The sequence below is a fragment of the Trifolium pratense genome, linkage group LG1, assembly GCF_020283565.1.
Source record: "Trifolium pratense cultivar HEN17-A07 linkage group LG1, ARS_RC_1.1, whole genome shotgun sequence".
NCBI classification, from domain to species: domain Eukaryota; kingdom Viridiplantae; phylum Streptophyta; class Magnoliopsida; order Fabales; family Fabaceae; genus Trifolium; species Trifolium pratense.
The window spans coordinates 48776337-48837284 of NC_060059.1; the positions used below are offsets into that span (position 1 = coordinate 48776337).

The following is a 60948-nucleotide window of genomic DNA, read 5'->3' on the forward strand; positions in this document are numbered from 1 at the left end:
TAGATATATGTCGATGAGCTAAAACCACTAGAAGTGAGTTAAGATCTGGAGCACGCCTTGGCAATGGTTGTATTTGAGAAGGGAGGCACAAACAAAGTAAACACTATATTCAAAATTCTATGGTTTAAGTTTTGAGATAAATCAGATTGTCAATGATGATTCGCTTGAGGCACCTAATAACAATGATAAATTTGCGCCCGCCGCTCTAGTGCAAAAATGACTTTACAATTATTGATATTATTATATCCACTTAATTAAAAAGGAGTATAAAATGTGAATCTGATGACAGTTTAGTAGATATATTGGAAATTTTGATTTTAGAACGTAACCTTTTACACCTAATTTTGTAAAAAACAGGTTTCAAATGGGAAATAAAGAAGCAGTATACTTGTAAATTTCATTCAACATCTAATTTTAAGAAAAAATGATGTGAAACAAAAAAGCTTGTTTTAGTCTTTTAGATAAAAAGTTGTGACATGTTATTTTTTTGTTCTTTTCCCACAAAAATAAGTCACGCTTTCAACTTAACCCACACGATTGTAAACTCTTTCTCAATCTCTTCATGCATATTCGTTTCAATCTCTTCACCTGCATAAACTGGCCAAAATTCAATTTTTTCATTCCCTCCAACTCTCGACCCCCTTCGATTTCGATTCAGATTAAGCGACAAAGAAGAAGAAATTACGCGACGAAGAAGAAGAAAGCACACAATTCAGGGAACGATTAGCACTTTTTGTTTGAGTTAATGTGTTGACAACAAGGTTGCATGGATACCAGATGAGCTGGAGATTATTTTATGACAAAGAGTCAACGTTTCTACATGTCAAAGGAGGTTGACATTTGTAGCACCGAAGAAAAGTGTCTGGTTTGTAAAGTTGCAATGACATGATTGGTTGTGGCATCAATTGGTTCCAGCCTTCTCCCTATTTAGTTTTCACCACCAATTTAATTTGATTCGGGAGTCAGTTCATTCTGGCATCAAGCAGGGACGGAACTAGAAGTTTTGAGTAGTGGGGTCATTATAAAATTGCATCATTAAATAAATATAACATTTAATTTTCAAAAGCATAAAAAATACATTATAATTGTTCTCTAGGACGTTCCATATTTTTTTTGTTTACAATGAGCTATGGATCGAACCCAGGACCTATAACGTACTATCCAAACCCCTCACCACTAGACTAAACCTAGTGGCTTTACGTTCCATATTTTGATAATTGAATAATTTTCTCTTTTTCAACATCAAGAAAAATATCTCTCTCAATATAAGTAACTAAACAATTATTTACCCATTCATCTCCCATAAATTTTTGGGTGTGGGCAACTAAGTAAGTTTTGAACTGATTGTGTGTGGCCGTGATTGTTGACTACTATGAAATTTATCAACTAATTTATTTGTTACATAATATAATATATGTATAGTAGTATAAAAAAATTCACATCAAAGTAGGGACATAGGCCTAGTGGCCTTCCTAGGTCCGTCACTGATCAAGTGATTCCAGTTTTCTCCCTTATCTGGTCTAGTTTTTAGTTGTAGTAAGTGTGTGTTGTCTTTATATTAGTGAATATCCCAAAACCATGAAAAATTGCCTTTTTTATTTTCTTGTGATTTTTTACCTTTTTCTCCTCTCTTTAGTTAAAATAAAATAGAGCCTCATAAACCCGAACCAAAAGCATATACAAAGAACCAACAACAATGTCAGAACCCCCTGAATCCAGTAGGATCATATGCTGCATCGGCGACATCCACGGCTACATAACCAAACTCCAAAACCTCTGGTCAAATCTCGAAAACACAATCAACCCATCACAATTCAAAACCGCCACAATAATCTTCTTAGGTGATTACTGCGATAGAGGTCCACAAACTCGTCAAGTAATCGATTATCTCATTTCTTTACCAACTCGTTACCCTAATCAGAAACACGTGTTCCTCGCTGGAAACCATGACTTTGCTTTCGCCGCTTTCCTCCGCCTCCTCCCGCCACCGCTTGATGGATCTGATTTTTGTGATGGGTGGAAGGAGTTTGAGGAAAGTGAAGAGAGAGAAGGGTGGTTTAATGGTGATGGATATGAGAAGATGCATTTACAAGGGAGAAGATGGAGTGGGAAAATTAAAGCTAAGTTTAATGTTGCTAAAGGGACTGAGTATCAGGGTTCTATTTATGATGCTGGTCCCACTTTTCAATCTTATGGAGTTTCTCATGGGTCTGCTGGTTAGTATCTTTTTCTTATTCATCTTTTTTTTTCTCGAAGAATGTTCTTATTCTTGATCGGTGTATGTTTGGTTCTGCGGTGAGAAAAGTTGATTGAATGTGATTTATGTATAGTGATTAGTGAGTTGAGTGTAAAATGATTTATGTTTTGGATACATTCGGGTAAAAGTGAGTTGAATATTAAATTTGAGTCTAAAAATCAATTTTAGAATCATAAGCTACAATTTCTAGTTTCAAGTAGAATTAATTCCGGAGGAGAATCAATTCTACTTTAGAGAAATCACTACGGTTCGATCCTCCGCAACTGCGATCAGGTGGGGGCTGAAACCACTTAGGTCAGAACTGTCCCGAACCAGATTAGGCAGTCCAGTGGGCTGGAATGCCGGATACTGGTGGTGAAAATACCAAAAAAAAATGTCAAAATCAACACCTCTAGAATCTATTATGGTCTCTAAAAGTGGAAGCAAACATATATATTTGACTGGAAAAGTATCTTTTGGATAAAAGCAACAGAAACAAATGTTAGTGCTAGTGCTCACTGTGTGAGTTTTTCCTTGTTTTCGTTGAATCAACATGGTCATTAGTAAAGATGTGGAAGACCCTCTACTGTCATCAAAGTTTTGAAGACTACATGGGACACTTTGTGACACTTTCTCACCTAGCAATTGCCTTACTTTTGCAGAACTGTTTCACTCTCGTACCTCACATTATCGATATACCAAAATTATTCCTGAAGTTATAAAATTCTAAGAAAATATATCCCTCCGTTGGTATTTATAGGACTAGAATGACATTAAGTTGGTAATATTGGAGATAAATTTAAAACTAACTGAATAATTTCAAGGATACATTTTATAACAGATCTAAACAAGGTGGTGAGTGGTGACTAGTGAACTTGACTAACATTTTGCAATTCTATGGATCATTTTAGAATATTGATAATGTGGAGGACTAGGTACCCTTTAACTTTCAAGGACCAACTTGAGTACTTACTTCTTTTTTTTGTTAGTTATGTCTCTATGTCATGCCGAAGATGCACTAGTAGAAGGGACATTGGATTTATTTTTTATTAATAAATTGGGGTTTTGAATGTAATTAGAAAATGTTTTTATAATCACTAATAAGTATTACTATATCTGATTTTAACCATTTTTATTATAGTGAGAGTTTTTTTTTTTTTTTTACTAAAATTATAGTGAGAGGTTTAAATGTGATGATTGTATCAATTTCTTTTTTATAACCTGTATGATTCCATCAGTTGATTACAGGATGGGATACATATCTATTTCCTCAAGTCATTGTTGATTTTAAAAGTTATAAAATGAACTTTAAGTTATTTTTTTGACTCGGCCGTTATAAGTTATAAAATGAACTTTAACCTGCATTGCTCAATTTAGAAAATCACATGATACCGAGAATACCTGTTAATGAAACATGGTCCAGGGTAGATTGGACTAACAAGATAAAAAAGCTAGGGAAATGTTGATGCGCTGTTGAAAGTTATTTATTTAAGTTAAGTTATTTGTGAATGTAACTGAATTATAGGTGCGCGTCAAATATATTTTAGAACACACGTGTTTGAGAGAGCTTATAAAGTACCTTAGGATATATCTGAAAGCTGTTTTCAGCTGATTTTAATAAGCTTTCTATGGTCATTTATTAAAACAGCTTAACATATATGAAAGTAGTTGAACCACATTCTATCTTTTGGTTATGAAAACAACTTATATAAGTGCTTAATTAAGCTGCTCACCCAAACACAAGGTATAAAAGCAATTCATTGCATGCAGATCTGGTTAATGCAGTTCCTGATGAGCATAAGAAATTTCTTGCCGATTTGGTGTGGGTCCACGAAGAGGTGATGCTTACTTTCTTTGTCTCTTTGTTTCTATAGTCATATCACATGGCTCAGATTTCCAACTTATTCATGGTTGTTCCTTGGAACAAAAATCCTTGTTTTGTTTGCAAACTGATGTTGAATAAATGAACAACTTATGAAGTCTCTTTGGATCATGTTTTACCAGGATGATGTCTTTATAAACACTGATGATGGAGTTAAGTGCTGCAAGTTGATTGCTGTTCATGCTGGTTTGGAGAAAGGTGTAGATGTGAAAGAGCAGATGAAAATTTTGAAAGCTCGAGATACTCGGATACCAAAGGTGCAGCCTTTAAGTGGTAGAAAGAATGTATGGGATATTCCAGAGGTGATAGCTTGCTTCTTACTTTCATATTATTGCAACATACTATGAAACACCGACACACACATGAAACATACTGACTCCGACACTTTGTTGCTAATAATAAATTTAGAAAATAAATTAATCCAATGTAATCACACGTCTTAGTGTCATGTCGGACACTGACATGTGTTTGATACCAGACTTCAATCAAAATTGTTGGTGCTATAGAGGTGACATATTTACATGTCATGCACATTGTTAGTATTTTTTTTCAGTTGCTTTTGTAGCTTATTCAAATATATTGGATTTACTGTTTTCTTGTAGGAACTAAGTGCAAGTCCAACTATCATTGTTAGTGGTCACCATGCAAAACTCCATGTTGAAGGTTTAAGGTTGATAATTGACGAAGGCGGTGGATACCCTGATAAACCAGTAGCTGCAATTCTTCTTCCTTCCATGAAGATTATTCGTGATACTGATGTATTGGCAAAATAGGTTTGTATTTGTGATAGTCTTGCTCGTATACAAAGTAGTCAAGTTATTAAGACTCTGATAAATGCTAGACCAACATTGTAAGGCTGTAACATTGTGTCTATTCCTTCTCATCTTAAACTTGGGTATGAAAGCAGCCATTTTCTTTGCGCGTGTAGGGTTCACAATGACAAGAAAATATCCATTTAGATAAGAAACATGCATACACAATAATGTATATACTAGTATTATTATAATCTTCATCCTCAAATGTAGAACTCTCTTAAAAACAATTATTGTCACGATACTCTCGCAAGAGGGCTTGTCACAGTTAATGAATATTGGGTACAAATAACCTTCCTCTGAAGTACAGTAACCCATGAACAAAATCTTAACAACTTATGCATGTGATCATCATTTCTGAACTACTAGTATTAGTTTTTTCCCCTTCTGTTTTATATACATAATAGTCTTTTAGTCTGTTAAATTAAGAAGAAATGGTATTGGTGATGGTGATGAACACATGATAATATGATATGAAAGAGATGAACAACAACATTATATCATTAAACTTCTCAAAACTACATCAGCAACTTAATTCAATTTTATAGGAATTGGGTTGAGGGTAGTTGTATCTGGGTGGGAATTCATGAATTGTTCATATGACAGGAAGTCTTCTTATCATTCCTTTAAACTTGAACGTGGTGCCTATTTTCCAGCAACACGTGTTGATTTTACATCTAGGTTTGGGGGCCTAAAAGCACTGCCAGGGGCCTAAAAAGCAATTTTCATGAGCTTTTGAACCACAAGTTTGACTGTGAATTAATTGGGCCCTAGCCCTTATATTGTTGCATCAAGAGCCAAACGAACAAACAGCATATTATGGAGATTTTAACAGATAAATAATAAGTAAATATCCATGAACGATCAGATGAGATGATGCAGGTATCTTTTAACTTAACTTATGTTTTTAGTTCGACCTCTGATTTGGAACCAAAGACCTAAGTTAAAACTCTTAGATAAAGTTTGTCACCCATTTAGATCTCACAAGATTCAATAGATTTACGTCTTCTAACTTAACTTATGTTTTTAGTTCGACCTCTCATTTGGAACCAAAGACCTAAGTTAAAACTCTTAGATAAAGTTTGTCACCCATTTAGATCTCACAAGATTCAATAGATTTATGCCAAAAAAAAAGAGTATACAATGCAAGTCATTTACCATTTTACAGTTTCAACAAAAATGGGTTAAAGAAGGGTTTAGTCCCTCATTGTTATATAAAAAAGAAGGTTGAAGAAACTACCAGGTGCAGGCGGTTACTTTGTATTTGGTATTTTTGACGGGGATTTACTTTTGTCACCCTACCGGTTACTCACACGTCCTACAAGTTTCCCATTTTACCCTTCCGCTACTTGAGTAGCGAACATGTAAAAAATGAATAGTTTTTGAGTAATTACACCCTACCAAAAATTTTATAACATCCGCTACTTAAGTAGCGGACGTTATAAAAATCTTGGTTAGGTGTTTTTTACTCAAAAAATCTCATTTTTATAACGTCCGATACTTAAGTATCGGGCAAAATCCTAAATGGTGCGATGTCATAAAGTCTTAGTACAACTTTCATATATAATGCAAAAATCTTGGTAGAGTGTTTTTTCCTCAAAAATCTCATTTTTATAACGTCTGATACTTAAGTATCGTCTGATACTTAAGTATCGGACAGAATCCTGAATAGTGCAATGAAAGTCTCACATTTGAAGTACAACTTTCATATATAAAGCAAAAAGTCTTACATTTGAAGTAGAACTTTCATATATAAAGCAAAGAGTCTCTCATTTAAAGTACAACTTTCATATATGGTTAAAATATTACAAATTTATAAAAATGAGAAATTTTTATAACATCCGCTACTTAAGTAGCGGACGTTATAAAAATCTTGGTAGGATGTGGGATCTCAACTGATTCAAAAACTAAGGAATTTTTACACGTCCATCACTTAAATGTCAGATAGTATTCCGTGACCTAAGTAGTGGACAGGGGTAGTATGATAATTTCGTAGCCATGGCCCAGTAGGGTTGCAAAACTAATTCTCCTTTTGATATTGTATAATTGAAGCAAGTTAATTGAGTTATTTTAAACTCATCAAAACATAAACCTATCCAAAGTCCACACAATGACCAGTTCATAAAAAATACGGTCTAGGGGCCACAAGTCGACTGCATAAAACAAACAAAATCTACTCTATGCTTCATGTAAGATGATTTTTGTTCTATGTACATGTTCTGATTTTAAAGAAACAAAGTCAAGATCAGTTGAATCTAGTTCATCCGAAATGCAACAAGATGAATCGTACCAAAAAGCATATCTTCCACTGTTAGATATGAAGAATTCGGATTTAATGTGTAACTACTTTAGTAGTAAATGGTAATGCACACTGTTTTTTCTCTCTAGTTTTTATATATTTTTTAGCAATTATTAATTTATCAAATAAAATTGAGGAAATAATATGAATTTAATGGATATGTTACGCCCGGTGTAAAATATTTTTACAAACGTCCAATAGGAATTAACTATTCCTCCACATCATATCATGGAAGTGGAGATATAGTGAAGTCATTTGATTGAATACATGATTAATATTAGATGACAGTGTAAAATTATTTTGCACATATTATAAAGATTTTTTTTAATTTTAAATATCAACAAAGACATATATAAAGTGTAGCTTATGAAATTTTTGATAATATTGCAAAGATAAGAGAATATGAATATTTTAAAACATAAAGAATATGTAAGAACACCGACCACTTAGGTCGGATATTATTGACCCAGAACAAGCCTCTACGAGATAGGGTGATATCTCAAATTGAGAATCATTCAAGCAGTTAATCATGCTCAGATCGCACATGTCGTTGTTCATCATCCAAACTTATCTTTCTACCTCCTTAAAAATCAAGGACACAATCATACAATAGTATAATCCTATAGTACAAATAATGTTCAAATAATGTAGTTTGTTTTTTTTTTTTTGGTACATAAAGGGGGCTTCCCGTAATGTAGTTTAAAATACAAAGAAGTAAAATACATTCGTAAAATTTAAAATAAAAGTTATATAAATGATAAAAATCTTATTTTCACGCACATTTTTTCACTGAGGATATTACATGGCCCCAAATGCTTGCTATTTTATTTTATTTTATTTTTGTCTTAAACAATCGCTACAAATTGGAAAATCACGTAATAAATTAGGAATTACAGTATGAGGTACAAAATTTCATTATGAATATATACAAACAAGAATATCAAATTGAGTTGATTTATTGTCAGTTGCCAAGGATCTTGTCGAGTAATTTAGATCCATGAAGAAGCCTCCACGACATTTACTTCAATGACTCGTTTCACAAAACTTAACATTGGATTCCATCACAATACATATTTATATATTTATTCAATCATTCATGTTTTCACAGCATGAAGCCAAGAACATGTTTACTCGTATAAGAACCAAACGACGTTGTTGCCGCAATAGTCATGCAAGTTAATATTGTAATTTCAGTATGGTGGAACATGATCAATTCATATACAAACATTTATTTAAAACTAGTCCCACACCCGTGCGATGCACGGGTGTTATGCGGTATTTTATATTATAATGTTGAAAAATCATTCGTATAAATTGAAACAATAAGTATTATGAAAATTATAATAGTAACATCAACAACAACAAAATAATAATAATAATAATTAAAAAAGTTATGTAAATATAAGATATATATTAAAGATGTATTTATACATTTCGAAAAGATTACAATGGATCCTATTGCATCTATCAAAATAAGTTGGTAATTCATAAATTGTCATGTCACTATGAAAACGGTTTGTGGCCATACTCATACACTATGCATTTGATTCTTAATTGGACACTATAATTCAATATATAGTATAAAAGATTAATTAGTGCATATAATTTAGTAAAAACTATTATTATTAGTTGAGTGGGTGTATAATGAAAAGTCATAGGTATATAAATGTAGACATATGAAAAAGTGTATAGAGATGACAATGATGTAAGTAGAAGTGATGTGGCATTATTGAGTGATTTAATTGGATATAAGTGGCTGACGTGGATTAGAGTTAGATTAGTGGTTGCACAACTATCTAGGAATTTTATATATAGACATTTATACATTTAAAAAACTTATTTATACATCACTTTTGAAGTTACTTTGGTATCTTCTTCATTAACATTGATTAGCAATATCTTTAACTCGTTCTTCAAAATAACTATGGAAATGACAACATATAATTGACAATGATCGATGTTGAAACATAAGTTTTTATTTATATTATAAATCTCATTGGAGGATTCTGAGTTGGATAAACTACTTCAATATCTCTTACCAAAAAACTATTGTATTATCGAATTTGACATTTATATTAATTTGAAATTTATTGGAGCAAAGATAAACCAACTTAACTCATACTCAAATATCAAATATGATAAAAATCATATAGGGCATAACAACCATTAGTAAATTTATTTTTTATTTTTTTTACTAACATTATAAAGTGGTCCTGACAATCGACCAACTCTTATATTTACAAAGATCGGACAAAAGATTATTAGCAAAAACATTAACTTTTTTGAAAAAAAACAATAAAATACACAAAATAATAAAATAAACATAAAAAATTTAAAATGAATAATAACCCAAAACAATAATAATAATAATAATAATAATAATAATAATAATAATAATAATAATAATAATAATAATTATTATTATTATAATTAGTACCCCACATTAAATAGATGTAAGTGGATGATGTGACTAAATGAAAGGTTTTCATTGGTTTGTGGATTAGGGTTTAGATAAGCAATTCCACAACTATTTAGGATTTATATATATATATATATATATAGATATTAGTTCCATATCTATCACTAATTATACACTCCCTAACTAACAACATGTTCCATATAATGCATTTATTTAAAGCTTACGAAGAAATTATTTTTTTTAAAAAAATGCATGCGTCAAGAATAGTGTTCTATAAGTTGTCTTTAGTCAAAAAAGTTGTATTTGATATAAATTTTTTATGAACAATCATATGCAATTTTAATAATTTCATTTGTATATATGCATTTAAGAAATTATATTCGTTTATTATGGATATGGTCCAAAAGGGGACGACCATACTACTTTATAATAATATATTTGTTATTATAAAATTTAGTTAAATTGATCATAGGTAACTTGTTAGATGTATTGATCAAATATAAGCTAGTTAGATGCAATGCTCATGAGCAAGCTTGCCAAGCCTATGAGCCAGGCCTGCTGTCAAGGCACGCGCGTGTTTGCAGCTGAAGCTTAAGGCGCAAGTTAGCTTAGTTTAAGGTTGTTAAAGTTTGTTAAGTTGTTGTAACTAACTTGTATCTTGTACATGGGCTATATAAGGTCTTGCTATGATCAATGAAAGTCAAGAAGTACCATTTGCCTTATCAATTGGTATCAGTTTACCTTCTAAAGATCCAGCCTTTGCAATAACCGTAGTTAGTTACAAAGTTCTTCATCGTGTTCTTGCTTGAAGATTCCATGGCGGATTCAAGCAACTACATGCAACCATCAATTCCCAAGTTTGATGGACACTATGATCACTGGTCAATGTTAATGGAGAATCTCTTGAGATCCAAAGAGTATTGGAGTCTCATCGAGGATGGAGTAATTGAGGCTCCTGCAGGAGCAACTCAAGATCAAATTCAAGCTGCACGAGAGAGCAAGTTGAAAGATTTGAAAGCAAAGAATTTCTTGTTTCAAGCAATAGAAAGATCCATTCTTGAAACAATCCTCACTCGAGGCACTGCAAAAGAGATATGGGATTCAATGCTCCAGAAGTATTGTGGATCCACCAAGGTCAAGAGAGCTCAGCTGCAAGCTCTGAGGAAAGAATTTGAGATGCTGAACATGCGAATTGGTGAGTCTATTGATGAATATTTTTCAAGAACACTGAGTATTGCTAACAAGATGACAAGCCATGGAGATACCATCACTCAGAGCACAATAGTTGAAAAGATCTTGAGATCTTTAACCTCAAGGTTCAATTATGTGGTGTGCTCAATTGAAGAGTCTAATGATACCACCACAATGACTGTGGATCAGCTGCAAAGCAGCCTGCTGGTTCAAGAACAAAGAATGAGGCATCAGAAAGATGAACAAGAACAAATTCTGAAGATTTCTAATGGTGGAAGAGGCTCAGGAGGTAGAGGAGATAACTCTAATGCAAGGGGTCGTGGTAGAGGCCGTGGTAGAGGAGGAAGATGAACAAAATTCAACAAAGAACTGGTTGAATGCTATAAATGTCATAAGTTAGGTCATTTTCAGTCAGAGTGTCCTAATTGGGAGGAAGACAATGCAAACTATGCTGAATATGCTGAGTTTGATGATAGGGGAGAAATCTTGCTAATGGCTCAAGGAACAAAATCTAATGAATCTCAAGATTCAACCATTTCTGATGCAAAGAATGAGTTGTGGTTCTTGGATTCTGGCTGCAGCAATCATATGGTGGGAAATAAGAACTGGCTCTTTGAATATGATGGCACTTTCAAAGATTCAGTTAAGCTTGGTGATGATTCAAAGATGGCAGTTGAAGGAAAAGGTAACCTAAAATTGCATATTGAAGGTTTTACTCAAGTACTTACAAATGTTTACTATTTGCCTGGCCTGAAGAATAATTTGTTAAGCATAGGCCAATTACAGCAAAAGAACCTAACTGTTATCTTTAAGAATGATACTTGCAAAGTTTTCCATGAGGAAAAAGGGTTGATCATGGCCACACACATGACAATGAATAGAATGTTTGTTATCAAAGCACCAGTTATAGTCCCTCACTGCATGAATACTTCAAGTGATAGCAATGACAATGCCAACTTATGGCATCAGAGGTATGGCCATCTCAGTTTCAAGGGTATGAATGTGCTGGCTCATAAGGAAATGGTGATTGGTTTGCCAAAATTGAAACAGCCAAAAGAGGAGTGTTCCAATTGTATGAAGGGTAAACAGCAGAGAAAAAATGTGCCAAAGAAAAGTTCATGGAGAGCTAGTACCAAGCTTGAACTTGTTCACTCAGATATATGTGGACCTATTAACCCTGAGTCAAATGGAAGAAAGAGGTATTTCATCACTTTCACAGATGATCTAAGCAGAAGAACATGGATCTACTTCATGAATGAAAAGTCAGAAGCTCTAGCAATGTTCAAGAAATTCAAAGTGATGGTTGAAAATGAGGCAAAAGAGTCCATTCAGTGCTTAAGAACAGACAGAGGTGGTGAATATACCTCAAATGAGTTCAGTGAATTCTGTGATCTTCATGGAATTAAGAGGCAACTCACAGCTGCTTATACTCCTCATCAAAATGGAGTATCAGAAAGGAAAAATAGAACCATTATGAATATGGTCAGGTGTATGCTTAGTGAAAGAAGTGTACCAAAAACCTTTTGGCCTGAAGCAGTGAATTGGTCTGTACATCTGCTTAATAGATCCTCTACTTTTGCAGTGAAAGATGCCACACCTGAAGAAGCTTGGAGTGGGATCAAGCCATCTGTAAGCCACTTCAAAATTTTTGGTTGCATTGCCTATGTGCATATACCAGATAATCTGAGGAAAAAGCTAGATGACAAAAGCATAATATGTGTTCACTTAGGTATAAGTGAAGAATCAAAAGCATACAAGCTGTTTGATCCTGTAAAGAAAAGAATTCTTGTTAGCAAAGATGTTAGATTTGACGAGAAAAAGCAGTGGAATTGGGAGTGTTGAGACAAAATCCTATTTTGATGTTTTAAAGATAACAACCCTTAATTAAATTTTAATTTGATTCTGATCATTTTGTGATCTAACAAGTGCTCTTGAGTGATTTAATTTAAGAACAGATGCAATGGATTAAATTAACCTTGTTTCACTCATAAGAAAAGAATCAAGCACGTTTTAGACAAATCTGCCTCAAGAGAATGATCTCAGATTGGTCTCCAAACTTATGTGTTCTAAAGCATAAGCACTTATTCAAGTCAACTGGTACAAGACAAGAATGAACTTTTAAGTTGGACTTATTAAAGGATCATAACAGTGCAAATAAGTCATTTAAGGCAAGGAATTGATTTTGGTTCTTGAGCTTACTCGAATAAGCTTCTTTAAGGAATAATAACTTCACATCTTGCAACAAGGCTTTATGTTCTCCAAGAACATCATTAAAGAAGTTAATCTAGACCAATGAGAACTCAGCAACAAGTACATACAGCTTGCAATGAAGTTTCATATCTGATCCAAAGTACAAGCTTATGACATGGGTGGCTACACTCTCCCATAAAATAGTACTTATCTCACTATTCATGTGTCCTTTGAAGGACAAGTGAACAGTGGCTACTCTATGCCTTTGATGAAGAGTTTACAGCTGGTTGACAACTTGCAACAACTTGCAACAGCTATATTTTCGTTGGACCTTATCCACACCATCTCAGAGAATGGTCTCCAACGTCCTGGAGAATGATCTCCCAGTTTCTGCAATTAGGTGGCAATCTTATCCAAATGAATTCAAATTCTTATTTTCCCACATGGGAAATACATTTACAACGGATATACACTCAGAGACAACTCATTGACAGTTGGTGGAAGAATATTTCTGACCAACAAGTACAATGTGACAGTCAGAGACCATTAGAAGAATGATCTCCTGAAGCATCTCAAAGACAAAATCACATGGGCTGTTTTGTTTCTCTCACAACGGCTAGTTCTTCACTCACAACGGATATGTGTGATGTCCAAGCAACAAAGGAGCATCTCCATCTATAAATAGCATGTTGGTTTAATTGGAAGAGCAAGAACTTCAAGCACACAAAGCAATCTAATACATTCAAACAAGCTCTCCTTTTCACTCTTACTCTAAAGCTCTTTAGAAATCTAGGATCATATATTTGTAGAGTACTTTGAGTGTATCAATTTGTAAGCTTCACATCCGGTTAGGTGTATAAGCTTAGATCCAAAGAAATCATTGAAAATCTTAGGATTCTCTCAAGTCAATTGGGTATAATTGATTGAGGTAGAGCAGCTGGTTATAGCTGGTTACTTTGTGATCTTGGTTTAGATCATAAAGGGTCTTTGATGTGGGCTTAGATCAAAGGGAAGTTTCTGTAATCTTGGTCTAGATTATAGTGGATAATCTCACGCAAGTGGGGACTGGAGTAGCCCATACTATTAAGGGGTGAACCAGGATAAATTCATTGTGTTATTCTCTCTTCCCTTACTCCTTTTTATTTGTGCAAGCACTAACTCATTTTACTGCACTTATATTCCAGAAGAACGTTCTCCAGTCAGTCTAACCGTTTACTGTCATAGTGTGTGTTGTGCTTAAATTGTTTTGCAGTTCAAATTTTAAAGGGTCACAATTCAAACCCCCCATTTCTTGTGACAAACATTGTTACTTCAATTGGCATCAGAGCACTGCCTCTAAAAGCTAAGCATCTAACAAGTGCTTGAGGAAAAGATTCAGGAAGTAATGTCTAAACCTGCAAAATTCATCTCAGAAGGAGGATCATCAACTAGACCACCTCTTTTTGAAGGAAATGACTACTACTACTGGAAAGACAAGATGGAATTGTTTCTTAGGTCACAAGATATCAACATGTGGGCTGTAGTAGAAGTTGGAGACTATGCTCCACTGGTCAAAGATTCATTCACACCAAAACCACAGCTTGAGTGGACAACTCAAGAATCTGACAGGGTACTACTAAACACTAAAGCTCAATTATTTATTAAAAGTGCTTTGTGCAGGGAAGAATATGACAGGATCATGGAATGCAAGACGGCCAAAGATATGTGGACCACTCTTCAAACACACCATGAAGGAACCAGCCACATAAAAGAAACAAGGATTGACATAGGAGTACGAAAGTTTGAACTGTTTGAAATGAATAACAGTGAAACTATAGATCAAATGTATGGAAGGTTTACAGTCATCATAAATGAGCTAAATTCTCTTGGTAAAAAATATACCACACATGAGAGAATAAGAAAGCTACTAAGATGTCTACCAGAAGAATGGAGACACATAGTAACTGCAATAACTGTAGCAAAAATTCTCAAAACAATGGATCTGGAAGATTTCATTGGATCTTTAAAAGCTCATGAAGCAATACTTCAAGAGAAGAAACCAGCAAAGAACAAAATGATTGCTCTAGAATCACAAGTAGAAGAAAACTTAAAAAGGGAAATAACATGTGATAAAGAGAATCCTCTTCAACAAGATGATGAGGAAGAAATGGCTTTTCTCTCAAGAAGAATCCAAAAGCTAATGATGAGAAGAAATCAAATCAAAAGATCATTCCCATCAAGAAGAAATGAAACAGACTTAAGTCAAGTAAAATGCTACGGATGCAATCAAACTGGACATTACAAAAATGAATGTCCAAAGCTAATGCAAAGAAAACCTCCCTATAACAAATCCATGATGGCTACATGGGACGATCTAGAAGAATTACCAGAAGAAGAAGAAGCAAATGTTTGCCTAATGACCAGAACTGACTTTGATGAGGTAAACCTTGAACCTTGTTCATCATGCATGAAAACTGAAAAATTATTTGATAATCTCTTATATGATTCACAAATTACTGCTCAAAAATATGATCAACTTAAAATTGAACTTACTAGAGTAATTCAAGAAAAAGATGAATATAAAACTAAAAATAAAATTTTAGAAGAAACTTTGGAAAAAGCTCAGCATGATCTAGATAAAGTTTATAAGTTAAAAGAAAACTTAGAACTAAAACAAAGTGTTTCAGTTTTAGAAAAAGACATAACCAAATGTGTGAAAGCTACTGAAACTTTTGAAAATATTATAGGAGTTCAACAAAGAGTTGTTGATAAAGATGGAATAGGTTCTAAAACGTATCAAACAATTTATGATAAAAATTTCTTACCTAAAAAAGATCAAAAAATAAAAAGACTATTTTGTTCCTTCTGTCATAAACATGGACATATAAGATACTTTTGCTTTAAGAAAAGATCTACACACCATGTAAAAGATCATTCTTCAGATAATCTCCAAAACTATTTTCAAAAGAAATCATACAAAAGATCACCTCATAAGAAAATACCATTTAAAAACACTAACCATCAAGGACCCAAAACACTATGGGTACCAAAAGTCTTACTAAACTCAAATGCAGGAATGTCTGCTAGCAGTCAAGAAAAAGCCATGGTACTTGGACAGTGGCTGCTCGAGGCACATGACCGGAGACAGACACAGCTTCCTTTCCCTTGAGGAAAAGGAAGGAGGAACCGTTACCTTTGGTAATAATGAAAAAGCTAGTATCAAAGGTAAATGTATAATAGGTAAAATTAATTCTGCTAAATTAGAAAATGTTCATTATGTAGAGGGTCTAGAACATAACTTAATAAGTATTAGTCAACTGTGTGATAATGGTCTTGAAGTAATTTTTAAAACTCTTACATGTGAAATTAAGCAAATATCTACTGGAAAAACTCTTTTTAATGGATAAAAAAAAAAGAATGTATATGTCATATATCTAGATGAACTGCCTGTTGAGTCATGTTTTGTATCTCTTGAAAAGGATAAATGGATTTGGCACAAAAGGGCAGGACATGTAAATATGAGGACAATTGCAAAACTTTCTCAACTTGATCTAGTAAGAGGATTACCAAAGATAAGTTTTGACAAAGATAAATTATGTGAAAGTTGTACAAAAGGAAAACAAACCAAAAGTAGTTTTAAACCTAAAAACTTTATTTCAACTAAAAGACCTCTTGAATTACTTCACATAGATTTGTTTGGACCTGTCAAAACTACTAGTCTAGGTGGTAAAAATTATGGCTTTGTTATTGTTGATGACTACTCTAGATACACATGGGTTTTGTTTTTAAAAAGTAAAGATGAATCTTTTGAATCTTTTAAAATCTTTTGTAAAAAGGTTCAAAATGAAAAAGGTTCAAATATCATTTCCATAAGAAGTGATCATGGTGGAGAATTTGAAAACTCCTATTTTGAATCATTCTTCAATGAAAATGGTATTTCTCACAACTTTTCTTGTCCAAGAACTCCTCAACAAAATGGAGTTGTTGAAAGGAAAAATAGAACCTTACAAGAAATGGCAAGAACTATGATAGATGAATCCAATGTTGAAAAATACTTTTGGGCTGAAGCTATCAACACTGCTTGCTATATCTTGAATAGAATGTCTATAAGAAAAGTTTTAAACAAAACACCTTATGAACTTTGGAAAGATAAAAAACCAAATGTCTCTTATTTTCACATTTTTGGGTGTTATTGTTACATCTTAAATATTAAAGATAATCTAGGAAAATTTGACTCTAAATCTGATAAAGGAATTTTCTTAGGATACTCTCTAACCTCTAAAGCATATAGAGTTTATAATCTAACATCAAAATCTTTAGAAGAAAGCATGCATGTAAAATTTGATGAATTTGATGATATATCATGTGTAAGAGAAATAGATGATGAAGATGAGCAAAACTCATCAAAAGAACAAGTTATAGAACAGGAATCACCACCACAAGAACCTCCTAGAACTTGGAAGGTTGTAAGCAATCACCCTCAAGAACAAATAATAGGTGACACTGCAGAAGGTGTAAGAACCAGAAGATCATTTCAAGTTGATGAGAACAATCTAGCTATGATCTCTCAAATTGAGCCAAAATCCATAGAAGAAGCAATCACTGATGAATCATGGATAATTGCTATGAAAGAAGAACTTTCACAATTTGAGAAGAATGAAGTTTGGAAGCTAGTACCAGATCCTTTACACCATTCTATCATTGGAACTAGATGGGTCTTCAGAAACAAAATGGATGAAAATGGTAAGGTAATTCGCAACAAAGCAAGACTTGTTGCTCAAGGTTATAATCAACAAGAAGGTATAGACTATGATGAAACATTTGCACCAGTAGCAAGGTTAGAAGCAATAAGAATCTTACTTGCATATGCATCTCATAAATGTTTTAAACTTTTTCAAATGGACGTAAAAAGTGTTTTTCTAAATGGATTTTTAAATGAAGAGGTTTATGTCCATCAACCTCCTGGTTTTAAAAATGAACAAAAACCTAATCATGTTTTTAAACTTACCAAAGCTCTATATGGACTTAAACAAGCACCAAGAGCATGGTATGATAGACTAAGCTCTTTTCTAATTGAAAATGGTTTTTCTAGAGGAAAAATTGATACAACACTTTTTAGAAAAACAAATGAAAATGATTTATTAATTGTACAAGTGTATGTTGACGATATTATATTTGGTGCTACTAATGAAAAAATGTGCGAGGATTTTTCAAACCTTATGCAAAGTGAATTTGAGATGAGCATGATGGGAGAACTCAGATTTTTTCTTGGCTTGCAAATCAAGCAACAAGATGATGGAATTTTTATTAGTCAAGAAAAATACATCAAAGATCTTCTCAAAAAATACAACATGAATGAAGCAAAGATCATGACTACTCCAATGCATCCATCAACAAATTTAGACAAAGATGAAAATGGTAAAACTGTGTCTGAAAAGGAATATAGAGGAATGATTGGATCACTTCTATATTTAACTGCAAGTAGACCAGACATTGTATTCTCAGTTGGTCTTTGTGCAAGATTTCAAACATCTCCAAGAGAATCTGACCTTACAGCAGTCAAAAGGATTTTTAGATATTTGGTGGGAACACCAGATGTTGGTCTATGGTACAAAAAAGGATCTCATTTTGACCTAAAGGCCTATTGTGATGCTGACTATGCTGGTGATAAGCTTGAAAGAAAAAGCACAAGTGGTGCTTGTCAATTTCTTGGTGAAGCTCTTGTAAGTTGGTGCTGCAGAAAGCAAAACACCATAGCACTCTCAACAACTGAAGCAGAATATGTATCAGCTGCAAATTGTTGTTCACAAGTGATATGGATCAAAAACCAACTTGAAGACTTTTCTCTAAGGTACACAAATATTAAAATTCTTTGTGATAATACTAGTGCCATTAATTTATCAAAGAATCCCATTCAGCATTCTAGATCTAAACATATTGAAATTAAACATCATTTCATACGTGACCATGTTTGCAAAAAAGATGTTGAATTAATATTTGTTGATACTGAATCACAATTAGCTGATATTTTTACAAAACCTCTAGTTGAAGATCGTTTTAATTTTATTAAAGAAAATTTGAAAATTATAAAAATCCCAGCTAAGCATTGTTGAACAAAATCTCATTCTTGGAGAACGTCAGGAGAACATTCTTTCCCTGAACGAAAACGATCATGTTTTAAAAAATGATATAAGTTATGTCTGAAAACTCTTAAATGTTTATTTCTCCTATTAATTATAATTTTTAAGTCTTTTACTCTTCCCATGACATTTGCCTCTCTCTTTCTCACGCCTTAACTATCTGTCTCTCTCCTTTTAGATTTCCTAAGTACACTTTACAACTATTCATAATTGTACTAAGCTACACCTAACCTATCTATCAAATCTTTTCCTATTCTCTAGACACTCTCTCATTAGTGGTTTATTTAATCAAAACAAACTCTACACTCTTTCATCATCACTTCTGAAATCCTTATCTCTTCTCCACTATTCATCAAACCCTCACTGTTCATCTTCCCAAAATCAATTCTGTTTCAATGGCTCGTTTGAAGAGACCTGCCAACAAGAACAAAATGGAAAGTTATTCATCATCTTCTCAAAAGTCAGGTACCAAATCATCCTCCTCTACCTCTTCTAAATCCCTTTCAAATCGTGAAAATGAGATTGAAGTTCAATCAAATCCCTCAAATACTCCTCAAACAAACCAACCCACTTTAGAAACCACACCGGCACCACAATCACCACCACCAACAATGGTTCAAATCTCTGAAGTTTTAATTGGAGCCATTCCAATTACTTGTAAAACCGTCATTGAACCCATTCAATGTTCTCAAACCGCTGCTGAAATCAAAACCACCACTCCAAAAATCAAAACTAACCCTATCACTAAGAAGAATTCAACTTCGAACAAAACCAAAAAATCCAAATCACTTGATGTTTCAAAAGTCAGAAAATCAAGTAGATTAGCCTCAGGTGCTGGGAGAAGACCAGCAATAGATAAAACTGTGTATTCTCTCTCTGATGATGATTCAGAAAATACACACTCAGGCTCTCCAAAAGCCAAATCTGTTCCTGAAATTAAAACCTACTAAAAAAGACCTTCATCGTCCAAACACCACACCAAACCTTCAAAATCTGAATCTTCTGAAGAAGATATCATGATTAGAAAACTCAAAAAACCTGCTCCTCTTATTCATGAGGATTGTCAACAAAGTTTTGAAATTTTTTCCAAAAAAAAAACATGTTCTTCCTGGTAGAGTGTATAACTTTGATGATCTTATCAACACAGATCATGACCTAACCCAATATACCAACCCTCTTGGATGGACAAACTTGTTCAACATTAGAGAAACTCATTATCCTAACCTTATCTCAGCCTTTTATTTCAATGCTGGCATTTCCTCTGAACAAACCTACATTGCCTCTGAACTCAAAGGAGTAAAATTCAAGGTCTCTGAACAACTTCTAAGTGAACTCCTAGATGTACCCTCATCCGGTCACAAACTATATGGAGAAAGCTGGTTCTCCATGGCAGGAATAAACAAGGAAACATTCATGTCTGAAATCTTTGAACCCGGAACCCCTCTCAAAAATCCATCCTCTTCCAAACTCAAACTTGTGTTCAAAATGTTCCACAACATGTGTCTTCATGCCATCTTTCCCAGAAAAGGTAGCTAGGATAAAGTCACTGACAATGATATGTTAATAATGTATCATATGTTCAACAAAATTCCTCTTAACCTACCCTTTGTCATGCTCAAGCATATGATTTCTGTCATTGAAAATGAATCCAGAAAAGTCACTCTTCCTTATGGAATGTTTCTAACCAGAGTCTTTAACAAGTTCAAAGTAAGCTTTGAAGGAGAAGAAGGAAAGAATTCATCTACCACATTCTCCCTAAAGAATATTGGAAGAATGAAGTTCATAGGAGATATTGAAGACCACACCATTCCTGATCCAAGCCAGAAAAGAAAAAGAGAGGAATTTGAAAAGGATAGCAATCTGAACCTTCTAGCTGAAGTCATGACAACACAGCAGGGAGACCATCCAGAGATCATTCTCCCAGTCTCAGCTCCAACAGAACAAACCAAAGAAACTGTAAGTGAGAAAACCACTTCTGCTCAGTTCAACCCTTTTGTATCCCTAGAGTTTGATAACCTAAGAAATGATTTTGGCAACCCTCAAAACCCACACACCTCTGTCTTGGATAAAAGCTTTTCCACCATTAATAATCCTGTCAATACATCCATCTTCTCACCTTTATTAACCTCTCCACAAACCTCTTTTGACACAACAGATTTTCTGAAAAATTTTATTTCAACTCCTTCAGATTTTTCAAAAATACATCAGCCTATCTATACTGATGCTGGTCCATCTCTGCCATCCTTCCCTCAAAACTTTGCTTCCATGAACTCCTTTTGCACTAGCTATCCATCAACTGATTCTGCTGCATACCAAAACTCTGCTAATTTACCTCCTTTTGACTCTAGACCCATCAAAAAGTCAAAAGTTGAGAAAGATATGGCTAAGCTCTTTCAAGCCATCAAGATCAACAACACTCTGATGAACTACACTATCCATGAGCACCAGCTCTTTAGGACCTGGCTCATTGAAGAATTTTGCCCAGCAATGCGTATCAATCCACCTCCATCAAATCCTCCTCCACAAGTTCCAGATTTTCCAGAACTTGAGAAAGAATCCTTCTCTGATCCTACCTCTCCTGCAGATCCTCAGTAGCACTCCTTCATACCTCCCAGGCCTTTTTGCTGTTGACAAAAGGGGGAGAATGAATTCTGTAGTAATTAGGGGGAGATTGTGATATTTTGAAATATTTTAAAAAACTCTTTTGATTATGTTGTTGTCAGTCTTAGAATTTGTAGATATAGTTGGAAGTTGTTTTGGTTTCAACTTCTAATTGTATGTTGTTTGAATTCTAAGAACTTAGATTATGTTTTTGAATTACTATATTTTGATCATTAATCATGTACCTGAACAATGTCATATTCTCTGATTATGAGTTTGATTAATGAATGTTATGTTTGATTCAAATTTATGTCTTTACTCAATTTGCATTTACATATTTTATAAATTGATAAAGAATGCTAAAATTGAGGGGGAGCTTTATATGATTAAATCACAAGTATTATTACTGAATATGGTTTAATCAGAATCACAATCAAAAATTAATTAAAGGTTTTGTCATCATCAAAAAGGGGGAGATTGTTGAGACAAAATCCTATTTTGATGTTTTAAAGATAACAACCCTTAATTAAATTTTAATTTGATTCTGATCATTTTGTGATCTAACAAGTGCTCTTGAGTGATTTAATTTAAGAACAGATGCAATGGATTAAATTAACCTTGTTTCACTCATAAGAAAAGAATCAAGCACGTTTTAGACAAATCTGCCTCAAGAGAATGATCTCAGATTGGTCTCCAGACTTATGTGTTCTAAAGCATAAGCACTTATTCAAGTCAACTGGTACTAGACAAGAATGAACTTTTAAGTTGGACTTATTAAAGGATCATAACAGTGCAAATAAGTCATTTAAGGCAAGGAATTGATTTTGGTTCTTGAGCTTACTCGAATAAGCTTCTTTAAGGAATAATAACTTCACATCTTGCAACAAGGCTTTATGTTCTCCAAGAACATCATTAAAGAAGTTAATCTAGACCAATGAGAACTCAGCAACAAGTACATACAGCTTGCAATGAAGTTTCATATCTGATCCAAAGTACAAGCTTATGACATGGGTGGCTACACTCTCCCATAAAATAGTACTTATCTCACTATTCATGTGTCCTTTGAAGGACAAGTGAACAGTGGCTACTCTATGCCTTTGATGAAGAGTTTAAAGCTGGTTGACAACTTGCAACAACTTGCAACAGCTATATTTTCGTTGGACCTTATCCACACCATCTCAGAGAATGGTCTCCAACGTCCTGGAGAATGATCTCCCAGTTTCTGCACTTAGGTGGCAATCTTATCCAAATGAATTCAAATTCTTATTTTCCCACATGGGAAATACATTTGCAACGGATATACACTCAGAGACAACTCATTGACAGTTGGTGGAAGAATATTTCTGACCAACAAGTACAATGTGACAGTCAGAGACCATTAGAAGAATGATCTCCTGAAGCATCTCAAAGACAAAATCACATGGGCTGTTTTGTTTCTCTCACAACGGCTAGTTCTTCACTCACAACGGATATGTGTGATGTCCAAGCAACAAAGGAGCATCTCCATCTATAAATAGCACGTTGGTTTAATTGGAAGAGCAAGAACTTCAAGCACACAAAGCAATCTAATACATTCAAACAAGCTCTCCTTTTCACTCTTACTCTAAAGCTCTTTAGAAATCTAGGATCATATATTTGTAGAGTACTTTGAGTGTATCAATTTGTAAGCTTCACATCCGGTTAGGTGTATAAGCTTAGATCCAAAGAAATCATTGAAAATCTTAGGATTCTCTCAAGTCAATTGGGTATAATTGATTGAGGTAGAGCAGCTGGTTATAGCTGGTTACTTTGTGATCTTGGTTTAGATCATAAAGGGTCTTTGATGTGGGCTTAGATCAAAGGGAAGTTTCTGTAATCTTGGTCTAGATTATAGTGGATAATCTCACGCAAGTGGGGACTGGAGTAGCCCATACTATTAAGGGGTGAACCAGGATAAATTCATTGTGTTATTCTCTCTTCCCTTACTCCTTTTTATTTGTGCAAGCACTAACTCATTTTACAGCACTTATATTCCAGGAGAACGTTCTCCAGTCAGTCTAACCGTTTACTGTCATAGTGTGTGTTGTGCTTAAATTGTTTTGCAGTTCAAATTTTAAAGGGTCACAATTCAAACCCCCCTTTCTTGTGACAAACATTGTTACTTCAGGGAGAACAAGGTAACTGAGAAATCAAATTCAAGTCAGCAAGTGATTGACTGTGAAATTGATGTAGAAACTTGTTCAACAAGTAGTCATCATGATCATTCAAATGATGCACAAGTTCATGCACCTGATGATGCTAGTAATGCCAGCAATCCCCTCAGTGAAGAAATGGATCTAATTGTATCTGATTCAGAAGAAGAGGGAAACAATGAGGTAAATGAACTAAGAAAAAGATTTTCAAGGAAACCTGGTTATTTGAATGACTATGAGGTTGGAGATTATGAAACAGGAGAAAGTAGTGACAGTCAAGCCTTTTTTAGCCCTAGTGAAGATCCAATAACATACAATGATGCAGCTAAACATGATGTATGGAAAAAGGCTATGGACACAGAAATAGCAGCAATTGAAAGCAATGACACCTGGGAACTAACACATTTACCTGCTGGAGCAAAGAAAATTGGTGTTAAATGGATTTACAAGACTAAGTACAATGAGGAAGGAAAAATTGAGAAGCATAAAGCTAGATTAGTTGCAAAAGGGTATTCTCAGCAGCATGGCATTGATTACAATGAAGTATTTGCACCTGTGGCCAGATGGGACACCATAAGGACAATACTAGCTATAGCTGCAACAAACCACTGGTATGTGTTTCAGCTTGATGTGAAAAGTGCCTTTTTACATGGTGAATTAGATGAAACTGTATATGTGGAGCAACCATTAGGCTATCAGAAGAAAGAAAAGGAGATGGTGTATAGACTGAAGAAGTCTCTCTATGGTCTGAAGCAGGCTCCAAGAGCTTGGTATAGCAAGATTGAAGCCTACTTCTGCAGAGAAGGTTTTGTCAAGTGTACTCATGAACACACATTGTTTGTAAAGAAAGAATCAGATGGGAGAATCATTATTGTGAGCTTGTATGTAGATGATCTCATCTTTACAGGCAATGATCAAACCCTATTTGATAAATTCAAAACATCAATGGAAAGAAACTTTGCTATGACTGACTTGGGCAAGATGAGATACTTCCTTGGGATTGAAGTAAAACAGACAAAAGAAGGGATCTTCATGTTTCAACAGAAGTATGCTTGTGAGGTTCTAAAAAGGTTCAATATGGAAAGCTGCAATAGTGTATGCAACCCTATTGTGCCTGGAAACAAATTGAAGAAGGATGAAGATGGAATAGCTTGTGACTCAACCAGTTATAAACAAATGGTAGGTTGTCTGATGTATCTGCTTGCCACTAGACCTGATTTAGCATTTTCAGTTTGTTTAGTAGCTAGATTTATGGAGAGGCCTACAGAACTTCATGTTGCAGCAGTGAAAAGAATACTTAGGTATGTGAAAGGGACTGTGAGCTATGGTTTGTGGTTTGAAAAGGGACAGAATGATGAGCTGGTTGGGTGGTCAGATTCAGATTATGCTGGAGACCTTGATGAAAGAAAGAGTACATCAGGGTATGTGTTCATGATTGGTTCAAAAGCTGTGTCCTGGTGTTCCAAAAAGCAGCCAATTGTGACCCTGTCAACAACTGAAGCTGAATTCATAGCAGCAGCCAATTGTGCTTATCAAGCCATTTGGTTGAGTAGAATACTTGATCACATCAGTAGCAGGAAAAAGGATTGTATTACAGTGTATTGTGACAACAGCTCCACAATCAAATTGTTAAAGAATCCAGTGATGCATGGAAGGAGTAAACATATTGATGTTAGGTTTCATTTTCTCAGAGATTTAACCAAAGATGAAAAGGTACAGCTGCTACATTGCTCATCCTTTGAGCAAATTGCAGATATTATGACCAAGGCATTATCTCTTGAGAGTTTTTGCAAGTTCAGAGATATGCTTGGATTGTGTAAGCTTGAAGATATAAACTGAAGTCTTGACATGGTTCAGTTTAGGAGAGGCAATGTTAGATGTATTGATCAAATATAAGCTAGTTAGATGCAATGCTCATGAGCAAGCTTGCCAAGCCTATGAGCCAGGCCTGCTGTCAAGGCACGCGCGTGTTTGCAGCTGAAGCTTAAGGCGCAAGTTAGCTTAGTTTAAGGTTGTTAAAGTTTGTTAAGTTGTTGTAACTAACTTGTATCTTGTACATGGGCTATATAAGGCCTTGCTATGATCAATGAAAGTCAAGAAGTACCATTTGCCTTATCATAACTTACTTCGTATTCTAAAATTTTGTGAAAATTATAAGCTGCAGTTTTTAAAATTTTCACAAAATATTTTTGTAGAAGTTAAAAATCTCCGCTAAATGGCTCTAAGAGTTGCCATTTTGAATTAAATCAAGAAATATGTTTAGAGTCTTTTAATAGAATGACTGGATTTCATGCACACTTGTTAAAAAAAAAATTAACATTAATTTTAAAAAATTAAATTAGAAAAAAATTTCATAAGTTGAAAGTACCTAAATGTCCACAAAAATTGCATTGCTAGATAAAGAAAGAGAACCTCTAGTTTTATCAAATGGATCTCAATTACCTCAATGAATTAGTCTCTGCAGTTGCGCGCGGAGAATACCTTTAATTTTAAAAAAATAATAATAAATAAAAATAAAAAGAGAGAAAAAGAGAGAACCCTCTAGTTGGAATGTTTGGTAGTGAAGAAAGAGATAAATTAGTGCCTTGTGTCGTTTTCCCAATACATTACTGGATACCCTTATTATAGAAGGTATGGTTTTGTCTCCTTCATGCCTTAAAGAAAGATTTTCATGTCTTCTTGGAGTGACTCAATGACCTATTTTAACTATTTACACTAAAATGTCGTATTCGTTCGTTGTACCATTCGAAGTCTCCAAATTAATTTATAATAATAAAATATGTTTGACCAAAACCTTTAGAAAATACTACAAATAACTGGGGGAATGGGAACAACAAAAACTACAAAAGCCATATTTTCCCCATGCCAACGATGCGTGGTTCATTTTGGTACGTAGGAAATTGTCTAAATAGGACAAAACTAAGGTAGTGTGGTATATTTCAATTATTTTTTATTTATTATTGTATGCATATGTAAAATAGTTTTCAACTATCCACTACAAGAAAATACGGGATTTGCTACGACGGCCTTTGTAGCTAATCCGTAGCTAATCTCTAGTAAAACAGAGTTAGCTACAGATTTGTTGTGAATTAGCTGTCGTACAGGGCGTAGCATGGATTGGGTGGCAAATCACCTATCAAAAAATTTCCTAGCTAATTTGCAACTAATATATTGAATATCCTAGCTAGTTCCCAATTAATGCCTAGTTAAATAATGTTCAAACGTTTATGTTTCCTAACTAAATCGCTAGGATATTTCACAACAATTTCGCAATAAATCTCTAGCTACACATTGCTAGCGATTTCGCAGCCAAATCCAAGCTTTTAAAAAAAATATATATAATTATAAAATGCTGATTATGAATTCATGCCCAAAATTAAAGCTACTTATAAATTATTTATCATCTATTAAAAAATCGAAATAAGCCTAATTAAATGAACATGATTTACAACTACAAGACTAAATTTTAAGCATAACAAAGTAACTAAACACATGTTAGCATTATATAAGTAATCAAGTATATCTTCCAACTTTGTCAAAACTAAAAAACCTAAAGAAAATGAAGACATAATATTCTCAACTTTACAAATGAAATCAAAGTACAAAAACCTTTAAAAGCTTTTATTAGCAAAACTGTACCTAGAACCATAGCTCCATCATTTGGTCTTTCATATCCCTCTCCTTCCTTCAAGATCTTCTTAAGGACCTTCCTATCCTTAGTAATGTCAGATACAATCCTCCACGAGACTAACCCAAGATCCATTTGGAGCGAAGCATTGAGAGGCACAACACCAAAAATAAAATTCAAAGGTACTAGTTGGTGAGGCACTAGTAGGATCATCAAAAATAAAAAAAAGAATAGCTTCATCAAAGATTCGAAAACAAAAAAAAGCAGTTTGGTAGAATAAAAGATTCCTACTTCTACACATAAATCTCAAACTGATTTGGTAAAAGCAAACTGAATAATTTTCATTTCTAGCTTTGAATCAGTACCTGTTATAAAAGCTTTTTGCAACTGTCCACAATGTTAGATTATTTTAGCTTTTTGTGGCATCAAGAAGCTGACAATGAAAGCCCAAGGCATGGAAACTGCAAGGCCAATAACAGAAGAAACTAAAAAATCTGGAAGAACAACAGGGGCAAAAGTTGCTACCAAACCAATCACTAATATCTTAGACACTCCCACTAATACACTCTCAGCAACATGCTTAGCTAGATTTGCAATTAAAATGCTTTGACATCAATAAATACATGAATTTAGAAGCTCATAATCTCATGATAACTTACAGCTTGAAAACTTAGAGCAAATAATTATAAGGTAAGAATGTATGCCCTGATCCAACAGTTACTCCCATACACAACTGCATTAAGGCTAGGGAAAAAAAAAGTGTTAGATTCAATGATGCAGGGAAGAATAAGTTAAATTATTTGGTAGATTGAATTACACAAGTTATTGATGCATCACTTTCAATTTGTCCATTTACAGTTTCTTCAATTCATCCAAAAGCAAAGTAGTCTCAGAGATGCTAAGTATAAGCAAAATATAAGCATATAAAAAGAGATGCTACACGGTCTAAAAAATTCAGACAACAAAACCACTCACAAGTCCCATAATTTTATACTTTTTTTTGTAAAAAATAAACTGAATAGAGTAAAAGAAAGAAAAATAAAAAAGAAATTTGTCTATTTGCCATGGATCTATCAATACTAAATGAACACTTGGAGAACTGGCTAAGATGTTCATAAGAAATTTGTCTATCTGCCATGGATCTATAAAGCTGGATGATTTAGGAAACGTTCTCTCTATACTTGTCTAATAAAATTTTTGAACTCTATCTTCTTGGAAGCATCGTAGAAAGCAATGAAGTTTGGTATAATGATATCAACATATAAATACTTATATTAAATAGAAAGAATTCAAACTTACAAACATAAATGATTGTATATCCATAGTCTAGGGACACAATTGTTTCATCATTCACTTTAGTAAGAGTTCCTAAAGAGTAAATTAAAGGAGACGGTTGATTGCTTGTAATTTTGCTTCTCTCAGTTGCTGCTTGCCAACCCTGAAGAGAAATAAATTAATCAATCTAACAGGCACCGTACACTACTCATTACAATCCATCAAATATAAATAATCTCTTCAAAGTAAGTATAGCTATGAAGTAGTTTGCAATGAAGACTTGACTGAAGAAGTGCTATTTAGAACGCTGAAAATTATACATTGGATAGCTATCTATGTACTGTCATAAGTCATAACTACATAAGTATATTCATACTAAGGCATGCATACCTCTAAGCTATGTAAGACTTTCGTCTAACTTTCAATTCATTTTTTATCAGAAGACATACCTGCTAAGGTTTATATGAATAATCTAGGAAAAAAGAAGTTGCATTTGTTAACTTACTAAATCATATCACAAATCACCTACACTAGAAAAAAGGCGATCATTATGAACACACATAAAGATAGTGGCAATCAATATACAGAAGGATTATTGTCTTAACACAAAGTTTTTCTGTAAGAATAAGAATTATCATCTAAATACATGCCACTGCAAATGTGAATTATAGAATCAATCCAATAAGTATAATCTGATTCTATCGCATACAGTAAAGTGAATTTGGTAAACAAATTCAGTAACCTGAATTCAATTTTTGCAAAACCTAATGAATTCAATTTTTGCAAAACGTAATTGGTGAACAAATTCAGTAACCGAAATTCAAAATCGTGAGTATTTACTCATCATTCTCTCAAAATCCACTATCTCAATTTACATTTCCTCCCTTCCCCCCAAAGCCCTCTTCCCCTTCTCTACTCCAAACTCCCAATCAGAGCCTAAAAATTCTTATCATTTCGTTATAACGCCATTACCAAAAACAAAACTTAACTCATTATCGTCATTATCATGTTCCTACGTGAATACATACGCACAGAGTAAAATGGCAAAACAAAACAAAAAATGGACTTACAATAGATTTCCATCAGGAAGGCATCTCCTGAAAATTCAAAAAAAAAATCGAAAAAGAATAATCAGCAAATCAAAATCAAGGAACCTAAATAATTATATCTGAAATTTCTCCCAATAATGCACACAAAATTTGCATCAATTAAACCGAAAAATTGAAATCAACAAGGAGCTGTAAAATCAAATCAAAGTTTCATTTCAACTACTAACAAAATTCAAATTTCCAGATAAATAAGAAGAATATAATAATAGTAAAATAAACACATTCATGAGCTGAATAATCATCATTATGGATAAATAATCCCTAAAATTAAAGGTACTACGATTTGTGAAATTGAATAATTGAAAAGAGAAATTGTAAAGGAAAAGGAACAAACAGGTATCCTTCATTCTTGAGGTGTCTGAAGAAGCCGCCGAGACCTTTCTCCTTAACTCCATCTATGATGCTCTTCACCACCGACGCCATGATTTCACTACCACGTTCTGTTCTCTCGATTTCGTTCGTTTGTATCTAAGGCTGCGTTTGGCAATGTAATACCGAAGGGGAGTCAAAAATAATTTCTCACAAATTTCATTTCGCTAATTGAATTCAATTTGTGCAAAACCTAAATTAGAGTAATCCTAAATTCAATTTTTGCAAAACCTAATGAATTCAATTTTTGCAAAACGTAATTGGTGAACAAATTCAGTAACCGAAATTCAAATCAAATCCAAAGCACAATTAGTGAAAAGGAACTAAATTAGAGTGTTGAAATTTAAGTTACACTGCAATCGGAGAAGAAACAGAAGACATCATCAAATTTCAACGAAGAATAGCAACCGCAGCGAGATGTATTGAGGAGAGTGAGATCGAAGCGAGATCGTGAACGGAGCAAGACCAGAGCGGAGGAAGATCGTGAACGAGCGAGATCGAGAGCGGTTTCGCCGTAGAGTAAAAGCGGTGGCGTGTTCTTACCTCTGAGATAGATAATAATAAAGCATTAAAATATAAATAAATAAATAAATAAGAATAGTAATAATTTGTTAAAAAAATAATATAAAATTAATTTTAGTCAATTGGTGGCTAATATACTTGAAATTAACTAGTAAAACATTTTGTAGCAAACTTTTGGTAGCAAATCACGTATTTTCTTGTAGTGATCGATTTATAGATTTTGTTTTTTTAATCGAAGAGCATTTAGATATGAAGGGATAAAACAAACTTGACTTTTATATGTTGTTTATGTCTCCTTATATATTAGATAAAAAATTATATAGAAAAATTGGGGAGGGGTGGTGGACATAAACCTAGCTAGCTCAAAGCGTCAATACAAAAGCGTATGACAATTTAAAGATAATCAACTTCTAGTTAAACCTAACAGTCAAATTAATAGTTATATTTTGGTGAATGGACCAATCATTAACATGAAACTGTTCCAAAAATCAATAGCTCCTTGTAGCAGACAACATCAAGCAAGATACTCTTTCGAGCCATATAGTCTAGCGTCAACGAGAGCAATGACGAAGGTATCATTGACAATCTAAAATCAAACTCGATTATTGATATAGATATTCTGTGGCACACAACCAAGTGAGGTAACTAAAGACGAGCCTGAAGTTAACTTCAAGCCCGTCATTGGGTACAACGGGTGGAACCGGCGACAACACGAAAGGGATCAACTAACCGACAACTTGTTGTGAACAACAAGTATAACAACCCTTTCGAGCATAACAATCCTAAGAAAGTCACCGCCTACCATTGAAAGAACAACACAATAACCAAAATGGCGACAGTGGCGAACCAAAGCAACTCATGGCGTGAAGCATCAGAATTGAACCAAAGATGAATGGAGAAAACCAACACCACCTTTGTAGACGATTCTAATATGCAAAACCAAACTGCAAATATCTTTGCACGAGACCTGTCGTCTGCAAACGATCCTTTTAAACCTTTCTTCTTAAATAATCGTGCACCATATCCGCATAGAAATTAATTTACTTACACATTTCTTAGGTTTAATATTATTTTGTGGGGTCACCATGATATAGGGACTAATCTCCGGAACCTTTGGGTAAGTAAATTAAATTATATGAGAGATGAATTCTTCTCTGTCAACTAAATTTTTTGCATATGCAAGAGTCAGACAATCGAACTTCTGACCATATGCTTAATGTGTTATATAATACAATATATGTTCTTATCAACTGAGTTATGTTCGTGAAGACCGGTCACTACACTTTTTTTTTTTTGTCAATTAATCTAGTGGCTAGAATTTCCACCCTTAAGGTGGATAAGTGGGATGACCGGAGTTCAAACCCCGAACTAAATTCACGGGACACTGCACTTTCTATTTTATCAACTCAGTGAATTTTAGATAATACTCCGTATTTTATTAAATTGTAGTGTTTTGGTAAACTGAAATCAACTACATAAAAAAAATCGATTCGTAATTTGGTAGATGATTGTCCATAATAATAATAATAATACTAGTAATATATATTCCATTTTCGATTTCTTTTACCTCAATTTTTCACCACAGAAGATAAAACGTTGAATACTACCAGCAAACAAACAATCTTGCAAACATATTTTATTCCGTTTAATAATTAAAATCTTTAAATTAGAGATCCACACACACACACACGACAGAAGGTTTGGTGATAAAAGTGTGCGCATGCATTGCACCTGAGGACGGAGAAGAGAATCCAATGTAATGACACAATTAATCAGACACGTGTGAAAATAACTCGCACCATTGGCTGTATTATGTGGGGGTACACCCAATGACGGTGCATTTATTACACAATATCATTTTTATCTTTTTAATTTTATTTTTTTAACGACAAAATATTAATAATAATCGGTCACTGCACAAGACCAACAGATGTCGGGATAAACGGAACTACAAAATAAAGACGCTGTATCCATCACAATTATAAATTGCTTTATAATATTAATAAAAAACTTGAAGTTATTTTTTTTAGTGTACAATCTTAGAAAAAAGATTTGGTTAAATAAATAAAGTTTGATCAATAATTGTTTTAATAAAATTCGAATTTGAGTTATCCTAAACGATTTTAGTTAAACCTAAATCAACTTTTAAAAAATTGATTCCTAATTTAATAATATTTCTTTCTATTATACCTTTTATTATTACCACTTTCTTTTATTAATTCTTTGATTTGTCTTTTTCATATTATTAATATAGGATAATTTTGTAAAATAAATTATCATATATTTTCATAAAAAAATTAATTACAATTACTTAATGCTATGGTGGACCAGTTTAATAAGTGATTCACCGTGGACCAATGCTTAAATCATCAGAAATTTTAACGACTGTCAATTATATTTTTTAAAAATAAAAATTACGATTCTTCTCATTTTTATGGTTAAAAAACTGAAATTATTAGTCAATTCAGGACGAGTCACATGTTTATTATATGTCATTTTAATCAAATCGGTGTCAATTAAGTCATTATTTTAATCATAAAAATGAAAATAACCATTAAGGTATACTTTCTAACATCAACGTATATTATCGATAATATTTTAAATATTTTTTAATACAGCAGGTCCACCATAGACCACTCGAAAAAGTAGTCCATATTAAAATTTACCATAGTTTAGAATATAGTAGTATCATAACCTTCTTGTTTTAGTATAGGAACCACCTTCTGGTTAATTTTTTTTTCATTTTAATTTTTTCAGCTAAACAAAGATACACCAACCATCGATTAGTCTAGATGGTTAGAGTCTTAGATCCTTTAAACAAATAGTTAGTGGTTTGATCGGTAATTTAACTTCTAACTTTTGCATGTGAAAAATATATATTTTAGAGGGATATATCCACCTTAGAGATTAGTCACCCTATAAAACAACGAAAAATTCATGCATATAACATAGTAATCTAAAAATATAACATATGGCGTAAGATAACCTGGCCGGTGAAGTGGAACAAAGTTTGTCATGATATGGAGGTTGGCGGATTGGGGGTACAAAGGGTTAGAGAATTCAATTTATCTCTTTTAGAGAAGTGAAGGTTGTTGGTTGAGCAAGAGGGGTTGTGGTATAAGGTTCTGGTTGCAAAATATGACGTTGAGGATGGGCCGTGGGCGGGTGAGGGATGGCGGGAGGAACACATCTAGTTGGTGGAAGGATGTGTGTGACGTTTTACAAGGGGTTGGTTTTTGGGCGGAGGTTCGATCTTAGCTTAAGTAGGAAGGTGGGTAATGAGGAAGGTACTTGATATTTTGAGAGCTAAATGGTTAGGTGATGAACCTCTTAACATTAAACTTATTAGACTGTTTGAGTTATCCGTAGATAATATTATTTCGGTTGCAAATATGTATAAGATGGGGTGTGGAGTGGGGGAAGCAGGATGGAGATGGCGGCAATGTCTCTTTGTGTGGGAGGGGGAATTATATATGGAGTGTGTGCCGCTTTGGATTTTATTTTCTTGCAGCACGGTACACCAAATTGGTGGAGGTGGTTGTCTGATCCTAATACAAGTTACTCGGTCATCAAAGCTTATCATTTATTAACTACTTAACTCTCATTGTTCCGTTAGTAGTGATTGCCCAGAATGACGTTACATGGAACAAAATTGCTCCCTTGAAAGTATTTATTTTTGCTTGGAGGTTATTAAATAATAGGCTTCTAACAAAAGATAATTTAATTCGTCGAGAAATGACTCATTTGGATTCAATATTATGTGCAAGTGGTTGTGGAGTCGCTGAAATTTCCAACCAATTTTTTTTTTTTTTTTGTTGCAATTTTCTCATTTTCTTTGGAAAAAAATTCTTCATTGGTTAGGTGTGTGTGGTCGATTATCAAATGTTGTTGATGACCACACTTCACAATTTTGTAATGCTTATGTTTTTCGTAGAGAAGTTTGATCAGGTTTACAAGTGGTTTGGTTGACTTGTTGGATTTAGGCCCGGTTTTGGGCCAGGGCAAGCAGGGCCCGAGCCCAGGGCCTCCAAATTTTGGGGGCCTCAATATTTTTTCAGGCCCATCAAGTTAATAGTAGTCAAGTATTGGTTTTGCGAATTTATAACACAAAATGAATGCTGTCCTAATGGTTGGCGTGCGAGTTCGGTTCCAAGATGGTGTGATTTCAACTCCCATCTAGTGCTTTTGTTTACTTTTATTTTGTTGTAATCCATTTCTTTTCCTGATGCTTTTGTTTACTTTTATTTTGTTGTCATCCATTTCGTTTACATTCATTGTAATCCATTTATAATGAACATTTCATTAACTATTTTTAAAATTGTTTCCTCTTTTAACATGGTTAGTTTTTTCTAAAAAAAAATCACTTTATATAATTTATAAATAACTTCGCTACTTTATTTTTTTGAAAAAAAAACTACATTTTATTATTTCTTTGAAAATAAAGAATTAATTTATAAAATTAAGTTGCAATTTTTATTGTGAAATGACCTTATCTTTATGTTAGTTACACGGATAAATGACTATTTTTGATGTTATTGATACTATTTATAATTTAAATAATTTTTTTTCATTTTATTTTTTATCAGGGGTCCATTTTTATTATTTGTCCTGGGCATCTAAAATCTCGGAACCGGCCCTGGTTGGATTCTCTAGAAGAAAGGAATCAATAGAATTTTTGTTCATAAAAAATCTTCAATGGAGACATTGTTTGACAAGGTAAACAGACTATCATGATAGTGGTCGAAGTCTAAAAAAGAAATGTTTTAATTATGATTTAAATATAATTTTCGGATTGTTGATGTTATTGCATTTTCTGCAACCTCTTGTAAACTCTTTGGTTAAACACATATTATGCTTAACTTTATTTAAATTTATAACATAAAATTTAAAGCAAAAAAATATATAGTATATATTTATTTATAACTTAGGACGAGAGAGTATACTTTAAAAATAGAGGGAGTATGTAGTAGGCAGTACAATAGGGTGGTGGTTTTGCTTAAGTCTTCCCCATAAACGACAAAATATCCTCTGATAGTCTCAATCCTCAAACCAAGACACAACACACCTACATACATTTTGTTTGCACTTTGCACCCAATTTTATTTATTTATTTTTAAACTCCATTAATACAACTGGCAATATTTTTACACCTTCCATGTCATTAATTTAACAAGCGACATATTAACCGGTGTCCCCGATAGACTGATTAAGAAAATTAAAAAGAGAAAAATTTAAATTAAAAATAATATTTTTTAGACTTTTGAGAAGTTAACTATACAAACTCCAATATAAAATTACTATATTTAATTTCTTAAATAGTATCCGGGACGCGGTGCTCGGGACACTTTTTAGCATTTTTCATTTAAGAATATTTTCATTACCACAAGTTCACTCTACTTTGCCTCGATATTTTAACCCATCATCTTAGATTTGAATCACGAACTCTCCTCATTCCTTCCTCTCTCTCAAATTTTCTCCTTCTATTTAACCCTTTCAAAAAACACACTTCAAAACCTCTTCAACATCACAATTCACATCAACACCTAACTTAAGCTCTGTTTGGTAAAACCATTAATTCATTTCTGTATTATGGCAACAGCAGCTCAGAAGCACTTACATGAACTACTCAAAGAAGATCAAGAACCATTCCTTCTAACCAACTACATTACAGAAAAACGTATTAATTTACTAAAAAGACCTTCCACAAACAACACCATACAATTGAAGAAACAAAAACCAACAACAACAGTTAATCTCCGCAAAAATGCTTGTTTTTTCTCATTCCAAAACACACCAGATATAAAAAAATCACCACTTTTTGAATTCTCTTCACCAACAAAAACCACTTTTCAAATTCCTGCTAAAACGGCGTCGCTTTTACTCGAAGCAGCTCTCAAAATTCAGAATAATAAGAAACCCCATTACAAAAACAAATCTTTTGGGGTTTTTGGTTCGTTGTTGAAGAAACTAACACAACGAAACAGAAACAAAAAGAGTGAATCATCAACAATTGAAGGTAATAACAATGTTTCTGTTAAGGATATTTTGAGATGGGATTCTTCTATTGGAAAAAGAGATAGAAAATGTTACAATGAAATCAGAGTGTGTTCCTGTGAAGTGGGGTTTACATGTTCTTCTTGCAATTGCAATGGAAGACATAGTAGTAGTGGTGTTTGGTCTGAGAGTAATGAAGATAAATCGTTGGATATGGAAACTTCGAGTAGTGGAAATTCTTGTGATGAGGTTGATGAGTTTGTGATGAATAAGAAGAAACAGAATGAAGATTGTGTTTGTTTTGATCATCGTGGGTTTTTCTGTGAAAGCCCTTTTCGTTTTGTTCTTGAAAGGAGTGTGTCTTCTTCCTCTGGCCACCGTACGCCGGAGTTTTCTTCGCCGGCGGATTCACCTAGTCGTCACCAAACAGAGGTTTGTCATTTTCTTAAATGTTTTTTTTTAATAAAAATATATAATTTATAATTTATGTTTTTTTCTTAAATTACTTTAGTCTCTATTCTCTAATTTTTATTTTCAATTTTAGTCATTTTTTTTTAACAGCTTCAATTTTAGTCTGGTTAAACAATATTTTACTCTCTATCTCAAAATAAGTGTGCATTATTTACATAACTTACTTTGCTCATTTTTTTCTACTATGAAAAATGTTAAATATATTAATGTAAAAATAGATTTGTTTCAATAAAAATACTTTTAAAATATCAACTTTTTCATAATAAAAAATAATACATATTTAAATATATGAATGGTAAATTTTTTGATATAAGTATGCAATAGTTAAATACTACACTTATTTTAGACCATAGGAAATATTATTAAATGTAGGAGTAGAATGTAACATAGCATAGCTCAATTGGTAGTGAGATCGTATATATTATGCAGAAGTGAGATTCGAAATTTTAACAACTAAACTATTAGACTGGAAAGAAATAAATAAATAAAATTTACGTATAGTCTAAATTCAAAATATTTTTAATTTTTGCGAGGTAAATAAAATTTGATAATTATTCTAATTAGAAATGGAATTTAAAAAATTTGCTTATAAATTGTTCCTACTAAGAATTCTACATTTGAGACCAATTGTTTGGTTATATTTTCATTTTTTTTTTGATAAATAAGTACTATATTCAACTTTATCAGCTGAAAAAAAAATGTTGTATATCAGCTGATTTTGTTGATCATTGTTTCAATTCAAGTGACGGGTCTGACTCGGTACTTTGTGGACTAGTGAGTTGCAGCACCGAGTTAAACTCGTGAGTTTACAGTGTTTGTTTGTACCGTGGTGGTTTATTGTCGGCAAATAAGATCCGCATTCTGTGACTGATAATTTTGCGGGAACTTTGCTATTTACTATGACAATTATAACCCTTTCATTTTTGCCAAATATGTTAAAATATCAATTTAGAAGAGGGTAAAATAGGTAAATTCAATTCAATGGATTTGGTTTGGTGTCCTTACTTTTTTAACTACCAGGTGGTGGTTATTCAGTAAATAATGACTTTATTATGTTTTTTGTTTGTTCTATGGTTATTATCTGATTCCGACATTCTATTTATTACTAACTAGCAGGCCAGGCAGGCGCCTGCCTGTGTCTAACTTATGTACCCAAAAAAAAGATACGCCTTATGTTATGGTGAGTTTGTTAATAAAAGATTTTTGTTGCTACTAAAAAAAAGCAAGGGTAATGTTGGTATTATGAAAATTCTACCCCAAAACTCATGTATTCTTTTTATATATATTATAGTATAGAATAGATATAGATGAAAAAACCATAAGAAAAAAAAGAGGAAGTTAAGGGCATTTATGGAATAATTAAAAAACCATAAAGGAAGTTAAGGGCAAAATGGACCAAAAAAATCCAGCCCAAACTCTCTTATCCCTTTATATATTGTTATAGATATATTGTTATAGAAGTATAGAATAGATATAGATGAAAAAATCATAAAAAAAAAAAAGAGGAAGTTAAGGGCAATTATGGAATAATTAAAAAACCATAAAGGAAGTTAAGGGCAAAATGGACCAAAAAAAATCCAGCCCAAACTCCCTTATCCCCTTTATATATTGTTATAGATAATACTAATGTATAGTTTCTCATTTGTATTTTTGTTTGTCATTAAGTGTATTGTTGTGTAGTAGCGATTAAAGTCAATAACAACCCAAATTTATGAATAAAAAACCCAATTATGGATCAAGTATTGAGTCTATATCATACTACACATTATTAGAATGATTAAGAAATTATGTTAACTACTCCAATTATGATATTATTATTCTAAATTAAAGTTGTTATGAATTTTTTATAGGACAAAGAAGTTGACGGTGTGAACAAATTCCAATCAGCTAAAGATGAGGAAGAGAAGGAACAGTGTAGTCCAGTATCTGTTTTAGATCCACCCTTTCAGGATTATGATGATGATGATGATGATGATGATTGCCATGAAAACGATGATGAAGAGGATGATTATGATTTGGAGTGTAGCTACGCCAATGTACAAAGTATGTCATTATTTTATTTGGTTTTAGAGTTAATCATCAATTTAATCATAAAGCATACTGACTCCAGTTTAATCACTAAGTTACATAAAAATAACATAAAAATAACAAGTACTACGGCTCATTATTTAATGTATGTTTCGTATCACAATAGATATGCCAAATTTATGGTGGTTATCATGATTCTGACATACTCACCATAATATTAAACATATGCTTAGTATATAAAAACCATCAATTCAACTTCTATGGTTAAGATGTTAAAGACTAACATGACAACTTTTTGTATTCGCTAGAGAATGAATCGACAAATATAGGGTGTGTTTGGATGAACTTAATTAAGCTTATCTATCGACATAAGTTTTATTTTATTAAATTGTTTGGTAGAATTTATAAAAACTGTTTATGGTATTTTTATAAGCTTTTTTCAACTTATTTTATAAGTTCTCTAATATAGTTTATGAAAATAGCTTATAGCATATACAAAAACAATAATAAGTAGCATGTACTATGAGTTGAAAATAAGCTGTTTGTTCAAACAAAGCCTTAATATATTTCAGAACTTATATGTTATTCTTATATATTTTAAAGTTTAGAATTTCATCTTTCAAGATAAATAAATAAGTGTACAAAGATTCGAACTCCCAATTCTTGCATATTTCATACAATGTCTGCATATTTTAAACTTATGCCAATGTTGCATTCTCATTAAGCTCAATTTATTTTAATATTTTTGTCATTTTTTGTTGTATAGTCGTTTTCCATCAAAATACCAGCGTACACGTTTCTTCAAAGTTGATTGTCCGTTTTCCATTAAAAAAAAGTTGATTGTCCGATACAAAAAATACCATAAGAGGTGCTAGTTGGTGAAATGATTGTGCTCAAATTGAAACATATTAACATCCAACTTTGTGGGTTCCATTTAAATATTACAGTAGTTCATCATATAGCAGGCATTTTGCATTGAATGTGAATTTGGCTCACTCTTTGTTTTTAACCATTAGACATAATCACTTATGTATGGTTATAAATTTCAACATGACCCACAAAATTTCTTAATGTCAGAAGAAAATCTGTCTTGATTGTGATGCTTCTATTCAATGTCTTGTATAAGGTTTCAGCAATATGAGGTTTCATCATGTTTTGATGGTAATTTTTGGTTGTTGAGAATTTAGTATTCTTATGTGTGTGATTTATTTAACTTGGTCAAAATGTTGCAACTTGCCATGTGAGTTATTGCTTCACTCACATGTGTGCATTTAAACACTTGACTTAGTTTGAATTCTTCAAGACCTTTTTATGCATTTTAATTTTAGGAAATGTATTACATGCTCTAAAAAAATCATAGTCAATGCCGTTAATATATTTTTAAAGTTCAATAAAGATTAGATGATTCGAATTCTAGGTTTATGTTTTGAAATTAGAATATAAATGATCTGATCTTGTTTAATAGTTAAGTTATGTTGACTGTATGTAGTGACTGAGAATTTTTTTCTCTTAAAAAAGTTTTAATATGTAAATTTTCTATTACTTCAATTCACATTGTCCCTAGAGCTTTTATGCATCTACCTATTTGGTGTTATCTAGTTCCTATTGGTGTTATATCTATGTGTAGTTAATTGCAAGAATTAAGAAATTTGTTCATATTGTAAAGATAAAAAAAGTTGAAATTTGATGTTTTAATTTGAAATGTCTTATGTCAAAATTTTTTTTTTGCAATGTCTAAGCAATTTTATAATTTTTATTTTTTATTTTTATGTTACCTTGTTGTTTGTGAAGTATTTGTTGCGAATAATGCTTTAATATTTTTGAAGATTTTAAATTTAAATATATTTTAGAGTTATATTTAAAATAGATATTATTAAGATTTAAGATTTATATTTCTGTTTAAAATTTTAAGAAAACGTTTAGAATATTTAAAATTAGTTTGTTATTTTAAAAGATATGATGTAGAAATTTGTTTTTCTTGTAGTTTTATATATAGAGCAATATAACTATGAATTATAAGGAGGATAAAAATAAAAATATGAGAGTATTCTCCAAATCACACTATATTTCAAGAGTGTTTCCCCGAATACAAAAAATCATATCAGTATTCATGGACTTTACTAATTTCGGCCGTAAGAACCTACCTGCGGGTCATCTGCCCCAGCCTAGTTTTATTGCAAAATTAAGCAAATCTTGTGAAGATATTTATTATTGATTTTCTTTTTGTGTATTAAATTTTCAGGAACCAAGCAACAACTATTAGATAGACTTCGTAGATTCGAGCAACTTGCAGAATTAGATCCATTAGAACTCGAGAAAAGAATGCAAGAAGAAAACGAGTGCGAAACATTTTTCGAAGATGACGATGAAGATGAAAGCGATGCACCATGTGAAGAAAAGGCTCTAAGAGAAATAGTCAATGAAATCCTCTACAATTCAAGTGTTCATGATAGATGGCAAGACCAAGAAGTTCTTAAGAGACTTGTTTATGATCTCATTAAGGAAGAAGAGAAAGAACTTAGTTGTTCACAAGATATGAACAATGTAATGAAAAGGGTATGCAAGAAGATGGAATTGTGGAAAGAAGTGGAATCTAACACTATTGATATGATGATAGAAGAGGATTTTACTAGAGAGGAAATTGGGTGGAAGAAACATAATGAGGAGACAAAAGAGCTAGCTAGAGAGGTTGAGCTTTCTATCTTTAGCTTTTTAGTTGATGAATTTTCAGAGGAATTAGTATGTTAATTATGTGGGTAAATTTTGAGGGAGTTTATGAGGTACTTAATTATGTTAATGAATATTGATTATCTTTATTCTTTTATTATTAGATATTAGAAGAGTATAGTATGAGTTGAAACTTATTTTAAAAATAGACTAGTTTTAGTTAAGAAAAAGAGGCCAAAATTTAATTTGGGTTTGAGGGGAAGCATGGGGGATATGTACATGACTCATGTATGAAGTTCGTTGTTCTTTGAGAATTCTGTAAATCACTTTTCCTAATTAAATTTTGTTACAAGTATTGATCTCGAGCTTATATATTATCTAACCGATTTTATGGTGCAGCCGATTGTAGAGAATCCATTTTGTTCACTTCATGGGTTAGAGTGGCGGAGAAAAAATTATAAATGATTCCGTACGACTTTTAAAAATATATATGACGTGATAAGATTAAAGAAAAAAAAAAGTAGAAAGAGAAACATGAGTAAAAGAGACTTAAGAAAATTTGAGATTGACTTATGGTGTTCTATTTTTATTGATGTAATGAGGAGTAATGAGATGGGGGTTAAACATCAATGTTAATTTTAATAATGAATTTTGAATCCATATATTGTTTAATTTCCAACCCTATTATCTTAAGAGATGAATAATGAAGACACTTGTTGCCAGCAATGTGAACTAAAGATATCATGCAAAACGTCTCTCTAAAGTATATGTTTGGGGAGCCTTTAGTATATCAAATAAAGTGGTTGAGAATGCAGTGTATATTACACTATCTTCCTAGTTATTTTTCAACTTCTTCAGAAAGAATGATACTAAGCTTGTGGTGGTGTAGAAGGAATTGTAGTTGGGGTCTGGGGGACACTAGATGGAATAATATTGTAGTTGTTATGAACAAAGGGGTTTGTATTCTCATTGATTATTCCAACAATACAAGCTCTCTATATATAGAGAGATACACATACACAAGCCTAACAAACTTGGCCCAATGCCAAGGCAAGCCCACTAGCGCGCGCGCCACTAAGGCTGGCTTGGCCTGCAAGCTATGTGATTCTAACAAACACTCCCCTAAACTGAACATCTCATACAGTTTACATCAAATAAAATGCAAAAAACAATACTAAACAAAACTGAAAAACACCACAGGACTTAAGCCAAACTGTGAACATCACAAAGTCCAAGCCTTTCTCTGAACCTGCAAAATGACTCAAGCTTCAAAGCCTTGGTCATAATGTCTGCTATCTGATCTTGAGTGCTGCAATGAATGAGCTTCACCACTCCATCCTTGGTTAAGTCTCTCAGAAAATAAAACCTCACATCAATGTGTTTAGATCTACCATGTAAAACTGGATTCATAGAAAGCTTGATGGAGGAGTTATTGTCACAATGTATAACAGTGCAACTTTGCTGCTGATTCAATTGCTCAAGAATTCTTCTTAGCCAAATTCCTTGACAGGCACAAGCAGTGGCTGCCACAAATTCTGCTTCAGTAGTTGACAATGTAACAATAGCTTGTTTTTTTGATGACCATGATATAGGGCTTGAGCCAAGCATAAAGACATACCCAGATGTACTTTTCCTATCATCAAAGTCTCCTGCATAATCACTATCAGACCATCCCTGTAACTTCAAATCATCACCTCTTTTGTACAAAATACCAAGATTCAGTGTCCCTTTCAGATATCTCATCACTCTTTTTGCAGCCATCAAATGAGCTTCCTTAGGCTTCTCCATGTATCTTGCAATCAAGCAGACTGAGAAAGTGAGATCAGGCCTAGTAGCTAGTAAATACATCAAACAACCAATGATCTGCCTGTAGTTTGTAGCATCAACAATGGATCCATCTTGATCTCTAGTCAACTTGTTACCAGGCACTATAGGGCTGTTCACACTATTGCATTGTGCCATGTTAAACCTCATCAGAAGTTCTCTTGCATACTTTTGCTGATAGATGAAAATTCCATGATCAGTTTGCATTACTTCCACTCCAAGGAAGAACCTCATCCTTCCTAAGTCTGTCATAGAGAACTTTCTTTCCATAGAATGTTTAAATTCTTCAAACATTAGGGCACTACTTCCAGTAAAAATCAAGTCATCTACATATATGCTCACAATTAGCATATTTCCCTTTCCATCATATTTCATAAACAATGTGTGTTCATGAGGGCATTTCTCAAACTTTTCTTCTGTAAAATAGGATTCTATCTTGCTGTACCAAGCCCTTGGTGCTTGTTTAAGACCATACAATGCCTTTTTAAGTTTATACACCTTACCATCTTGCTTATCATAACCTGGAGGTTGATCAACAAACACATTTTCAACTAACTCTCCATGCAAAAAGGCACTTTTCACATCAAGTTGGTACACAGGCCAACCTTTTGAAGCTGCAACAGCAAGTATTGATCTAATAGTATCCCATCTAGCAACAGGGGCAAATACCTCATTAAAGTCAATTCCATATTGCTGAGTATAACCTTTGGCCACTAACCTGGCTTTAAGCTTCTCAACCTCTCCATGTTCATTATACTTTGTCTTGTAGACCCATTTCACACCAATTTTCTTAACTCCTTTTGGAAGATCTACCAGCTCCCAAGTATTGTTTTTCTCAATGGACTCTATTTCTTGATCCATAGCTTGTTTCCAGCCTTCAACTTTAGCTGCTTCATCATAAGAGATAGGATCTTCATTATTGCAAAAAGCAGCTAAATTCTGCAAATCCTCTTGACTGTTTAAATCTGTGACATAGTCTCTAGTCCAACCAGGTGGCTTTCTGGTTCTTGGAGGTAATGAAGTCTCTTCTCCTTCAGTACTACTATTGTCATCATGATCTTCATGATCATTCTCTTCATCAGCATGATTTCCATTGTTCACTGAACTAGTAGGCTCATCTTCTCCAACCAATGGTTCAGTTACTTCAAGATCAATGCTTTCATAATCTTCTGCTATCTTACTTTTGTTCTTATCTTCCCAATTCCATCCTTGATTCTCATCAAACACAACATCTCTACTGATTATAATCTTTTTCTGAATGGGATCATAGAGTTTATAGGCTTTTGACTCTTCACTCACACCCAAAAGAACACACTTGATTCCTTTTGCATCCAATTTCTTTCTTTTAACATCAGGTACATGCACATACCCTATACAACCAAACACTTTAAAGAATGAAACAGAAGGTTTTGTACCTCTCCAAGCTTGCTCAGGTGTCATGTTCTTCACAGACAAGGTAGGGCTTCTGTTGATCACATAAGTAGCCCAAACTACTGCTTCTGGCCAAAACCTCTTAGGGACATTTCTTCCATTCAGCATACTTCTGACTACATTCATTAATGTCCTATTCTTCCTCTCAGATACTCCATTCTGTTGAGGAGTATTGGCTGCAGTCAATTGCCTTTTTATGCCATACTCACTGCAAAAATCATTGAAAGTATCAGAAAGGAATTCTCCACCTTTATCTGTTCTAAGACACTTAATTGACTGATTTGACTCATTTTCAACTAATGCTTTGAACCTTTTAAACACAGCAAGAGCACTTGATTTCTCTTTTAAAGGATAGGTCCATGTTTTCCTGCTGTAATCATCTGTAAAGGTAATGAAGTATCTACAACCTCCATTAGATGTGGGTGTGATGGGACCACATATATCTGAATGAACCAATTCAAGCTTTTCAGTGGCTCTCCATGATGATGTTTTAGGGATTGAATCCCTGTGTTGCTTGCTGATTACACAATCACTACACAATTCTTGACTTTCTTGCAGTAGGGGTAATCCATTGACCATATCCTTCTTTGCAAGTGTGTGTAGACCTTTGAAGCTCAAATGGCCATACCTGTGATGCCAGAGAGAACCCTCATTCTCATGAGTTGTCTTTAAGCAGCTTGGAGTGATAACTGGACAAAGTAGAATATACATTCTATTGACTGTCATGGGAGTTGACACAATCAAACCTCTTTCTTCATGAAATATCTTGCAAGTATCTTTGTTGAAAACAATTGTGAGATTCTTTTGTTGTAGCTGCCCTATGCTTAACAAATTGTTTCTCAAATTTGGTAGATAGTATACATCAGTGATGACACTAATTTTGCCTTGCAAACTTATCTTCACATTTCCCTTACCCATTACAGACATTGTGGAATTATCACCAAGCTTAACAGTCTCACGAAATGTATCATCATAGTCAAATAACCATTCTTTGGTGCCAATCATATGATTGCTACAGCCAGAGTCTAGAAACCAAACCTGATTAGTGTTGACATTTGATTGATTCTGAGCCATCATTAACATTTCTTCATGCTCATCAAATTCAGCAAAATTTGCATTTTCCTCCCAAGTTGGACACTCATTTTGATAGTGGCCAAGCTTGTGACATCTATAGCATTCTACAAATTCTTTTGAGGTATTTGCAGCTGTTCTACCACCTCTCCCACGCCCTCTTGAGCTGGTACGACCCCTACCCCTAGAATTTGCAGATCCTCTTCCAAGATTGGAATTAGACACCTTCAGAGCTTGCTCTTCCTCTTTTACTTTGTGAATCTTCATTCTTCCCTCATGAACAAGCAAACTACTCTGGAGTTCATCTATGGACATGGTGGTCACATCATGTGATTCCTCAATTGAGCATACAACATACTCAAATTTGGAAGTCATTGATCGCAAGATTTTCTCAACAATGTTGCCATCAGTCAATCTTTCACCATGTGATGTCATTTTGTTGGCAATAGCAAGAGTTCTTGCGAAGAAATCTGTGACTGATTCATCTTCTTTCATGCAAAGAATTTCAAAATCACGCCTCAATGATTGCAATTGAGCACGTTTCACCTTATTAGAACCTTGATACTTTCTTCTCATAGATTCCCAAATGTCTCTAGAAGTGCCTCGTACAAGAATGGTTTCAAGGATGGAGCGATCAATAGATTGAAAGAGGTAGTTCTTTACCTTCAGATCTTTCAATTTACTTTCCTCAGCCGCTTTGATTTGATCTTGTGTAGCATTTGCAGGAGCTACCACAACTCCATTCTCAATTAAACTCCAATATTCTTTCGAACGCAGTAGATTTTCCATCAATTCAGCCCAATGATCATCGAATCCGTCGAATTTAGGAATGGAAGGAGGCATAAACGAAGAGTGATCCGCCATGGATGAAGCTTAGAGAGCAAGAAACGAAGAAAGACTGAGGAAGAAGAGTAACAGAAAACGGTTGCACCGTTGTAACAAACTGTAACAAACTTTCTAACAAACAAGTCTTAGTGAAAGGCTCGTTGATACCAATTGTTATGAACAAAGGGGTTTGTATTCTCATTGATTATTCCAACAATACAAGTTCTCTATATATAGAGAGATACACATACACAAGCCTAACAAACTTGGCCCAATGTCAAGGCAAGCCCACTAGCGCGCGCCACTAAGGCTGGCTTGGCCTGCAAGCTATGTGATTCTAACAGTAGTTGTAGTGAAGAAAGGAACAATTTGACAACAACTAATCAGTCCAACAACTCCCTTTGCTTTAAGAATTCTTCTTTTCGTGCCCTCCATTGTTTCCTACGTATCCTCTAAAATTACTAAAATGTCCCCTTCGCTACCTCAAATGCGAGTGTTACAAACAGGTAACCGTTGAACTGCCCCGTTCCTGACATTTTATGGGCCTTAGGCTAAACATAAGAAAAAACTTACTCTGTATTTCATTTAACATAATACGCATTAATACATGATAGTTTTACAAAATATCAAAAAACTTGCTTTTACTCAAAAATTCATAAGAAGCAATTTCTTCTAGCATTTTGAAATAAAAATCATTTATAATCACATCAATATCAATGCTCTCCAACATATCCCCCATCCATACAACCTGCTGCTACAATCACAAGATTGAAAGCAAACGAACGCATGCAGAAATTAGGAATTTAGAAAACAAACACTAGAATTTTCTATTGATTAATTAGAAATTTAGAATTGAAGAAGAATTGAGTTGGAATAATAATAATATTCAGTTGGGGCTGAGTGAGTGTATGAAAGGAGTTTCGTATGAAAGCAAGCGTTTTGCCTTTACTCAAATAATTGATTTTTTTTTTTAAGGCTTAAATGCACTTTTGATCCCTCTATTTTCAAAAAAATGAAGTTTTGGTCCCCCTATTTTAAAAACCAACTTTTTAGTCCCCCAATTTTAATTTTTTTGAGTTTTGATCCCCCATTCCATTTTAAGGCTAATTTTGTTGATGTGGCATTGTCACTAATGTATATCAGCGTCCACGTGGACAAATTTAATATCCATGTCATTATTTATTTTTAATTCAATAAAACTTATTTTATAAAATAATTTAATTAAACTTAAGAAAGTTCATTAAAATAAAAAATCCAAAAATTCACAACCTCTAATTTATTAAACCTAAGAAAAAACAAACAATCACAACATGGACATGATCCTCTTTGATTCATATCAAACAATTGCATATTGAAAGCAAGTTTTGTGTTTCAAGAACCTTCAACTTTCATCATCATCCAACTTTATATAAAACCAATCTATAATTAAACTTCAAACTTAAAACAATTTTTGGGTTTTCATTCAAACTCATCCAAAGTCATAGATAGTTTAAAGAGTATGAGTAATTTCTATTGAAACACAAAATCATCTCTAATTTCTTTTCGTTTTTAAAAATCCAAAAATTGTTGAGTTTGAATGGAAACCATAGGATTAGTGAAATCCATAAGGAAGGATTCTCTCCGACAGTGAATAAAATTCTAGTAGTTGAAGGTTTGATAATTAGGGTTTCAAATTTCATATTTTATAAGATTTAACAATTATTATTTTAGTTGAATATATAATTCTAACAATTAAAATATTTTATAAATAAAGTTTTATTGAATTTAAAAATATATAATAATGACATGGATATTAAATTTGTCCACATGAATGTTGCCCCATCATTAGTTACAAGGCCACATCAACAAAATTAACCCCAAAATAGGATGGGGGATCAAAACTCAAAAAAAATGAAAATAGGGGGACTAAAAAGTTGGTTTTTAAAATAGGGGGACCAAAACTTCATTTTTTTGAAAATAGGGGGACCAAAAGTGCATTTAAGCCTTTTTTTAATATAATAGTAGGTAGTTATTAAAAAAAATATGGGCTAATGCCTGTAGACCGATCAAAACATTGAAAACAGGACAGAGTTAATTTTTTTTTATTTTTTACAATGAGTTATGGATCGAACCCAGGACCTATAACGTACTACCCAAATCCCTTACCACTAGACCAAACCTAGTGGCTTAGGACAGAGTTAATTAACTAAATGTACTAATTAGTTAATTGACAACACTTTGATTTCCTAACGTTTCTCTTTTTGTAGATAAAAATTGCTCCCTGATGATGCAAGGCGACACTCAAACTCGAAGAAGTGAAAGTTCGGGTTGATGAGTCAATGGATGAAGAATTTGAAGCACTGGAAACTTGGGAAGTTGGTTCAATCTTAAATTTGAAGGCGCAGTGGATGTTGTCAAAAATATCATTCAATTAATTAGCGGTTTTAATGCAGTTTTGGTTCCCTATTTTGAAAATCTTGAACTTTTGATCCCCTATCTTAAAAGTAATCTTTTTGATCCCCCTATTTTAGGTTTTTATGAGTTTTAGTCCCCCAATTCATTTTGGTCAATTTTTTGATGATGTGTCAAGCTAATTAGTGACGTGGCAGTGTCCTTGTTGAACAAACATATTCCATGTCATTATTTTTTTCTTTAATCAAATATTAAAACAATAAAATAATTAAATAAATAATTAACAATAATTAGAAATTAGTAAAATGAAGATAACGAAAAAGAAAAACACAGAAGTAAAAAAAATCAGAAACTTATTCCCAAATCATGGAACCAACCCTAAAGCAGAGTTTGAATATTTTGTTACCACCTAACTTAATCCATTACAAGATATCTTAGAACTTAATTAAACCGCCTATTTCAACATGATTGTTGCCACTAACAAGAAAATTCTCAAAAACCATTAGGGATGACAATGGGTAGGGTACTATAGTACCTATCCCCATACCCGCAGTTTGAAAAATTACCCGTACCCATCCGCATACCCGCGTGGGTAAAAATCTTTGTCCCCGTCCCCATACCCTATGAGTACCTAAGTACCCATACGCGTTACCTGCAGTTTTGCTAAAAATAAATCGATCGATTATAAAATATCATATCGTTTTAATATAATTAATTTTTTTTAAGATTTTAATGTTGACTCATGAAAATTATAAACAAAAAATTTATCAACCTCATGTTAAAGTTCATTTCTTTGTTGACATATTCACATTGTGTTTGTATTATATTATAAATAAATATTTTTATTAAAAATGTGTAATAATTTAATAGTTGTTATATTTTTTAAAATTGGTATACATATGTTATTATATAAAAATATATACAAAATAAATAAATATATATTATATGGGTATGAGGCGGGGTGGGTACTAAGGTACTCGTACCCGCACCCATACCCGTTTATTTTTGGGGGTAATTACCCATACTCGTGCCCGTACCCAAAATGCGGGTTTTTATCCTACCCGTAATGAGTATTTTTTGCGGGTACCCACTGGGTATGAGTCAAATTGTCATCCCTAAAAACCATGACAACTTCATTGAAGAAGATGGAGACTGAGAGAGAGGAGGAGCAATATGAAGGACACGATTGAGAGGATGATAAACTTTATGCGTTGCTGCGTTTTTCATATTTGGGTACTTAGACCATCTCCAATGGTGAGTACTTATTTTTTAAGTACTAGTACCTAATAGGTATCACCATTGGAGCAAAACATAAATGAGTACTTATTAGGTACTAGTTCTACAATAAGACCATCTCCAATGGTGGTACTTATATTTTTAAGTACTAGTACCTAATAGGTACTCCCATTGGAGCAAAAACAAAATTGTACCTAATAGGTACTAGTTCTACAATAAGACATAGTACCTAAATAATTTTTGTGGGACCCATTTAAAATGATGTTGAGTTATTGGATAGATGTGCTACTAGTGGGGCCAATTTAGAACTTTTGAAGAGGTTTTGGGTTGGAGGGAATGAGTACTTATTATGTACTATTATTAAAAAAATTATAAATGAATTATGTGTACATGTGAGGCCACTTAAGTACTCAAAAATGAGTAGCTCTATTGTGGATGCTCTAAGAAGTAGTACTTATATAATTTTTGTGGGACCCATTTATAATGATGTAAAGTTATTGGAGAAATGTGTTATTAGTGGGACCAATTTAGAACTTTTTAAGATGTGTTGGGTTGGAGGGATTGAGTACCTATTAAGTACTATTAATAAAAAATTATAAATAAGTGATGTGTACATGTGGGGCCCAGTTAAGTACTCAAAGATGAGTTGCTCCATTGTGAATGCTCTTATGGAATTTTATTGGAATTAAACTGATTTTCTAATTATTGTTAATTATTTATTTAATTATTTTATTGTTTTAATATTTTTAAAATATAATATTTGATTTAAATTTTAAAAAATAATGACATGAAATATGTTCGTCCAACATGGACACTGCCATGTCATTAATTAGCTTGACACATTATCAAAAATTGATCAAAATGAGTTGGGGGACTAAAACTCATAAAAAACTAAAATAGGGGATAAAAAAACTGGCTTTTAAAATAGGGGAATCAAAAGTTCATCATTTTCAAAATAGGGGGATCAAAACTGCATTAAAGCCTTAATTAATAGAAGCAATAGAAAAAGAAATAAGAGTGCTACTGTTGCATTTGGTTACCGTTTGGTGTGCTGTTGGGCGGTATTCCGTGGAGTTCATTTTTTATTTATTTATTGGCTACATCCACTGCGCCTTCTAGGTGTATTAAGGTGCTTTTTTTGTGTTGCAAGTTTGTCGTAATCCACGATGGAGCTCCCCATTTTTTGGTACTTAATCGGGTTTCATGTGTACACACCACTTATTTATAAATTTTTAATAGTAGTACCTAATAAGTACTTAATCCCTCCAACCCAACAATTTTTAAAAAGTTTTAAATAGGTCCCACCAATAACACATCTAACCAATAACTCTACATCATTATAAATGAGTCCCACAAAAAATTATATAGGTATCAAGTCTTATTTTAGATCTAGTACCTATTATGTACTATTTTGGTTTTGCTCCAATTGAAATACCTATTAAATACTACTAGTACTTAAAAAAAAAATAAGAACCACCATTAAAGATGGTCTTACATTAATTAATGGATGACCATTAAAAATCACAAAAGTCTAGCATATATGTTTCCCGTTATTTTATTTGTTTGTTTCCTTTCAATTATGTAGTATTTGACACATTCTCTGATGCTTAATTTTTTTTATTTACTTTTTTATATTATAATTTATTTGGTTAATACTACTTCAATATAAATCAAAGTAAAGAATATTTGGATATAGAAAAAGCAAGCATGCTTGTTTTTGATAGAGTGAAAGAGGTTGTTCAAATACAATGGAAACCTCTTTCTAGTGGGTGGATTAAATTGAATACTGATGGCTCGTGCTCTAATGATGGAATAATAGGATGTGGTGGAGTGTTGAGAGGTAGTGAAGGAGAATGGCTGGGAGGATATGCTAAATTTATTGGGGTTGGTAATGCTTTTATAGCTGAGTTGTGGGGTGTACTCGAAGGGCTGAAACATGTTAAGAGACTGAATTTCAGAGCGGTGGAACTGAATATCAATTCATTGGCAGTGGTACAAGCTATTTCGGAAGCGGGGAGAGGGAGTCATCGTGGAAGTGCTTTGGTTCATAAGATTCGTCAACTACTTGAGATGGAATGGGAGGTTGTTATTCATCACACTTACCGTGAAGCAAATAAATGTGCAGATGCTCTTGCCAATATTGGGTGTTCATTGAGATCTGGTAGTATTTTCTATGATAAGTGTCCGTCGCAATTAAGTAGTTTGTTACTTGCTGATATGTTGGGGATAACTACCCCTAGGCTAGTCATTATGTAATTTTCCCTTTGGGCTTAGGCCCTCATCATTATCACAAAAAAAAAAAAAGTAAACTCTCAATATTAATAATATATTTTATACTGTAGTATATTAATGAAAAAAATTATTTAAATAAACTTTGATCTTTTTTTTAAGAAACTTTGCCAATTTTTAAATGTTTTAAATGTCTAAAAAAAATACTTTTTAGAAATAACATAAATAAATAAGAATCAATTTTCCAAAAAAGTCTCCAAACATTAATCAAGTTAGGTTCAACTCACTTCTATCAAACTCAATTGTACTAAACTCAATTCTTACCACCGCAGAACCAAATACATACTAAATCTCATCTTTAATGATTGTGATTTATGTTTTTTTTAAAACACTAAAAAATTTAATTTGGGATTTTTAGGTTTTCATTTTGAAGAGATAATCAATCAAGGAACTAATATAGGATTTTTTTTTTTTTTACTAAAAACTTTATGTGTACTTTGGATTCGTTTGGATTAACTTATTTTTATACTTATGCAAAATAACTTATACAAATAAATTAGATTTTATGTTAATTTATAAGTTTCTACTAATAAAAATTATATTTTTATAAACTATTTTAGCATAAGTGACAAACTTATAATAATAAATAAAATTTTATTTATATTAATTGTTTTATATGCTAAAAAATAAGTTAATCAAAAAGTCCATTGTTTACTTTATTTTTCCCGCTCGTGGCTTAATTTCTTCCTTATAAAGTTTTCATGGCCCACCCATCCACGTGCTGCATAAAATATTAACTAATCTGTGGTTTAAACATTTTAAGCACGCGATTAGTAAATCAAAACATTTTAAGCACGCTTCTCACACCATCCTTGTGCTAATAAGTCAATTTCTTTGCCAACCGACATTGTAGTTCCACTACCCCCAACACATTTCACACAAGTTTCTTCGCGTTCCCCATCATAGTATCAATGAAAAGTGTATCTTTTTCTTTTCATAAGACAAAATTGTTCTCATTTAGTGCCCCACTATCTTTTTCTTTTAAATTTGGTATGTTTTTTTTTAAAACAAATTAAAAATGCATCAAAATCTAAACCATTCACTTTTAATCTGATGATTGCAGATGTGCCGAATACTTCAATGCGGCAATAGTTAGCTTTTGTTGCTAACTACAACTGCTTTCTAAATACTTTTAAGTGTCACAAATTGATCATATAAACTATCACATAATTTGCTTTAAGATATTATTCGATTTATCTCAACGAATATTTTAAAAATATAAACATTTCATAATTTTTTATAATAAATAATTAAAAATATATTTTTTTCTAACTATCAGTTCATAATTTGGGAGTATTTATCCATCAAATTATATGAGAACAAACTATATGCATGTGAAATAAAAGTTTGTTATAAGTTAGTTATGAGTACCACATGCAAATTCACTTATGTGACTTATTCTCATCGGTTGATGAATAATTACTCCCAAATTATGAAAGGATAGAGTAAATACCACCTTAAAAATATTAGTGATTAAAATTGTACGTTTAGTTGAAAATGACACTTAATAAAAAAGGAAGTGATTATTCTACCAAAAAAAAAAAAAAAAGGAAGTGATTGTCAAATTTCCTCATTTAGAGTCACTAACTACTGCTGCGGTCTATTTGCTTATTTAATTTAATCCCATTCCGACCCTTTTATTGCTCGTGTATAGTTTACACATAGCTGGTACACAATTGCATGCGTCACACTCACACACCTTAGTGTAAAAATGAAATGTGTCACGTTGTTTACACCAAAAAGAGAAAAGTGTCACGTTGTTTTATTTAATATTAAGGTATCAATATATAAGGTAAGTTGTTAGATAGATGGACACACATTTTTATTACACACAAGATGAATAAAAGAAGAGCTGGAAGGAAGAAATTCCATGAGACTCGACATCCAATTTACAAAGGAGTGAGACAGAGAAATGGAAAATGGGTGTGTGAGATACGACAACCTAGCAACAAAACTCGTGTTTGGCTTGGAACATTTTCTCACCCCGACATGGCAGCTATAGCTTATGATGTTGCTGCTTTAGCTTTCAAAGGTGAAGATGCTTCCTTAAATTTCCCTCATTCAGCTTCCTCATTGCCGCGTCTTAATTCACGAACATCTTCTATTAGGTCTATTCAGTTTGCCGCGACAAAAGCTGCTGAAAAACATTTTTCTTCATGTCAAGATTCAGAACCATTCTTTGCAGAGATTACAAAGAATGATTCTGAATCCTCCTTGGAGAAGTCTTTTTCTAAAAGCTTTTTCTGGGATGAGGAGGAGGTTTTCAACATGCCGGGTTTGATAAATAGCATGGCAGAAGGGTTGTTAATTACACCACCGGCATTGCAGAGAGGTTTTAATTGGGTTGATGGGGATACTACCATGGACTTGTCTCTATGGGAAAATTAATCTTGATTTTCATCACTCCAATTATTTGTAAACCCTAAACACATCTTCGATACACATTAATTAATAATTAGAGTGGAAAATTCTATGATATATATGTGTTACAAAATTAATTATTAATATATATATTTCCATGGTACCTCCTTCGGAAGCACTTTTTTCGCATTATGTTAATTTGAATTTGGGTTATAATCGACCTTGTCTGATTCATTTACACCCTAGATATTTTTGATAACTAGATGGCTGCCCGTGCGTTGCACGGGTTCGGCGGAGCATCATGTGTATATCAATCATGGATGCAACGTGCCAATGAAATTAGTCATAAACATACGGAAATCATTTCGGCGGAGCATCATTATATATACCAATCATGGATACTATGAGCAAAGGAAATTAGTCATAAACATATGAAAATTAAGTAATTTAATTGTAATATCATTACCAAACAAATCAAAGCTCAATTGGATCATTCGAGTTAGAACCAACCCGGACATTCTTTTTGTTGTCGACTATCTTTCCTTTCATAAGTGGATGACTCATTCATATCGAATTTTATAGTAGAGCCTTCAAAGAGCCGTGAATCACCCTATTGTTAGATGGCTCGGTCACATCGAATTTTATAGTTGAGCTTTCAAAGACCCGTGACATTAATAAAATTTAATAGAAAGATTCACACTTCAACCTCTACTTATAGAAAAGTTTATAACTTTTTTGAGATACTTCAACTTTCGAGTATTGATAGAGAGATTCATAATTTTTACGCCCTACTTATAAAAAGGTCTACAATTTTTTAGGTAAAAATTATCAACACCAAACTATCAATGATTATATTGGAGCTTTCAAAGACCCGTGACTGAGCCTTGAAAAAAAATATATAACTTGGAAGGATTTTCAAACTTTAAGGTTGAACAAAACTGTGGCCATTTTTCCATGGATATTCTTATAATAATATTGTGTCATTAATTCCATGTTCTGAAAGTTGTATCATATTTTGAAATTCTCATCCAGCAAAAATAAAAAGAAAATTGACAAAATTGATAATTCATAAGTGACTTTTAACCAAAGACACAATGAATTTAAAAAATGAATCTTTACTTATATGATCCACTATTTATATCCACACATCAGACTCATTATGAAAATCGGTTTCAATAGTCAATCCTTATGCAAAGATAAAGCTCCTTCTAAATAAACTACTAATATCTCTTCAAAGCCACAACTTCACTTGCTAACATTGTCATTTACACTAATTAAACTACCACCTAATACAGACTCAAAAGCACCTATAAATTCTAGAAGAGTTGCTCTCTCTGTCTCTGGGCCTTGATTCCTCAATCCGCTGTTTCGCTCCTTCATATAAATGACAACAAATGTTAAGGATAAATGAGAACTAACCAAACATCCAAACCACATCTACTAAATGCAAGATCTGATCAAAAAGGAAACTCATGGAATTTCACAAGTGTCTCAATGTTTCCCTTATTGCCAAACAAATTCAAAGGATTTTAACTTCACAAAAAGCCTATATACAAAAGCAAAGGCTGAAAACTGCAAAGGTTTATAATCAGCACTACGGGTGACCACGATCCAAGCTGTCTGCATAAAATAGTAAACAATTCTTATCAATACTACATTATAAGACGTAACACCAATATGTTTTCTAAGCATTAGTATATTCCAAAATAAATAAATAAAATCAACTACTCATTTACTACTCACAAAAGCAGCAGCTATTGCCAAGTTGATGCGCACATCATTTTCACTTGATTTAGCAGACCTGAAATTGCATTGGAGTTCAAATAATGTCAAAAAATCCAAGTGGCTGATAATAGAATGACACTGCTTAGTGATAACGGGAAAAATATAACTTGAAGAAAATGTAGAACATGATGAAATTGACGCCGGAAATAAATCTCAGTTATACATACAACAGGAAAAATGAGATTTTCCTTCCAAGCTGTTACTACATAGCATAATAAACTGTTCCCCCCTCCAAAGTTCCACCCATGATAAAACAGTAATTGGATCGCGTTGAGTATAATAGACATCTTAATTAACACAATTCAACCATAAATAAAGTGGGTGGAACTTTAGAGCAGGGAAATAACATGGTGACCATTCTCAAGCACATTGCAGCATAATAGAACAATATACAGCAACAGAACTACCATGTCATGAAACATGAGAAGCAATAACAAACCTTGGTCCCCAAGTTATAATTGGCTGCTTGTCGGCATACTTTATCTCGTTTGAAACCTGCATTCAATTTAGAAATCATATAAAATTTTGAGAAACACACAACAAAAAGTATCTCTATACAGTCATGTATTCATGTGTAGTGTGCAATTTCAAATGCTTGCGAAAAGAAAAGTTCCCCTACATTACCTTAAATGATCCAGAAGTGACACCCCTTTTCCGATTACTCAATTCCGCCATCAAAAGTTTGTCATATTCCTTTTCTTGCTGAATCTTAGATTCACAATACATGTGTTAGTACATTAAAATTGAAGTAAAAACATACAACAAAATGGATTACTAACAAACAACTTAATAAAAAATGAAATAATTAAGAGCATTATAAGACACATTTATAGAATCAATGCAAAAAGTAATCATCGGTCCCGTCTCGCAGTAAATTACACATTTCAGTAAAAATTAAAATAGAGAACAGTTAAGTTACTTTGGAAGCAGTTTCTTCATCACCCTTAATATCAGCTTCCTTCTTTTTCTTAGTATATGTTGTTTTGATCGTGTCGAACTTCTCGATAGGGCTTACACAGAGAGTCTATATAATTATAATAATAACACAATGTCATACATTAATAACAATTAATTCTAAGATAATTAAGTAAATAAATAGATTAGAGAGTAAAATTTTTGACCTCATAAGGATTGAAGTCGCCGTTAGGATTAGAATTTCCACCTGCAGATGCAGAAGCACTGATAATTAGTCTGTTATTCCATGATGTTACCACCTTAAATAAACCTCGATAATACATAACATTAAAAAAATAATGAATAAGCAATTCAGTAAAGCACTATACCCTATGTTGTAAGCAAACCTCTATGCTATAAACTTTAAATTGACCCAGAACACAATTTAACTCAAAAAAGCCAACCCATCATGTCTCCCATGTCACTTAAGAGAAAAACTACCACAATATCTAGCCAGCATGAGTACAACAATTAAAATTTCAGCTTCATAGTCCACAAATCATGAGTACAATCAAATTAAAATCAAGATCTATACTTTTCATGAATGGGAAACCGAAAATAGTGAAAAATTGAAAAGAAGATAACATATCAGCAAGAATGATACAGGAAAAATAGAAGAAAAACCAGCAAAGAAACAGAAAAATATAACCAAACCTAAGATTGAGAACCCAAAAATTGAAACTGACCTGCCTCTTTCATAGATCCTGCAAAAACCCAACACAAAAAGCCAATTAGAGAGATGAATATTCACAAATTGAGAACATGAGTAGTGTCATAACATAGCAAAGATTTAATTCTTTGAATAGGTGAACCAATTAAGTATTGTATATTAAAGCATTCAAAATCATAAGAGAGCATGCCATATGGAAAATGAAGGGTTAGAAGAAGATAGTTTTGAGATAGGATATACAAAACGCATATAGAAAAGAAAATTAGAAAAGTGGTGTATTCGATCAATGAGAAAATATGTGTGGATTAGTGAAGGAGTTATGCAAAAATATAGGATTGGATGATCAATACTTCCTAAAAAGTAGCCATGATAATGTAGCCATCCCTATAAAATAGTAGTAACCATAAATATCTATCCCCCTCCCCTAAAAGTAGCAATTATGATTCACCAACATGGGTTCCAAATTTATCTGCATAGCTTCAGTTTCTATGGCTGCTTAGTGCTTTTTTTTTTAATCCTAGGCTTTTTCTCTTAGAATTGTTATGTGTTGGATATGTGTTTTAGGTAATTCCTATGTATCAATTGTCTCGATATAACTATAATTGATTGCAATTCACATCAAATAGATGAAAACTCAGGAACATTAAGAACATATAATACATGTGCTAAATGCTAATTAAATTCGCAAATAAAAAAAAAAAAGATCATAATGTAAAAGATGCAAGAAGAGAAACTACCTCTTATAACAGATGATCAAAACCTTCAAGCTAAATCAAAATCCATCATTTATCTGCAAAATGCTGCATGAAGCAAGTCTTGTGCAGTTCTTTCTAAAAACCTAAAAAAAATGAGGTAAGGATATCATGTCCAATTAACAACATCAAGTGATTATTTAAAGAGAGATGCAGTGTTTATGAAATCTATACCTAAGTATAGCAGTTCTTGGCATCCTGCATTTTCCACAGTAAAACTGGCCTCCTAATAGTCCTGCAAAAACTTTAATAATACAACATCAACACAAAAAATTACTAACATGACAGACAACACAAACAATCCAACCTCAAAATCAACACACAAAATTAATACAATAACCATATATATAATAACATTGCATAAAATCATAAACTAAAGTATTTCCACAAATCGTGAGTACAATCAAATTAAAATCAAGATCTATACTTTTCATGAATGGGAAACCGAAAATAGTGAAAAATTGAAAAGAAGATGATGAACAAATCAGCAAGAATGATACAGGAAAAATATAAGAAAATCCAGCAAAGAAACAGAAAAACATAAAACAAACCTAAGATTGAGACCCAAAAATTGAAACTGACCTACCTCTTTCATAGAGCCTGCAAAAAACCAACACATAAAGCCAATTAGAGAGATGAATATTCACAAATTGAGAAAGATGAAATCAAGAAGATGAATTTCGAGATACATCATCATCCACCCTAACCACCACACATCACCACCACCTCCGATCTTCAACCATCCTCACCAACAAAAAAAAAGCAACAGAAAAAAAAAAGCAAATAAACAGAGTATAGAAAGTAAGATCGAACCTGAGAAAAGAAGGAGAAAGAAGCTCCGTCACTGCCGTCACCGCCGTGTTACCGCGAAACGCCACCGGAACTCTTTATCTCGGTCGGAACACTCTCTTCCTCGGTCGGAACTCTTTGCCTCCCGCCGGCAAATCTTCTCTCTCGGCCACTCCCTCACAGGTGGTGGTGGTGGTGGTTGTTGTTGTGATTGTGAAGGACAAGATGGAAAGGGCGAGAGAAAGAGTTTGAGAATGTTGAGGGTATAGGATTGGGGAATAGATAGATGAATCTGTGGGCTGAACCTCTGTGACTTAGTTTACTTGCTTCACTTAGTTTACTTGCTGCCATCTTGTGTTTAGTGGAGCTCTCCAATTGGTGCAAAGAGAGGTCCAATATAATTGATCAGAGACCCTGGATGATGCAGATAGATGTCAAAGGCTAATTGGGTAAGGATTAGGGTTTCAAATAAGCAAAGATTTAGGGCTTCCAAGACAGCCTTGTAACCTAGGTGTGTCAAAATCTTATTGGATGATAGAGAAATATGGCAAAGCACAATTGGGTGAAGATTAGGGCTTCAGATTTCC

The 60948-nt window shown here is 33.1% G+C and overlaps 5 protein-coding genes and 1 long non-coding RNA gene across 15 annotated transcripts; 4 read left to right on the forward strand and 2 right to left on the reverse strand.

The window, feature by feature from the left end:
- The first annotated feature begins 1585 nt into the window (after window positions 1-1585).
- Window positions 1586-5138, forward strand: LOC123904066 (tyrosine-protein phosphatase RLPH2-like). Its single transcript, XM_045953761.1, has 4 exons — window positions 1586-2216; window positions 4007-4074; window positions 4241-4420; window positions 4721-5138. The coding sequence occupies exons 1-4, from the start codon at window positions 1697-1699 to the stop codon at window positions 4889-4891; spliced, it is 939 nt and encodes a 312-aa protein (XP_045809717.1). The 5' UTR covers window positions 1586-1696; the 3' UTR covers window positions 4892-5138.
- A 5326-nt stretch (window positions 5139-10464) lies between these two features.
- Window positions 10465-11190, forward strand: LOC123895640. Its single transcript, XM_045946103.1, has one exon. The coding sequence runs from the start codon at window positions 10465-10467 to the stop codon at window positions 11188-11190; it is 726 nt and encodes a 241-aa protein (XP_045802059.1).
- A 15743-nt stretch (window positions 11191-26933) lies between these two features.
- LOC123904075 lies at window positions 26934-28391 on the reverse strand. The gene is made up of 3 exons (XR_006808240.1): window positions 28208-28391; window positions 27914-28009; window positions 26934-27748 (listed from the first exon to the last, which is right to left on the reverse strand). It is a non-coding gene; the product is annotated as an uncharacterized LOC123904075 (long non-coding RNA).
- A 7824-nt stretch (window positions 28392-36215) lies between these two features.
- On the forward strand, window positions 36216-42319 carry LOC123904081 (probable serine/threonine-protein kinase kinX). The gene is made up of 3 exons (XM_045953772.1): window positions 36216-37249; window positions 39139-39331; window positions 41559-42319. The coding sequence occupies exons 1-3, from the start codon at window positions 36413-36415 to the stop codon at window positions 42062-42064; spliced, it is 1536 nt and encodes a 511-aa protein (XP_045809728.1). The 5' UTR covers window positions 36216-36412; the 3' UTR covers window positions 42065-42319.
- Window positions 42320-54886: 12567 nt separating this feature from the next.
- LOC123904089 (dehydration-responsive element-binding protein 1F-like) lies at window positions 54887-55563 on the forward strand. The gene has a single exon (XM_045953779.1). The coding sequence runs from the start codon at window positions 54887-54889 to the stop codon at window positions 55436-55438; it is 552 nt and encodes a 183-aa protein (XP_045809735.1). The 3' UTR covers window positions 55439-55563.
- Window positions 55564-56510: 947 nt separating this feature from the next.
- On the reverse strand, window positions 56511-60679 carry LOC123904096. Of its 10 annotated transcripts, none has more exons than XM_045953809.1 (11): window positions 60386-60679; window positions 60159-60172; window positions 59747-59807; window positions 59558-59650; window positions 58837-58854; window positions 58318-58358; window positions 58116-58220; window positions 57821-57904; window positions 57636-57691; window positions 57155-57212; window positions 56511-57031 (listed from the first exon to the last, which is right to left on the reverse strand). In XM_045953809.1, the coding sequence occupies exons 5-11, from the start codon at window positions 58847-58849 to the stop codon at window positions 56915-56917; spliced, it is 474 nt and encodes a 157-aa protein (XP_045809765.1). In that variant the 5' UTR covers window positions 58850-58854; window positions 59558-59650; window positions 59747-59807; window positions 60159-60172; window positions 60386-60679; the 3' UTR covers window positions 56511-56914. The 10 variants fall into 10 exon arrangements, with proteins under 10 accessions (XP_045809765.1, XP_045809754.1, XP_045809778.1 ...); XM_045953798.1 differs by having other exon boundaries at window positions 59558-59658; XM_045953822.1 differs by having other exon boundaries at window positions 59747-59816.
- Between the last annotated feature and the right edge of the window lie 269 nt (window positions 60680-60948).

Bases quoted from the DNA above. Each gene is read 5' to 3' on its own strand.
- LOC123904066 (XM_045953761.1), top strand. From the start codon at position 1,697: ATGTCAGAACCCCCTGAATCCAGTAGGATCATATGCTGCATCGGCGAC. The intron at 4,075-4,240 runs GTGATGCTTACT...ATGTTTTACCAG, and splicing joins TGGTGTGGGTCCACGAAGAG to GATGATGTCTTTATAAACAC. The intron at 4,421-4,720 runs GTGATAGCTTGC...GTTTTCTTGTAG, and splicing joins ATGTATGGGATATTCCAGAG to GAACTAAGTGCAAGTCCAAC.
- LOC123895640 (XM_045946103.1), top strand. From the start codon at position 10,465: ATGGCGGATTCAAGCAACTACATGCAACCATCAATTCCCAAGTTTGAT.
- LOC123904081 (XM_045953772.1), top strand. From the start codon at position 36,413: ATGGCAACAGCAGCTCAGAAGCACTTACATGAACTACTCAAAGAAGAT. The intron at 37,250-39,138 runs GTTTGTCATTTT...AATTTTTTATAG, and splicing joins CTAGTCGTCACCAAACAGAG to GACAAAGAAGTTGACGGTGT. The intron at 39,332-41,558 runs GTATGTCATTAT...TTAAATTTTCAG, and splicing joins TAGCTACGCCAATGTACAAA to GAACCAAGCAACAACTATTA.
- LOC123904089 (XM_045953779.1), top strand. From the start codon at position 54,887: ATGAATAAAAGAAGAGCTGGAAGGAAGAAATTCCATGAGACTCGACAT.
- LOC123904096 (XM_045953787.1), bottom strand. From the start codon at position 58,434: ATGTATTATCGAGGTTTATTTAAGGTGGTAACATCATGGAATAACAGA. The intron at 57,905-58,115 runs GTAACTTAACTG...TGTGAATCTAAG, and splicing joins ATGAAGAAACTGCTTCCAAA to ATTCAGCAAGAAAAGGAATA. The intron at 57,213-57,635 runs GTTTGTTATTGC...ATGCAATTTCAG, and splicing joins ATTATAACTTGGGGACCAAG to GTCTGCTAAATCAAGTGAAA.